Source organism: Silene latifolia, chromosome X, assembly GCF_048544455.1.
Source record: "Silene latifolia isolate original U9 population chromosome X, ASM4854445v1, whole genome shotgun sequence".
In the NCBI taxonomy this organism is placed as follows: Eukaryota; Viridiplantae; Streptophyta; class Magnoliopsida; order Caryophyllales; family Caryophyllaceae; genus Silene; species Silene latifolia.
The window spans coordinates 194,159,552-194,231,640 of NC_133537.1; the positions used below are offsets into that span (position 1 = coordinate 194,159,552).

The following is a 72,089-nucleotide window of genomic DNA, read 5'->3' on the forward strand; positions in this document are numbered from 1 at the left end:
TTTACAAAGTTACAAACCCCAATTCTATTTACTGAACAACCAACCACCCTCTTTCTATCGTTTCTCTCAACTCCTTCACTCTCACAAACCACCCTTACCCACCTTCCGGACAGACCTACCACCAACTGCCTTAAGTCATCGGTCACATCACCACCGTTCATCACCACTTTGTGCCTCTTCAGTTGGTTCAAAATTTCTATGGGTTGCACACCCTAGAAATCGAGAAATTAGGGATTTATTATGTTAGGGTTTGAATAACTGCTCTTATATCTCGATAAACTTACCTGTTTCTTTGAAAATATCAGGTTGATATTGTTATTTTGAGGCTTCTTCAATAAATCCTTGAAATTGGGCATTTTAACAATAAAGAGGACAATCGCGAAAATGGATAAACTTGGGGTTTGTCTCTTTATTTCACTCCTCTTTCATTTTATTTTATTGGTATTTCGTTAACTCTATTTAGTAATCTGTATATATGATGAAAAATATGAATTTACACGCAGCGTTTCATTAAGTTGAGTTTACTTTGGTGTTTAATTTGGTATGGTTAATGTGTGGTTTAAGGTTTCAATTGATTGTTACAACTTGATAAAATCGAGATGGGATGATTTCGATTGAAGCGCCGACAAAAGGATGGAGGGTTTTAGTCCGATGATGGCAAAAGGAATGAAATGATGATGAAGAGGGAGTTAAGCCTGCTTCTTTCCTTAAAACGCATAACTATCGTTGGCCATGTATTTCAGCCTTTTAGGTAGTTGAAACGATAACAAAACTTGTTTTGGTTAACTTGTTTGATGCTATTGTGTATAAGCAAGTGAGCTGCTTGTTGTTATGTTGCTTGTTATCCTTATGTTGCTTGAAATTTGCTTATTTACTGTATGAAAGATCATAATGAAAGTTTCAAAAGTTCGACTATTAGATTTGGGAAGTTACACCATTCTAATGTTTAACTAAATTAGGTTTCTGTTATGTTTGATGATGTTGTATGAGGAGTTTTTTTAATGGTGATGTCCTTCAGTTCTATGTTGGGTTTTATTGGATTTTCAGCTTAAGTGTGCCATCTTTGCTGGCGATTACGATCATAATATTGGGGATGATTGGTCGTGTTAGGTATAGTGATTTTAGGCTCATTATGCTGTCAAGGTTGTTCAAAATAGCTGCTCAAATAGGTATGATTATAAGAAGGACTTGGGTTTTCAGGGATTTCCTTTGACCCGAACTCATTACAAGTTCCTTCTAGGGTCCTCAACCAATGTGTATTTTAGTTATGTTTGGTTGTGCTTTATTTGCTATTAAAATGATTACCAAGGCTTTTCTTTTATGAATTATAATATATGATCTATATAGTTAACCTTCCAAAGCCAATTAACTCGACAAATATTCGGGTCTTGTCATTCGCAGAACCTCCAAAGCAAGAAGTGAGGTTGAGGAATGTTTGCCATCTATTTCCGATAGAAGTTCTTCTGAGAGTGCACTTATTGTTTCCGACAATGGACAACAATGATCTACTGCAATGCCTAAAACTCATGACTTGTGACTCCTAAAAAGGTACAACTCCAACATCATTTTCGGGATAAATTTTAGGCCATTAAAGCACATGTTATTTTGTTATTTACTAAGAAAAAACTAACGAATGCTACTGATTTTCTATAATGAATATATCGGTTACATTGAGTTAAGTGACTAAAGGTTCTTTATCAACTTTGATTCCAAAAATATTATGCAGTGGGCGAAATTTCTAGTTAGTTAAGTGTATTTTGGCATTATAGGTGGAAAACACTCCTTGATAATTATTAAGATCATGCAATCTTTTCAGTTCCATAAAGTATTCATGATGGTACGTCCTTTTGATTATGGTGTTGCAGGAGAGAGAGAGAGGGCGGGAGGGAGGGCGGGTTATTTCTGTAGAATGTCGGTGATTATGGCTTGTTTTGCTGCATTAGAGTGATCATCTATAGTTACAGAGGAAAGTTTGCAGGTTACAGCCGGTTCTGAATAGACCTAAAGTCGTGCTACAGGAAATAAAAAAGAACATGCAACGGACGCAATCGAGCTGAAGCAACCTGATCTTGAGAAAGTAAATTGAGTTATGGAACATGGTGCATGGAGCTAATCGCATAAGTGTGTATTGAGTTAGTTTTATTATTTACTCCGTATGTCATTTGTAAACTAGACGTTGGTATAGAACATATTTTAATATGTATATGTATGGTGTCTTGGATGCTGGTAAATGATATGGATTACGTTGTAATTGTCGCCTTGAAGCTATGAAAATGTTTACACACAATATTTTTTGTCTTTCGTTAATTGTACGATTATGTATATATTTATTTATATTGTATTTTTTTTTTGAAATAAATAAGAAGAATAGAGAATTGTTGGCTGAGCCAACCGTTCTCTTTTCCTATGAAAAGAGAACAGTCATAAGGCATAGTAGTTCTCTTATCTAACGGAAAAGAGAACGGTCTTCTAGTACAACCGTTCTCTATGATTGTGAATACAAAATACCTGGTCCAACCGTTCTGTAAAGCTTAGAGAACGCTGACCTAGAGAATGCCTGTAAGGCGTTTTCTAAAGCCAATTATAACAGTTCTCTAAGCCTATTATTGTAGTAGTGATTGAACGGTTAGGTAGTCCAATTTCGCAAGAAGTTGAGATTTTGCCACGTATTGCACTCGCTTTATAGTAATTTACTCTTACTAAGTGTATAAAATATCATAAATGACATGAAGAGAAGTCTTCATGAGATTCATTTTTGCTTGTTGAAGCAAAGAGGAATGTGAAAGTGAGTGGGAGTTAAGAAGAAGCAACCCTAGATATATGCGATAGGATAAAGTTGAAAGAGACATCTACTCAAAGGATAGGCTAGTTACACTATATTGGTATGAGATACCAAGTACGAATCATTTCTTTGTAAAGAAGTTTACATGAATTGATAAAACGTAAGATGTCTAGCATAGGACATTTTTGTATCGAAATGATGCCAGAGTAGCAACGATTTCGATAGGGACAAATGTACCTAAATTTGGTTTTAAAAGAATGTAATCATCTATGTTTATATATAGAAGGCATCACTCATGTGATTTAAAACAAAATATTGTACCTACTCCTATGATAACTTGGTGGTTGGTTTAGACCACTCAAGTTAGAGGAATTTTACATTCTTCACGAAAACTAAATATTATACTATCTTGTAGATTTTAATGTCTCTAATCCGGTGAACCCATTTGATCAAATCTCAAGTAAATTCGTTTAACGTATAAACGATTAGCACATCGTACAACCATTTGATTGAGAATCTTATGGTGCGTGTGTATATATTATGTTTTCTTTTGCACAAAAGAAACACATATAGTGAGGTCATTGACCATATACATACGGATGTGTATGGCCAATAGTAGCTTTTATATACTTCGTTATTTTTACCGAAATGTTAAGTAGATATGAATATTTAGTATCAATTTAATAAGACATAAAAGTAATTTTTTTGAAACGTGGAACATTTTCAAAATGAAGTAGTAAACCAATAGCACGACAAGATCAAAATCTTGATCGGAAATTTCAAAGTAATGACTTTGAAGGTCAAATGGTTAATATCAAGTATGAAGATCACTATGAAGATTGTGAATCAGTTCACCTATGTCTTCTTCTAAGGACACCATAGAGTATGGTGTAGTCAAGACGTTAAACCGAACTTTATGAGATATAGTTTGAGGTTTTTCGCAATTTTGTATGCTATTTTATCACTAAAAGTTTAAAACACGACTATAATAGCCTAAATGACTCCATATGAGATATGGATAGGGAGGGTCCCTAACTTGTCATTTTTATATTTTTGGGACCATAAATGTTTATGTTCAGAACCAATTTGTGTATTTGTGAGGGTTATCCAAAATTGAACCACTTGGTTTTTACTCCTTCAACACGAGAACAAAGAGTTTGTGGCTCGTAATGCTGTCTTTCTATAAATATTTTCATTTTCTGAAAGACAGAGTTGGAGAAATTTTGAACTTGCGGAAGTCCAAGACCCACAAACTGAGTGCAATGCAAGAATATGTTCTTTATTGAGGCTCAGTGGTTATAAGGAGATAATTTTGCGATAATATTGCGTTACTTTTCAAAAGTGAGTTTTCGAAAGTGACGAATCTTCAACCCTCAACAAAGGCTTTTCTATAGTATGAACTCTATGTGATGGCGTGACACCATGCAATTCGAATTGGTCTTCTTGCACAAGATGCGATAAGGAAGGAAACATGAGATGTTTTCGAGACTTGATTTGGTCGAATACTTTGCACCAAATTAGGTTACCTTGATCTTGTCATAATGGTTACATAATGTTTTAATTTTGAGTTGGTTACAGAGAGTTTGTGACAACCCAAATGCCTTTATCAATTCATATGTTCTTAGCAATATAGCCTCTCATGAGGATGAGCTTCGGCAAAAAGATAACGAAACTTTCTCCTTGAATGTATCTCATGAAGGGAGAAGTTTTGTTGATCTTGTCAATGCTAAGAAGCCTAGCATGCTTGAAATATCCCTTTTGTGATCTTATATACGTCAAAGAGTTGGAACTTTGGGTTCAATCTTGTCGTTAATCAGAATGGTATTACTCGAGTTGTCGAGATACCATGATGATACATGGAGTTTAATGGGAGCTAAGGTGACGTTTCTTAGTCTAAATATGTGTTTGACATATTAGTGACTAGAAATATTTTTGGGTGAATACTTGAGAGTAGCATGGCGCACCTTAAATATCCGGATCTAATGAGATAGATCTCCATGGATATTAGCATTTTAGTCAAGGGACTTATATGATAAGATTCTTGACTCGTTCAAGTTGTTGAACACTAATATGGTCTCTTATGCTTCCGCTGCAGGATCTATTAAATATGCTAAAAGCTGCTCTCGTCGGGACTTATCATGGTGAGAATATGAGAAGTCATTACCAATCATTTCCTAGTGAGTGTCACTAGATGATTATCAAGAGCATCCTTTAGTACTTGAGAAGCACTGGGAATTTACTCTTATGGTTTGGAGGAATTTATGAATTTCGTGTAAAAGGATTACACGGTAACATTCCTATGCTTAAAAGATGTTATGGGTCTCGTTAAGGAATGGTTAACATGTAAAAGTGTTATGTGCATAAAGAATAATATGTATAAGAAGTTATACATATATGTATAAGAAATTATACATGTATCTATAAGAAGTTATACATAAAAGATGTCATATGAAGGATTTGTATAAGATTTATATGTATAAATCATGAACGAAAGCTAAGTTCATTACAACATCCGATGTTGTATAAGAGACAGTTGATATCCGGAGTTTAATGAAACTAGAGTAGTTCTGCTAGCCGAATATCAACTCCCGAGAGACTGTGAAAATAGTGGGAGTGTTTGACTGGCTTTAGAACCAGAGTCTAAAAACTTGTTCATACATGTACTCACAAAGGTTCTATGTGATGAAAAGATTACATAGAACAAAGGAAAATAGTAATGAAATTAGAGTGATGCAACTGTTGCTAATCCTCCAACCAAAGCCGTTAGCATAAGGTAGACATGATGGTTATGTCATCTCAATGTGATTGAGGATACCTTAATTGCTGAAGATCGTTATGTAAATATTGGATAGAGTATTAATATTTACGTAAGTGATGATCGCATTCATTGTTTGAGTCTCTTTAAGAACTCAATTATTCAGTTTGACTGAAAATATTGAATACCTTGTTTATCCGAATTGGTTGTGGAAACAATGTTGAACCCCAATTCAAGTGAATAGGATGGACATTGTATTAGCCCCTAGTCACTTAATGAGGTGAGGTCTCGGAGTGACTAGATTTTAAGACGTTTGATGGTAGATTCAGCACCATAAGGTCATAAGGATGACTAGTCGTTTACATAGGCAGACTGTGGGACACTTTGTTGGGCACTGACATTTATAGAGTCCCTTAGATCTATTACAGACGCCTGGTCGTTGCAGGGACTTATATGATATTCCTATGAGTCGATTCTTTAAACTGGAAACTATTATCTAAGCCAGTGCAGTTTCCGTGTGACTTTGGTTTTTGTCCTAGGTCGTGCCGTGAAAGGAGGCCAAAGGGTATCTACTGGGTCATGGTGATCTGTATTGTACAAAAGGATAGATAGGGCAGACAAATATTGTCCACCCACGTTGGGTTTAAACATCTCTAGGCCACTCGAGGAGTTGTGACTGGGAAATGCGTGGCCACGCTTGGAAGTAATCTATGGAAGATTTTTCCGGTCTTGCAGTCACACTCCCGATCGAGAAAACCACTCACGATATGTTCATGTACAAGTGCGACCTGAAAGACACCTTGCATTGAGTGGGAGATTGTTGCTAAAACGGACAAGAGAATCGGTAACACACCCTTGTATAGTACAAGCAGTACATTTTTGGGATAAGGTGTTATCCATAATTGTGTGTTATAATCATCGCACAACTTGTCTCGGACAAGTGGGAGATTGTTGGAGTATTTGTCCTCCACAATAGTGCATGATAATATTATGAAATCTCATTAAGGAATATGTATGGGATATTCATTGGCAATACTAGTCAGTTGATCAACGTATATCGATAGCGGTTGGCCAACTAGGGTTTGACGTTACTGTCGTGAGACGGCGGTGTTCAACACGAAAGCTAATTAATTGTATGAGATACAGTTTAACTTAGTCCCTTGATAAATAGACTAAAAAGTTAGTCGATTAAATTGATTTAGAGAGATATCGAGTTGTGAACTCGAGGCGCAAAAAATTATTATTTAATAATGCGATAATTAAATAATAAATTATTTGAGACGGGAATTAATGATTAAGTGGTTAATTATTAAATTAGTATTAATTGACTAATGTGATTAATATTGGTATGTAAAATTTATGTGTAGCTGTACATGTATATTTACGGAGTGTTTTAGACGAATTTAGTTGGGAGCATTTAAACATAAAACGATGTTTAAATAAAAATTACACGTATTTGTGCGACAAATATAAGAACCAAAATGGACCCGTAAATGGGTCATTTGGACCGTGTAAATGGTAGTGTAATTGTGTGTTGTTAGACACAATTATTACTAATGCATGAATTCTATTGGGTGCACTTTCCATTGTGTTTTTTGTTCTTACCCATACCAATGAGTATTGGGTAGAACAAAAATAGAAAATGAAAACACTCCACCTTTTCCATATACCACCCGTCCTCCTCCACTAAAACAACATTTTTTTGTTGTTGTTAATTTTTCTTTTACTTATCTTTTGCATGTGGAGAAAATAATAAGTGTTCATCTCTCTAAAAACCAAAAATATTAGAAATTACATACTAAGAGTTAGTATTATAAATCTAATAATTTTACTAAGTGTTAGTATTATTTTCAAGGGTAATCTTACATAATATCTAGTTAATATTTGTAAGGTTTTGGGTAAGTTCTTGGGTGCAATTAGAGAGGAGGCTTTCTTCTTTAGAAGCTTGGGTTTATGGATGATCTTGCCATATATCGAATAGCTCAAGAACAACTAAGATGGTGATCTTGGTTGTGCCCATTTATTACCATACTCAATGTAAGGAGAAATTATTTTTTCTCTTCTTTTATATTTAAAAGGCTTAAATATTACATGCATATTAGATAGATCCAATAATTTCTAAAATTAAGATTTTGATAACCTAATTAGAGAGGTCTAATTTGGGGTTATGGTCTTTCAAATACACCCCTCTGGACGATACCTATTAGATGTGTAATCCTTGTAAACTTTCATCAATCATTCGAATGTGTACTGATATCTCAAATACACTGGCCCGAGATACAAAACCTACCAGACTAGGTGGACAGTCAAATGAACCATGATAGTGCAAAATGAGGGAGGAAAATACATTTCAAACTGACAAAGACTGGTGACGAGGATATCCTGCAAAGTTTCCGCTTCATCGGGATCAATGACATTACTGTTGATTGATTTGAAGAAATAGAAAAATCTAATTATAGCATGTCGAACCTTTGGAGGTAGAATGGAACGAACAGCCACAGCTAAGTTATTGCATCAATGTATGACAGTCATGTGACTTTAAACCAGTAAGTTTTAGGTCCTGCAATGAAACAAGGCTTCTAATATTACACGAACAGCCCTCTGGCACCTTAATACCATGCAAGCATTCGCAAAACTCTTTTTTCTCCTTTTTTGAAAGAGTATGAGCTGCAGGCGGCAAAAAAGTACGATTTCCTTTTGTTTTAGCTGCCAGGTCGGGCCTAATACCCATCTCAACCATATCATCGCTAGCCGTCTTGTTGTCTTTTGTCCTACCAGAACATTCAGCAGAGTATTGATTATATTTTCACAAACGTTCTTTTCAATGTGCATAAAATCTTGGCAATGTCTAACCGAGAGGTCACGCCAGTACGGAAGTTTGGTAAAAAATGTTGGAGTATGTGTCCTCAATAATAGTGCAATCACATGTTTAAATCTCATAATAAGAATACGAAAGGGATGATAAATTAAATAGTCAACTGATCAACATTAATCGGTAACGATTGGCTTACTAGAGTTTGACGTTACTGTCGTGTTGACGGTGGTGATCAGTTGATCCCTTAAGGTCACACCTAAAGGATGATGCCCTTATCAGTAAAGTTAATTAGTTGTATATTGATACAAGTTAATTAATTCTTTAAATAAGAGCAATTTATATTTATGAAAGGAAATATGTATCTTATTGTAATGTGATTAAATAAGATTCGATTTAGTGGATTAATATATTAATTCACTAAATTATGTTGAGGTTTTATAAATGTTTCGAGGTAGAAGTAATTAGTTATTTATATTTACAAGAGGTTGTAAATTTAACTAACTAGCTATTATAGGATCCATTATATGTTGATATAATGATAAAATATTACTCAATAAGTTGAGTGAATATATGTTTATTAATTTGTCACATAATTGTTGTATGATCAAATTAATATTTAATTATGAAAGATAATTAAATATAAGACTTATAAGCATTTGTGGGACAAATATTATAAGACTAAAATGGACCAAAATAGCTCATATGGACCGTCCATATGGAGTGCATGCTTGATCTTTAGGTTTTGTCATTTAGTTGTTGGAAAGATGCTCCAACAACTTATGACACAACTTTTATCTAGCAAGCCTACTACCTACTCTACATAGCATGTGAATTTTGAGAACATAAAATGCTCTAAACAAGAGCAAAGTGGCCGGACCACTGGAGCATGAGAGGACACTTTTGTTGTTCTAATTTTTACTCTATCTTTCTCTAAAAATCACATGCAAAACCTCTCTCTTGTTCGTAGCTTTCCTTCTCTAAAAATTGAGAAGTTTTAATCCAAATTGTTCATCTATACTACTAATATTATTAATGTAAATATGAGTATTAGTATTTAATTTTAAGGTAGACTATTAAATAAATATTCAGCAAATATTATTTAGTAGTGATAAGGACTAATCTTGGGTGCAATCAAAAGGAGGGCTCCTAATATGGAGTCTTGGAGGATCATCCTAATACTCATCATAGCTCAAGAACAAGTGAAGGTAGGAGACCTTACTTGTGCCCAAAAATTCGAAAATAACAATGTAAGAAACATTGTTTTTCTTATTTAATCTCTTATTTAGTTATGCATGCACTAGATCTAATGAACTCACATTAATATGATAATTAGTTCACTATTAGAAGATTCTAATAATAGTTATATGAACCTTACAATTGGTATCAGAGCATAGGATGTTGCATGCATAATCGATTTATAGTTTTTTCGAGTTATTAGTAACTTAATTAAAACTAAAAATTTGTGATTTATTAGAGTAATTCACGAAATCAAGATGTATGTTATATATTCTGGTCCTAAAATTTTTTTAGGTCATTTGTATAACTTATGGTAATTTATTGCTCATTTTAATAATTTTTAGTGATTTTATTACATGATATGACTAAAATGGAAATTAAAATGCTAAAAATTGTTAAACTAAGTTTCTGACCTTGAAATTTTGATATGACGTCACATGCATATTTTACTTATTGTATATAAAATTTCGTATTAATGTGATTAATATTGCATGATTTATGATTTTTATGAGATAAACATGGATTAAATGGAGGTAAAATGGTTAAATATAGTTAAACTTTGAAACGGGCCATGAAATTTTAATATGTTATCACATGCATGTTTTACTGACTGTGTGTAAAATTTGAAATGAACTTGAGTCATTTAGCATGATTTATCAATTTTTAGTATAAAAATGACATAAATAGTGACTATTTTAGCATAAATAGCTGAAACGAATTACATGGCATGAGAAAATTATTTTAGGTTTCATTTACATCCCACTTATCAGATCTAAAGTTGTAAAATTGATTTGATTAATTTTTGTATACTTTAGATGTTTTATTTGATAAAACCGATAAATCGCAACTATATTTTTTCTCAAAATAAACTCGAAGATTTTAACCATGTTTTTTTACATTATAAGTGTCATGGAAATATTCTAGAATGTTCAAAAATTTAAAATTCAAATTTTGAAATTATTGTAATTTAATTTGGATTTATTTCATAATAGTTATGATTTTAAGGTCAAAATGAGCATAAAATTACATCAAGTTGAATTATTGTCAAAAATTGAGTGATAACTAATTTTTGAGTCCTAAGAATTTTAGGATAATTAACTTGAGCTGAAATTTGATTTAAGTATTGATTTGTGATTTAATAAGTTATTATCACACATTTCCATAAAACCGGGTTATATAATCGATATAAGATAAAAAGGGCGATTTGGCATTTAATTTGGCATGATAGACACATATTATAATGCAGCATATTTCAATTGTTAAAAGCCGTTTTATTTATATAATTTTGAATTATGTAATTTTATCTTAGTATGACCTTAGTTTTAATCAATATTATTTTTGGTGAAATGTAAGTAATCTCATTAAGCTCAAACCAAGGATACAAGGTACATCATAACTTAGCTTAGAATACAATTGATCCAATCCCTATCACTAGCTCTTACGAACCTACTTAATTGGCACCTAATCCTGATTTTCATCAGGTTTTTACACTGAGTAAACAAGACAGTAGGTCGTATCAGAACACCCTCGCTCTAAACGTGCACCATTACGCTTCTGCCAAACTGTATAATTAACAGCCATGAAGACTGCCAAGCATACATTCTTCTGCACCTGCGACCAATTCCTCCTGCCTGTCCAGATAAGAGAATTCCCCTGAGGTTTAGGAATCCTTAGCCAATCACAAGCCAGCTCCAGAATCTCAAGGATGTAATGACAGTGTAGGAACAGATGAGCAACATTCTCAGAATCAGCTTGGCAAATGCAACACAAATCATCAGAGCTGATCCCAATCCTATGCAGCTTCTCTTTTGTGTTAAGAGCATTCTTCATAATAAGCCAGTTTACAAAACAATGCTTAGGTATAGCAGCATTATTCCAAACTAGCTTAGACCACCCCACTTTTGTTTCCTTAAGCCTGATCCAATCATACCCAGACTTAACAGAGTACCCTTTCAAGTCAGCAAGCCAAGTACCATGTGAATACCCATTCTGAAACTGATCCATGGTCTTACATATTTCCTTCCAGTTGCCACTCATGTGGCTTTTAGGAATATGATCAGACCAGGAATCACCTTTGATATAAATCTGGTGCACCCACTTCACCCATAAGCTATCTGGCTTGCTATAAATCCACCACACAAGCTTCCCAATGGTGGCCAAATTCCAGTGAGTACTATTCCTGACACCCAGACCACCCTCACTCTTTGGAATGCACACATGATCCCAACCAACCAGAGGAACCCTCATATAGTTACTAGTGCCATCCCATAAGTAATTACGGTAGATATTGTCAATTTGCTTCAACACCCCTTTAGGAATCAGGAATATAGTAGCCCAATAAGAAAATAGAGAAGTAAGGACAGATTTGACCAGAATGAGTCTGCCAGCATAGGATACTTTCCTGGCACCAAACATTCTGATTCTATCAATAATTTTCTCCACCAGAATTTTACATTCTTTTTTCCTCAATCTACCAGCTGCAATGGTGTTGGAAATATATATCACATTATTCTCAACATATTCATATATGTTTCAATTTAATTTAGTCATAAAATAAATTAGATCTTATGCATGCAAACATGAGTAAATATAGAGAAGAAATCATCATTCTTACTAGGGATGTCAACGGGTCGGTTTCGGATCGGGTGGAGCCTCACCCGAATCCATCACCCGACTCCATCCAGTTCACCCGACCCACCCGTCACCCGATTAAGTCCTCACCAAAATCCAACCCATCCATCATCCGCGGATGAATCGGGTGGATCGGGTGATTAATGGGTGAGATAATTATAACAATAAAAGTAAAAAAAAGCCCCTGAAATTCAACAAACTATGCACAAAACATCAATCCATCCATTATAAAATTTACAACGGATTCAATTCTAAAATGCCATTTCAATTTTACCACAAAAAGCATTGTCTATTACATATACGGAGTATTACTTGAGCGGCAATTACACCACCGTTGTGTCACCCTTACGACAGCATCCTTGAGTTGAGAACTTAAACGACTTACGTTGACGAAAGTAGATCTCAGTCATCTTGGTTCGCAGAGATAAGTTATTGATTGGCGATTTGGCGGTGGTCGGAGAAGTTTGAAAGAGTTATGTGACTGGTGATGATTGGAGGAGGTCGAAGGAGAGCAGTGTATTTGGCGGTGGTTTAGGTGGTACATGCGGTGGTCAGAAATTAAGAAAGAGGGTAGAAGAGGACGGAAGGGAAAGTAAGGGAGAGAGAATGAAAGATTTACTTAGGGTTTGATAGAAGATAGGCGTGCATTAGTGTATATATATAAAAGGAATTCGATGATTTTTTATTTTATTTTTAATTATAATCGGCTGGATGGATCGGGTGACGGATGAAATTTTTCCACCCGAACCCGACCCGATCCATCACCCGACTCACCCGTCACCCGCTTTTCACCCGTTTAGTTCGGGTTTTCATCCATTAAAATTCTTCGGGTGGATCGGTTTAGAGCGGATTCGGGTGAAATTGACATCCCTAATTCTTACATTGGAAATTTCGGATTATTGGGCACAAATGAGTCCTCCTACTCACTTGTTCTTGAGCTCTCATAATATTGGATGAACAAAGGATTCAAGTATAGAATCCCTCCCAAGGAATAATTGTAACACCCCAAGTTATTGAGAATAAGGTTGTCCCACATCGGGGAATTGAGGAGATTGTGATATGTTTATAAGGGATTCCACCCACCACTTAGTAACAAGGCCTTGTGCTTTTAGGCTTAAGTGAGGACAAGTAATGGGCCCAAAGGTATATATCCCATCTTATTGGGTTGTGTTACGACCGTGGTGGCTCGGGTTGTTATAAATGGTATCAGAGCGATCCTGCGACCGTGTGGTGAGCCCGTGGTCGGGAGTACCCGGGTCATACACCTAGCGGGGGAGGATTCTGGGCTTGGCTGCGGTCAAGTTGGAGGCACAACGAGGACGTTGTGTTCTTTAAGTGGGGGAGATTGTAACACCCCAAGTTATTGAGAATAAGGTTGTCCCACATCGGGGAATTGAGGAGGTTGTGATATGTTTATAAGGGATTCCACCCACCACTTAGTAACAAGGCCTTGTGCTTTTAGGCTTAAGTGAGGACAAGTAATGGGCCCAAAGGTACATATCCCATCTTATTGGGTTGTGTTATGACCGTGGTGGGTCGGGTTGTTATAATAATACCCAAGATAACCTCTTAATAAAATTAATATGATTAATACTAGAACAATATTAATCTAAATAAAATTGACCCAAAATATTGATTTTGGTCCCTTAATTTCGGTTAAGAGAAGGGAGAAGAAGAAGTAATTTTTATCTCTCTAAAACTCTATATTTTTAGATGATAGAATGAATGAATTAATTAATTATTCTCAAGAGTAGTGTATGTACCAAAAGACAAACCCTTGGCTTGTGTAGGTTGGAAAAACCGGGTAGGGGAGGGAGAAAAGACCAATGCATGAGCCTCTATTCTTCCCAAGAAAAGACTAGGCTTGCATGGCTAGGAGACTAGGTTTAATTATTCTGTTTCCACTCAAATAATTGAACATAATTTAAACACCATACTCCCTCCTAATTTCGGTCCAAATGGGATAAAATGGATTCCATTTTATCTTTGTCAATTTGTCACATGTTATAAGACATGTAAAATTGTCATGTATTTTTAACATATTAAAAATCAACGTATTAATAAAATACGTCATGTACAAAATCGATTTAGTAATTCACAATTACTTGTACCAAAACACTTTACCAATTATAAATTACAACATCTTGTATTTACATTAAATTATTCATTTAGTTCAATTGTTTCCGTAAACAATAATTTTATCTAAGTAATAAAACAATTCGATTACTTAGACCGTATCTTATTTAATCAAATTATAATGAGATACGCAAATATTACTTCCAAAATCGTCCTTCAATTTTAAATAATTTAATTAACCCGTATCGTCATACGATCAATTAAATAATCAATTAAGAGTGTTACCCTTTAGGTATGACCTAAGGGGATCAACTGATCCACACCGTAAATGAGAAGTAATGTCAAACTCTAGTCACCAATCATTACCGATATGTGTGGACCAGTTGACAGTAAAATATTACTTCCCACATATATTCTTAAAATGAGACTTAAACATGTGATCATCATGATCGACAGTTGTGATCGCATTATTGTCGGAGGACACATATTCCAACAATCTCCCACTTGTCCTCGACAAGTGTGCGTCACCAATTCTCTTGTCCTATTACTATCTCCTACTCAATGCAAGGTGTCTTTCAGGTCGTACTTGCAAGTGATCATATCAAGAGTGGTTTCCTCGATCTGGAGAATAATTGATTGACCGGAATTTATCCACCATGGATACCTTCCGAGCGTGGCCACGCATTTCCAGTTCATTACTCCTCGAGTGGCCCTGAGATATTGTTATAACCCTGACAAGGGGTGGACAATTCCTATTGCACTTGTTCCCTTCGAGTAGCCACAGCCATCATACATCAAAATATGCCCATTTGACCCCATTTAGGAAGGTCGTAGTAACAGAAATCAAAGTTAATCTGAAACTGTGTCATCTTAGGCGAATAGTCTTTAGTCAAAAGAATCGACTCATTTGAATACTATAGTAGCTCTCGCCACGACCAGGCTATATAAATTTGCCAGAACTCTATAAGCGGTCATAAGGCCCGACATAGTGTTCATAACAGTCTGCCTATGTGATCGACTAGTCATTCTCATATGACTTCATGGCACTTGAACTTGCCATCAATCGCATCACACTCTAGTAACTTCGAGACGTCACCTCATACAAGTGACTATGGGCGAATACTATGTTAATCCGTGTTCACTTTAACGGGGTTCAATTTTGTCACTACAACCCGTTTGGATATAACAATGTATAAGAAAAGATAAAAGACAAATGTGATTATGAACATGAACAAAAACAACACTTTTATTTCATTTCAAAATCTAACATAAACTTGGTACACGTTTAAGTCCCATGGACGCAACATGTCCATCGTGCTTGGCCTGCGATAAAGGCTTGGTGAGCAGATCAGCTATGTTATCATCCGTCCCAACCTTACATATCGCAATTTCCTTTCTTTCAATGAAATCTCTAATTACATGATATTTTCTAAGTACATGTCTAGATCTATTACTAGACTTTGGCTGTTTAGCTTGGAAGATTGTCCCACTATTATCACAATAGAGAGTGATGGGATCATTGGCGGTAGGTACTACTCTTAGACCTTCCGTGAATTGCCTTATCCACACAGCTTCCTTGGCAGCTTCTGATGCTGCAATGTACTCAGCCTCCGTTGTAGAATCCGCAGTCACAGCTTCCTTGAAGCTTCTCCAGCTTATGTCACCACCATTGAGCATAAAAACGAAACCAACTTGTGATTTCATGTCATCTCTATCTGTTTGGAAACTCGAGTCCGTGTAACCATTAACACGGAGCTCGGTGTCTCCTCCAAACACTAAGATAGAATCCTTAGTCCTTCTTAAGTACTTAAGGATGTTTTTGACGACTATCCAGTGACTCTCACCTAGATTTCCTTGATATCTACTCGTCATGCTCAAGGCATACGAGACATCAGGACGTGTGCATATCATGGGCTACATGATTAATCCAACAGCGGAAGCATAAGGGATCAACTTCATGCATTCAACATCATAGGGTTCGGAGGGAGATTGAGACTTGCTCAATATTGTCCCAGTTACCATAGGTACCAATCCTCTTTTTGATTTGTCCATGTTGAACCGTCGAAGAATCTTATCAACATAAGACTCTTGACTTAGTGCCAATATCCTCTTGGATCTATCTCTATGGATCCGAATACCTAATATGCGTTGTGCTTCTCCTAAATCCTTCATTTGGAAGTGGTTACCTAACCACTTCTTAAAAGTAGACAACATCGGAATATCATTTCCAATGAGTAGTATGTCGTCGACATACAAGATTAGGAACACAACATTGCTCCCAATAAATTTCATGTATAAACATGGTTCCTCAACACTTCGAGTGAAACCATTCTCTTTTATAACATGATCGAATCGATGATTCCAACTTCTAGATGCTTGCTTAAGACCATAAATGGATCTCTTAAGCTTGCACACTTTGTTAGGATTCTTAGAATCAACAAAACCTTCGGGTTGTATCATGTACACCTCCTCTTCTAAATGCCCATTTAGAAAAGCGGTTTTGACATCCATTTGCCATATTTCATAATCATGAAATGCGGCAATCGCTAACAAAATCCGTATGGATCTCAGCATGGCTACGGGGGCGAAGGTCTCATCATAATGGAGACCTTGGACTTGGGTAAATCCTTTTGCCACTAGCCTAGCTTTGTAGACATCATCATGTCCTTCTATGCCATTCTTGACTTTGAAAATCCATTTGCATTGAAGAGGTCTTGCCCGTTTAGGCAAATCTACCAAGTTCCAAACTTGGTTTTCAAGCATAGAATCCATTTCGGACTTCATGGCTTCAAGCCATAAGGAGGAATTTGGACTAGAGATTGCAGCCTTGTAGGTGGCGGGCTCGTCACTTTCTAAAAGCAACATATCGAGTGTTCCATCTTCTTCGATAAGTCCCACATATCGATCGGGATGGCGAATAACTCGGCCCGTTCTTCTAAGAGGAGGAGGGACAACTGCGCTAGATGACGAAGGAACATCTTCTTGCGTCTCTACTTCGGTTTGTGGCTCTTGAACTTCATCAAGTTCAAAATTTCTCCCACTCTGTCTCTTAGAAATAAATTCTCTTTCTAAGAAGATAGCCTCGCAAGACAAAAACACTTTGTTTTCTTGAGGTTTGTAGAAGTAGTAACCTCGAGAGGTCGAGGGGTAACCTACAAAGATGCTTTTTTCGGATCTTGGGGCAAGCTTGTTGTTGGTCTTTGCCTTGATGTAAGCATCACATCCCCAAATTTTCATGTAGGATATATTAGGAACTCTTCCCGTCCACATCTCATATATAGTCTTTTCGGTTGACTTTGTGGGACTATTATTCAAAGATCTAGTTGCGGTTTGAATCGCAAATCCCCAAAACGAGTTTGGTAGCTCGGTTTGACTCATCATTGATCGAACCATTTCAAACAGGGTTCGATTTCTCCTTTTGGCAACACCATTGAGTTGTGGTGTTCCGGGTGGAGAAAGTTGTGATATGATACCACAACCTTTCAAGTGTGAATCGAATTCAAGGCTAAGATATTCCCCACCACGATCGGAACGTAGTGCTTTTATCTTTTTGTTTAATTGGTTCTCCACTTCATTTTGAAATTCTTTGAATTTCTCAAAAGCTTCACTCTTATGCTTCATTAAATAGATATACCCATATCTACTCAAGTCATCGGTGAAGGTTATGAAGTAGTCATAATTTCCTCGAGCGGTGATACTCATTGGTCCACATACATCGGTATGTATGAGTCCCAATAGTTCACTAGCTCGCGTTCCTTTACCCCTAAAAGGATTACGAGTCATCTTGCCAAGAAGGCAATATTCGCATGTTCCATATGATTGAAAATGAAATGGTGTAATCACATTAGTCGAAATTAATCTTTTGATGCAATTCTCGTTTATGTGACCTATTCGACAATGCCAAATGAACGATTCATTTGGGTCACTATATTTGAGTTTCTTTGATTGAATGTTATAGATATCATTAGTCGGATTTGAGGTTTCTAAAATGTAAATGCCATTAATGGAAGAAGGTTGGCCTATAACCAAGTCATTCCTCGAAATAGTACAACGATTGTCCTTAATGACAAAACAAAATCCGTCCATGTCTAACATAGCGATAGAAATAATGTTTTTAGAAAGTCTAGGCACATAAAAACAATTATGTAAATACAACTCAAAACCATTAGGCAAAGCTAATACATAAGTTCCTTTGGATTCGGCCGCTACTCGAGCTCCATTTCCAAGGCGTAGATCCACATCTCCTTTGCTAAGCCTCTTCACGTCTCTTAAACCCTGTAAATGATTACAAAGGTGAGAACCACAACCGGTATCCAGTACCCATGTCGTAGTGGAAGTATAATTTATATCAATAACATAAATTTCCTTAGGAATTTTACCTTTTGGAACGATGATTCCTTCCCTTATATTTCACAAATATACGGTACAATTCCTAAGCCAATGCCCCATGCCATAGTAATAATGGCACTCATCTTCAACTTGTTTGAAGTTTTTCCCTTTCTTTCCCTTCTTCTTGAACTTTTTGCCCTTTGAAGCTAGAACTTGATTGCTTGAGCTCCCACTAGTTTTGGTATCTTTATCTTCCAAAGACAAAGATCCTATAGATGTTACGAGGCGGTCTTCCTGAGACCGGCTCACAAGAGATCTTGTAGGAGGTTTAGAAGAAGTGATGAAGTTTAGGTTTCCATCCGAACCAATCCCAAAATGAAGTTCTCTAGTAGTGTCGAAAACATTGTTGAAGCAAACGTCGTCAAAAACATTGTGGCAAGACTCAATAGTTATCGGTGTAGTAGCGTTCGATGGATTCATTGTAATGAACTACAAGTATGGAGGAAAAGGAAATATTAACATTTGTCTTTTTAATATCATACGTGTAAACAAATTATCAAGATATGAGCATTTATATAGTGACCTCTACCCAACTATTATAAATTATTCCAAGATCCAAATTCATATTAACTTGGGCACGGTGTGGCCGATTAATCCATTATCAATATAACTCAGCGGATTAACGCTTTAATCAATTTTACTTTTAGAACTCTTGGTCGATAAAATTACATTAACATTTATCTTTAGCCCAAAACACATCCGGCAAGGGCACGGTTTGACCGATTCATCCCTTATCAATACTTTTGTTGAGTTCAACCCAAATTTCGAATAAATGTGTCCATGATCCAAATCCACATTAACTTGGGCACGGTGTAGCCGATTCATCCCTTATCAACATGAATTCGGTGGATAGACATTTATCACCTACTTCCCCTACGTAACAAGGTTTGTACCCCGGTGTGGCCGACTGCACTCCCTCACGAAATAGGTTTTCATGGTTTCTACTCTTTGGTAAGGCTAAGTCTCAATTGTTTATTTTAGCGAGAGGTCATGTCAATTTATTATCTATCACGTTTTAAGTGAATTAAAGCGGTGAACTACGATAATTGTAATTGACACGATCGATAAACTCGATTTAATGATAATGCATGTTTTAGTTATGGCGATTTAGTGATGCATGCGACATAGAAAATCTAATTAACTATTACATATTCGGAAACCAACTCCATTGGTCCCTTGAACTTCGGTTTTGGCACGCATCTCGAGGTAACGCCGTCTTTAATGGATCGCCTTCTCGAGTGACACCGTCTTCAAGGATCTCCGGAATAAATAAATTACATGACAAATTACATAATTTCCTATTATACATTTGTAATTAAAATAAAATAAATATATTAAATTACAAAACGGTGATACGAGATCACAATAAATTACAACCGAATCGATATTCCCATACATTTCGGGTAATACCAATTAAAAACTAAGGCCATACTAAGTAAAATTACATAATTCAAAAATTATATAAAATAAAATTATGACAATCATAAATAAAATGCAGCATTATAATATGTATGAACATGCCCAATTTTATGCTAAATCGCCTTTAAGGAGCCAATATCGTATATTAAACGGTTTTTACGGATTTGCGTGATTCAACCTTTTAAAATCACAATAAATTACATAAAATCATATTTATGCACAAGTTAATTACCCTAACCAACTTAGGACTCAAAATTAGTCTCCACTAACATATTGACAATAATTAACTTATATTTCTTAATATTGTTCATAAAAGGACTTAAAATTACAATAAAAGCCATAAACTTCAAATAAATCATAAAAATTTCAAATAAATTTGAAATTTGAAATTTAAACTCATGAACATTCTGGAAATAAATACCATGACACTCATAATATTCAAAAAGTTAGGTTAAAAATTTCGAAAATTATCAAGGAAAAACAATGTTGCGGTTTATCGGATTTATCAATAACAACCATAAAAATATGAGAAAAATTATATTTATTAACTTTTCACTTTTAGATCTGAAATATATGATAAAATGCAACATGTGACGTTTTTCCTTAGTCATGAAGTATGTTTTAGCAATTTTCACTAATTAAAGTCACTATTTATGTTATTTTTCATCAAAAATTCATAAATCATGCATAAAGACTTCATTATAGCCAATTATTTTACACACATCTTGTAAAATTGCATGTGACAACATACTAAACTTTTATGACTAGATTCGAAATACTACTCATATTAACCTATTTTTCATTTAAATTCGATTTTTATCATGAAAAATCCATATTTCGAGCATATGAACTCATAAAATTATGAAAATTTACAGGTCATCAAAATATAATATATGTAAAGACATATCCAAAAACCACTGAAAATAACGAAGTTTAGCTAATTTTAGTCCAAAAATGACATTTTTATCATAAAATCACATTTTAATGCCATTATTATATAAAATGAACAATAAAAATCCATAAATTAACCAAAATATCCTAAATACATTTTAGGACCAGAAAATTTAACATGCATAATTTATTTCGTTATATATCATAATAAACACAAATTTATAAGTTTTATTTGTTAATCGTATAACTCGGAAAAACTATAACCGATTTGCATGCAAACAACCTAAGGCTCATGATACCGCTTGTTGGAAATCTATATCTCATTATTCTCAACATATTCATATATGTTTCAATTTAATTTAGTCATAAAATAAATTAGATCTTATGCATGCAAACATGAGTAAATAAAGAGAAGAAATCATCATTCTTACATTGGAAATTTCGGATTATTGGGTACAAATGAGTCCTCCTACTCACTTGTTCTTGAGCTCTCCTAATATTGGATGAACAAAGGATTCAAGTTTAGAATCCCTCCCAAGGAATAATACCCAAGATAACCTCTTAATAAAATTAATATTATTAATACTAGAACAATATTAATCTAAATAAAATTGACCCAAAATATTGATTTTGGTCCCTTAATTTCAGTTAAGAGAAGGGAGAAGAAGAAGTAATTTTTATCTCTCTAAAACTCTAAATTTTTAGATGATAGAATGAATGAATTAATTAATTCTTCCTAAGAGTAGTTTATGTACCAAAAGACAAACCTTTGGCTTGTGTAGGTTGGAAAAACCGGGTAGGGGAGGGAGAAAAGACCAATGCATGAGCCTTTATTCTTCCCAAGAAAAGACTAGGCTTGTATGGCTAGGAGTCTAGGTTTAATTATTTTGTTTCCACTCAAATAATTTAACATAATTTAAACACCATACTCCCTCCTAATTTCGGTCCAAATGGGATAAAATGGATTCCATTTTATCTTTGTCAATTTGTCAATTTGTCACATGTTATAAGACATGTAAAATTGTCATGTATTTTTAACATATTAAAAATCAACGTATTAGTAAAATACTTCATGTACAAAATAGACTTAGTAATTCACAATTACTTGTACCAAAACACTTTACCAATTATAAATTACAACATCTTGTATTTATAATAAATTATTCATTCAGTTCAATTGTTTCCGTAAACAATAGTTTATCTAAGTAATAAAACAATTCAATCACTTAGACCGTATCTTATTTAATCAAATTATAATGAGATACGTAAATATTACTTCCAAAATTGTCCGTCAATTTTAAGTAATTTAATTAACCCGTATCGTCATACGATCAATTAAATAATCAATTAAGAGTGTTACCCTTTAGGTATGACCTAAGGGGATCAACTGATCACCACCGTCGCACGACAGTAATATCAAACTCTAGTCAGCCAATCATTACCGATATATGTGGACCAGTTGACAGTAAAATATTACTTCCCACATGTATTCTTAAAATGAGACTTAAACATGTGATCATCATGATCGACAGTTCTGATCGCATTATTGTCATAGGACACATATTCCAACAAATGGGAACACCCAGATATCTAAAAGGAATTTGTCCCTCAACACACCCTGAACTAGCAATTAGTTGCTGCTTGAGGGACCCATGAACCCCATTGAAGTAGATATTAGACTTAGCATTATTCATCTCCAAACCAGAGGCCCTAGAAAAAGAGGCAAAGGATCTCAAAAGAAGCATCACAGATTGAGAGTCCCCTCTAGAGAACATTAGAAGATCGTCAGCAAACATCAAATGAGACAGTTTTAATCTCCTACAAAGAGAATGATGTTTAAAAGGCAGGACCTCAGTAGTGAAATTAAGAATCCTAGTGAGGTATTCCATAGCTATGGTGAACAAAAGAGGAGAAAGAGGGTCTCCCTGCTTGAGTCCTTTCTTACCAGGAAAAAAACCAAAAGTGTCTCCATTAAGGACAAGAGAATAAGATGCACTAGAGACACACTCCATAATGAGCTTCTTGAAATGAGGAGGGAAAAGAAGAGCATCAAGCATCTGGCTAAGGAATTGTCAGTTCACTGAATCATAGGCCTTCTTAAGATCAACTTTAAGTAGGCATCTTGGAGAGACAACAGCTCTATTATACAACCTGATAATGTCTTGACAAACAAGTATGTTCTCTATGATATTCCTTCCTTTAACAAAACCACCCTGAGTAGGACTAATAATATATGGGAGTACTTTGGCCAATATGGAGCACAGAAGCTTGGAGATTACTTTATAAATGACATTGCAACACGAGATTGGCCTGAATTGTGCAACAGTTTGAGGCAATTCCACTTTAGGAATAAGAGAAACCAAAGTATGGTTCACTTGTTTAAGCAACTTGCCATTGACAAAAAAATCTTTAACCACAGCACAAACATCATCACCAATCACTGGCCATGCATCCTTGTAAAAAGCACTAGTAAAGCCATCAGGCCCAGGAGCTTGAGGACTTGGAATCTGAAACACAACATCTCTTATCTCAGCATCAGTAACAGGAAAACCTAACACCACACATAAATCCTCATTGCACACAGGTCCTCTTTGAACAACCTGTACATTCACAGCCTGCAATGTTTTAGTCGTCCCCAGTAACTCCTGATAAAAGGATAAAAAAGCATTCTGAATACTGTCAGGGTCATTAAGCCAAGTGCCCTGATCATTAGCAATCCTTAAGACCTTATTCCTAGCTTGCCTACTCTTCATATAGCTATGAAAGGTCTTTGAATTACTATCCCCACTACACACCCATGCAGCTTTGGATTTCTGCAAAAGGAAACTATCACAAGCCTTCTGCAATTCAAAATACTCTTTAGCAGCAATGATTTCCAAACCTATTAGATCAGCATTAGATGGTTCATCTCTGAGCTGAATCTGAATATGCTCCAACTGTTTCCAAGCCCTCATGGTGTTATTCTCAATATCAGCAAATAACTCTCTATTTAGCATCTTTAATGGTTGTTTAAGGAGTTTGAGTTTTCTCACAAACTTAAACATGGGAGTCCCCTGAATACTAGTTCCCCAAATCTGTGTAACACATGGGAGAAAAAGATCAGAACCACTCCACATGTTAAAATATTTAAAGTTCCCTTTCCTGTGTCCCATATCAGAGGTCTGCTGAATCAAACAAGGCGTGTGGTCAAAATAAGCCTCAGTATGAAAATGAGCATAAAACTCAGGCCTTTTCTTAATCCACTCATGGTTGACAAGAGCTCTATCAAGTCTGCTAAAGACCCTGGTAGCAGCTTCTTGCTTATTATTCCAAGGGAAGAAGGACCCAGTAGCAGGCATGTCCACCATGTTACATTGGTCAAGACACACTTGAAAATCCTCCATTTCCTCCTCTGTAGTCACTCCTCCCAGTCTTTCACAAGGTTTAAGTACAACATTAAAATCACCCCCTATGAACCAAGGCCCTTGAATTTGAGTATTCAAAGCTATAAGTCTACTCCACAAAGCCTTCCTCTCATACACCCCATTAAAAGCATACACCATAGTTAAATTGAAAGAGAAACCAGTAACTAGATCTTTAGCAAGAGTATGAATAAATTGAGCATTATACTAAAGGAACTGGATATTGAACAGATTAGGCTTCCAAATAATCCAGACTCTACCCCCTTATGATACTGCGTATTAGTAGACACACACCAACCACCACAAATATTGTCCCGAATTCCATTTAGAGACGAAGGCTTGACCTTCGTCTCAAGGAGACCAAACAATCCAACTTTGTGATGATGAAGGAACCATTTAATATACTTCTGCTTAGCTGGACTGTTCAATCCCCTAACATTCCAAAAGCCTATCATTGCAACCCCACCCTCTCAGGGGGCACTGTACTCGTCCCTATTCCCACCTTAGGAGTTGCATTGTTTAAAGCATCCAGGAAAGAATATTGGCCAAATTTTGCAGAGCTACTGCCATGATCAATGAGCTATTTCCTACTCAATCTTATCACTGCTCTAGCTGGGGTAGCTATTTGATTTGTCCTAACATTAGTACCCTTCTTAGTGGTAGGAATCGCTGGAGTAAAAACAGTCCTAAGACTAGGGTGAACCAGAGGAGTAGGAGCCTTATGAGGTGTAGCTGCCTTGACCACTGGAACCTTAGTCACAGGAACCTTGTCCCCTGCATTCTTAGGTAACCACTTTTGAACCACTTTCTTCCTAGCAGGACGGGTGGGTTTCACTTTCTGACAAGCGTTGTTAATATGACCAACACCCCCACAGGTCTTACAGAGAATAGGATTCCATTCAAACTCAACCTTCACCTTGACAATAGACCCTTCCTCATCTAAGAATTTAACCTCCTATGGAGCAGGTTTATCAAAAGGGACATCTATCAGACTCTAGCCATTCCTAACCTTGTTCGTTCCTCAGTAGGCCCATCACATCTCACAAAATCACCAATTAAACCAGCAATTTTAGGGATACACTATCCCCAAAACTTATGAGGTAACTGATGCAGTTTAACCCACACTCACACTGGAACAACGTTGACATCCATCTTTGTGAGAGGGTCCTGAGGAGTCCATGGTCGTAAAATTAAGGGTTTGTTCTCAAACAGGAAGTGTCCCTGTTTCAACACAGCTTCATGTGCCTTCTGTTGCTTAAATTTAACCAGAAACACACCAGAAGCTAAGAAAGATATTCTATCAACTCCATAGTCTCCCCATACTCCCATGATAAAATCCTCAACAACTTCCCAGAACGGATTAGCACCTAATATGAAGCAAATAACAGAGTGCTTCCAAAAAGCAAGTTCCTTTTGAACTTCAGACTCAGAAAATTGCAACATACCTTTAGGTTCCTCAACAATGGTGGCCAGCTTCTTCCCCTTACCACGCTGTTGAACAATCCATTCCTCAGTCTCATCATCTGTGATAAGATCATCAAGATCAAGGGGTTCAATCTCAACCAGGTTCGAAGTAAGCTTAATCACAAACGAATTCGAGTTCCCTGAAACAGTAAAATCCAAAGAAGGGAAACTATTTTTATTACTATTTTTGTGATTTTTTTGTTAAAGAAGATGAATTTTGCGCCGTCATTATGGAATTCTAGGGTTGCTCAAAACGATGAAGAAATTTTATTTTGAGAGCTTTTCAGACGTTTCTCTTTCTATCTCTAGCCCATTCTTCTTTACGTATTAGTTTTAATCAATATTACCCGTAATGAAAGGGAATATTGATTCGGTTGTAATTTAATGTGATCTCGTATCACTTTTATTTATACTATTTTTTCATATTACAAATGTATAATAGGAATATCTTTGTATTTTTATTATTATTTGTAATCATGGAGTTTCTTCAAGACGGTGCCATTCGGAAAGGCGTTCCGACAAAGACGGTGTTCTTGGGAGGCGTGCCACTTGAAGATTCAAGGGACCAAAGGAGTTGGTTTCCAAATATGTAATAGATTATTTGATTTTCTATTTTAGGAAGGTCATACTAGGAATTTAATATTTTGCTTTGCATTTCTTTTACTATGTTGCATGCATTGCCAAATCGTCATAACAACACATGCATATCATATCGAGTCATCGACCGTGTTAATTATAATTATCGTAGTTCACCGCTTTAGTTCACTTAAAACGTGATATAAATTGACAAGACCTCTCACTAAATAATAATTGAGAATTAGCCTTACCAAATAGTAGAAACCATGAGTCCCAATTTCATAAGGAAGTAGGCTCAGCTCACAGGGGCGCTAAACTTGTTACGTTGGGTAAGTGGGTAATAAAATGTTATTACATCGAAATTTGGATTGAGCTCAACGGAAGTATTCGTGACCGTAGTCGCATGTGTTCCGGGCTAAAGATAAATATTAAAGTAATTTTATCGATCGAGAGTTCTAGAAGTAGAATCGGTTAAAGAGTTAATCCACCGAGTTATATTGATAAGGGATGAATCGGCTCACCGTGCCCGAATTAATATGAATTTGGATCTCGGGATCATTTATAATAGTTGGGTAGAGGTCACTATATAAATGCTTAAAACTTGTTTAAAATATTTACAAGTATTATTAAAACGATAAATGTTAATTGTTTCCTTCATCTCCGTTTTTGTAGTTATTTATCCGCAATAGATTCATCTAATAATCTTACACCGATCACCATTAATTCGTGGCTCCAATCATTCAATGAAAAATGCTCCTTGTATAACAATGACCCAATTAGAGAACTACGCATTGGCATTGCTGAGGATGGAAATCTTTGCTATTTTACCACTTCTACACCTCCCACTCCCATACTCATGCCCACCTCCTTGGTAATAGGATCATGTGAAGGGAATCTCACAAATTCCAAGGTATACTTGTTTGATGAAGCAAGGAGAAATATCAAATTGAGTGGGAGTTCTAGCAAGAGTGTCCTTGCAACTGAAAGGAGTAATGGTATTATTAAAAGAAATGCAAAGAAGGGTAAGAACCCCAAACCCGATAATAAATTGGAAGTTGATAGTGAGACTACCACAACCAAAATCAAGAAGCGTGCCCAATCCTACCATGAATGTCATTATTGTAATGTCATGGGCCATTAGAAGCGTAATTGCCCCAAGTATTTGGAAGATATCAATGTTGGACTTGTCATTCCACTTGGTACTATTTCTTCCAAAATCTTTGTTATTGATATAAATTATACCTCCACCTCAACGTGGGTATTAGATACCAGTTGTGGTTTTGTAACACCCCTGATTTTCGGCTAAATTAAAACTTACTTTTACATACAAAACTGGCTGAAATACAAGGATATTATAATTAATATACAAAGTGTCTTATTACAAATCCTTTAAAAATAAATTTATACAAATAGATCCAAAAACTTTCACAAAGCTTTAAATAAAATCTTGTCTTGAAATAAAATCCATTTTGAACTGCAGTAGAAGTAACCTGAAAATAAACCAGAAGACAGAAAGGACTACTTCCATGACGAGTAGCCCAGAAGGGAGAAAACACATCAGCCGGAAAGCTGAGTAACAGATAATACCTCATTATAAGCGGCATAGTTTTTGGTCATGGCGTGGAAACACAGACATATAAAAATAAAAGAAACACGAAGAATAATAAAAACACTCCCCATAAACTACTCTCAAACTCAAACTTACTCCAAAATATAATAGATACCCTCATCCTAATAATTAACTCAATCTCAACTCATTACTCCGTCTCACTCATTACTCCGTCTCATTCATTACTCCATCGCATAATATAATACTCCAACTGCCTCATATCGCATTCTCATCGTCGACCCTAAGACCAGGACAAGGGGTTAGTGAACTGGCGGATAAGACCGCGAAATAATATATCCATCTCAATGTCAATTCTAATCTCATAATATAACTCAATAACCAGGGTCACTCTGGACCGTAAACACAATATGGCACAACGGCTTCATAACTCAATACTAGTAACCAATCTCAATTTCAATTTCAATATCGTCAAAGGCTCAATAATGAACCATGCTCAACACTTAGAGTAATAGTCTCTAAGCTACTCACCCACGAGTTAAGGTCAAAGGAAACGGCAATGATTACACAATACTAAAGCATAGCTCAACATATAATCCAACCTCAATTCAAATATTGGTAGTAGTTACCAAATATAATAACCACTCTTGTAATACCACTTAAATTTTCAATTTTCAATTTTTTTTTACTCAAATTTCGAACTTCGGAACGAAGTTCTTTTGTAATATCCCAAATATTTTTAACATTTTATTGAAGATAATATTTTGTTTGTATTACTTGAATTTAAGAGTTTGTTTTAAAGGAGTCTTAACTCTTATGTTTTTATGGAAATTTTATTTATAAGAGTTAAATAATAAACTTTCTATTATTTTCTAAATTTTCCAAGCTAAGTCCTAACCAACTTCCCTATAAAATCCCTATTAGCTCCATAAAAATTGGTTAACACAAAACCAAATTCCATAATTCTCTTTAGACGTTTGCCTAACTTTCTTCAATGTGATTAAATTAATCGCCTTTCAATTCTCTTAGCCGGCAACCATGTGCTCCCATCTTATATTTCTTTATCAATTGATCGCTAACGGCGATTCGTGAATAATTCCTTCCGCGCGTAATTTAGATCGAGTTCTAAGGTAACACGATTCTACCGATCCTATTGTTATTACTATTGTTCGAGGTTATATGCTTACATGTTAATTGTTATTAGTTTCTTACTATTCTTGTGTGCTTATTTGAGTTGAATACTAGTAATTGTTATTTTATATTGAAAGTTAATATTTTCTATTAATAAGATAATTTTATGTTTGTGAGAGGGGTGAGTCGTGGATCTGACAATTGCGGTTGCGTACGCAAAGCTGGTTTATTCTAAGGTTATGGTTTGGCTAAAGAAAATTCATATGGTTTGTAAACAAATGATCAACACGTCATTATCAAAGATAGTACATAGTATTTACCTATTTGAGAGATACATGGAGCATTAAGGGCGTGATTAGCTTATAGATAATGATGGTTAGGAGTATGGTGACGAGGTATTCATGACTTGCTCTATTCTATGGCATTCGGGTTGTATTGTTGAAGTAAGTTGTTTTTGGCTTAAAGCGAAATAATGACGTCTTGTATAGTATTGTTATCATTGTCCTTTTGTCCTAGGCATGTGGGTGAGTAGCTTAGAGTCTTACTCTAAGTGTTGAGAATGATTCTTTGAACCTTTGACAATATCGATATTGAAATTGAGATGGAAATTGGTTACTGGTATTGAGTTATGGGGCCTTTGTGCCATGTTGTGTTTACGGTCTGAGTGACCATGGTTGTTATTGAGTTATTTGAGTTGAAATCGATATTGAGATGGAAGTATTGTTTCGCGGTCTTATCTGCCAGTTCACTCACCCCTTGTCTTGGTCTTAGGGTCGACGATGAGAATACGATATCTGGTTACTTTGGAGTACTATATTATGAGACGGAGTAATGAGTGAGACAGATTAATTAGCTGGTTAATTATAAAAGCGAGGAATGAGTATTGTATTAAAGTAATAGTATGGAATAAGTTAGAGGTTCAGACTAGTTTACGGGGAGTGTTTTTATTATTCTCTCTGTTCATTTTTATTTTTACATGTTGTATTTCCACACCATGACCAAAAACTATTCTGCTTATATTGAGGTATTATTTATTAGTCAGCTTTCCGGCTGACGTGTTTTCTCCCTTCTGGGCTACTCGTCATGGGGTAGTTCCTTTCTGTCTTCTGGTTTCATTTTCAGGTCTTCCGCTGCGGTTTAAAGAGATTTTCAAGTCAAGTTTTAATTAAAGACTTTGTAAAAGTTTTGTTCCGTTCTGTTTTCGTTTGTATAAAAGAGATTTTGTATTAAGAGACTTTGTATATTAATTATAATATCTTTGTATTTCGGCCAGTTTTATATATAAAAGTTAGTTTTATTTAGTCGAAAATCAGGGGTGTTACAACTCTGATCTCTTCATATAACAAAATCAAAACCATGTAGTGAACTAGCGCCAATGTAACATGCCACTCGCCCACCATAATCATTACCATTATCAATTCCACCGCATGATTTAGTAGTAAACAAGTAACTCATACGCATAAACGGATTCTAACCAAAATCATGTGATTGCTAACCCAACTAATATGTACCGTAATTCACGCATCTTAAATAATCAACCCAAAACTTAACCCATCTCATAAATAACTTACTTAACAATAGAAAATATAGTAGCTAGTATTACAAATAATTCGAGTAACAATAACATGGTTCACAGTCAAAAATTAAATCAAGTACATATATAACTTAACATATAAGCATATAACCCCGAACAATAATAATAATATTAGGATCGGTAGAATCGTGTTACCTTATAATCAATCTGATCCTATAGCCCAAAAACGGAGGAAGAATGAAAATATTCAAGACGTCGCCAAAGTGGAATGATGAAACAATTAATCGAACAAAGGCAAGCAACGAAACTTTGTGTTGAATTTTCATCGTGATATCAATTAAACGGGTGGAATTGGTAATGTGAACAAGGAGATAAACATGGACCACCACTTGAATGTTACATGATTATTATTTTTCTTTGTACAGAGTTACAACCGTAAGAAAAGAAAGAGAATGAGATTAGGGTAGTAGGGTTTGGTTTAACAAATTTGAGGTACAAAAGAAAACTTAAGTAATATATATATATATATATATATATATATATATATATATATATATATATATATATATATATATATATATATATATATATATATATATATATACATACAAGTGAGCATCTCATGAGTCTAGCATCTTAGATGAGTCTAGCATATCAATAAGAACCGTTGGATCTTACTGATCCAACCGTCCTGATTATGACACGTGTCTTAATTTAAAAAAAAAAAAAAAAAAAGTAGGCGCACTGATATAATAAGAACGACACATTCATTATTCCTCATAAATTTTCACTTCGTTTTCTCTCTCTAAAACGTCTGTCTCTCCCTCTAAAAACCGCTTCACGTTCTTTTTCTTTGGCAGTTAATTCACTAAACCATAAATTTTTTCTGTAAATTTTATTACATCAAGCAAAATCGCACTAATCAAGTGAAGATCATTATTATATTTACTCAGAACAATCGTTTCGAAGATGACGAAGAGGTATAAAATCGCTCTATTTCATTATATTGTTTTTAAACTTATTTCGCCACTGCATGTTGTTGCTGTTGCTATTATTGTTGTTATTGTTGTTGTTTTTAGTGTTGATTATACTCTTTTTTCTTCAAATAATCATCGACTTAGGGTTTCTATTTTGCTCAAAGCAGGAAATTGATTTTTCCGCGAAAAATTAGGTTATTATTGTTGTTGTTGTTGTTGTTGTTGTTGTTAGTCTTGATTATAGTGATTTGAAGCGTTTATTAATTGATCGAAGAAAGAAATTGAGTTTCCAGGAAAAAATTAGGTTATTACTGTTGTTGTTGTTGTTGTTGTTGTTGTTGTTATTGTTGTTGTTGTTAGTCTCGATTATAGTGATTTTAAGCGTTTATTAATTGATCGAAGAAAGAAATTGAGTTTTCAGTAAAAAAAAATTAGGTTATTACAGTTCTTGTTGTTAATGTTGTTGTTGTAATTGATTTAGGCTAACTGTTTTGCTCGAAGAGAGTAACGGATTTTCTGCGTTCTAGTTTTTCGCTTCAAAATTAAGGTTAATTATTTGTAATAAATGAGCAATTAATGTGTGTTACCATTCTGCTTTCGATTGATTTATTTGTTCGTCGTGTTGAGTTATTTGTGATTTGCAGGGAATGTTCATTTTCCTGAAGTTAATAATATTTCGAACAAATCTCTGATAAGAATATTATTTCAGAAACCTGTCATAGTAAAAGTGTATCCCCTATCGTTTTAAAGGGCAGCAATTGCTTCTGTAACAGTGTTACTGTAGTTTTATATTAAAACAATTGTTTGACAATACTGTAACATTGTCTCATTCTGTGAGGATAATATCATTCTTATTCCATTCCACATTCTTTCTCAGACTCATCCACCATCATTCCTCTTCAGTTTAATAGCTGTAATTGTTTTAGTTTTAATGTTATTCTGTTTTGGTTTTTTGATAAACAATCTCAGGAAAGCAGAGGTAGTACCTGAAAAATCTGACGTCAGTAAGAAGGCCAAAGTGGAAGCATCGGAAAAGACAGCGAGCAAAAAAGCGCCGACACAGAAGCCTTCCAAACCGTCAGCACAGAAAAACGTCGAAGCATCTCATGCTGATCAGTATGTCCCTATAACTCTTCGTCGTGTTGAGCTGATTTGCATGAAATGTCCCTTTTCCTGAAATTAATAATATTTCTCAATAGATCTACATTAACAATGTTACTGTAACACTATCAGAGTAAAAGTGTATCCCCTATCCTTTTCAAGAGCAGCAATTGCTTCTGTAACAGTGTTACTGTAGTTTTATATCAAAACAATTGTTTGACAATACTGTAACACTGTCTCATTCTCTGAGGATACTATCATTCTTGTTCCATTCCACATTCTTTGTCAGACTCGTCCACCATCATTCTGCTTCAGTTTAATAGCTGTAATTGTTTTAGTTTTAATGTTATTCTGTTTTGGTTTTTTGATAAACAATGTCGGAAGCGCATTTAGTGGCGAGAAATCGCCGTCAAGAAGAAGGCTAAAGTGGAAGCTTCGGAAAAGACGGCGAGCAAAAAGCGCCGACACGAAGCCTTCCAAAATGCCAAAGAACGAAAAACGTTGAAACATCTCATGCGGATCAGTATGTCCCTATGACTCTTCGTTGTGTTGAGTTGTTAGTGATTTGCATGAAATGTCCCTTTTCCTGAAGTTTATAATATTTCTCACACATATATACATTAACAATGTTCTTGTAAACGATCGATAAGAATAGCGTATACTACCCCTATCCTTTTAAAGAGCAAAGATCATTACCTATCGTGTAGTAGCCGTAATTGATTTACTTTTAATCTTATTCGATTTTGATTTTTGGAAAAACAATGTCGGAAAGCGGAGGTGCCCGAGAAATCACTGCGACGAAGAAGGCAAAAGTAGCAAAGATCGAGAAGACACCTAGCAAAAAGGTGCGGACACGAAGCCATCAAAACCAACAAAGACAGAAGGAAGTCGAAGCATCTCATGCATCCGAGTATGTGTCTACAAATCTTTGCTCGACCGCAAGTCACTACTATTAGGGTTTATGATATATTGTCTCATTGTTATAGTAAAATGTAATCAATTGATCTTTTAAAAATTATTCGACCGCCATTATTCGTATTCCATTTGTCATTTCTTCAACGACTTGACTACCATCATTCCTTTTCAATTTAATTGTTGTTCATTATATTGTTATTGTAAACTTCGATTTTAATTTTTGAAAATAACAATGTCGAAAAGAAGAGGTACCGAGAAATCAGTTCCCACTAAGAAGGCTAAAGTGGCCGCATCAGAGAAGCCACAGAGCAAAAAGGTGCCGACAGAGAACGTGCCAAAGCCGACTAAGAAGATGAACCAGAAAAGTGTCAAATCCTACAAATTGAAAAGGCGACGAATGTGCCTACAGAGAGTCTACGCTGTGCAACACCGCTCCTTAAAAAAAGGTGCAAAGTGAAGGAAAGTAAGGTGCCATCGAAAAGGTGCTTAAGCCACCAAAGAAGAATTTAAAGGAGCAGGCGCGAATGTTCCGATCCAAAGAAAGTAAAAAAGAAACCAATGTGTCGAGGAAGAAGGAAAGCGAAAAGCCGTTGCATGATGTACCAGTGTTGTCGAAGGAGCAATCGGTGCCCATTGAGAAGCAAGAAAGTGCACCTCCTCAAAAGGCAGCAATTGTGCCAACGTCAAAGCGGCGACTAAGCAATCAAAATCGGTTGCAAAGGAGACAAAAGAAGAGGTGCCCAAAAAAGTTATCAGTAACAAAGGGTCGACCTAAAAACAAAGAATGGCCAAATCTGCAGAGTTGGTGACGGAAGAGGTGGCAAAGAAGGTGCCCAAACAAAAGACGGCGGAGAAGGTTGTACCAAAAAAGAAAGTTTCAGCGGCAAAAGAGCCAACATTTAAAAGCTAGTAAGCAAGAAAGAGAGCGTGAAGGTGTACGTAAAAAAGAAACCGACAAACGCAGTGCAAAAAGGTGGCGAAACAAAGAAACCAAAGACGAGTAACAAAAAAGAGACCTAGAGATAAGCCCATGTCATCTGAAGATGAAAGTGATAGAGATTATGAGGTTTCGGATGACTCGAGCGTCAGCTCCAAAATGTCGAAGAGGGCTACAACAGAGAAGAGACCAGCCCAAGACGGTCTTTGTCAATTAAAAAAAAAGAAGAGGTCTTAAAAAGTATGTGTCTTTCTAGTGGCCAAAACTTGTATGTTTAAAGTTTGATTTCGATTTCAGTGTTACAAAGAACACCTATCTTGTAACATTTTTATGTGTTTAAGTGCTACCGTAATGAGATGTCTTGTAACATTGTCGATCATACTTGTTTGTTAATTGATCTTAGAAGGAAATTAATTTTCCATTAAAAAATTAGGTTGTTCTTTGTTCTTGTTGTTATTGTTGTTGTTTGTGTCGATTATACTGATTCGTAATAAATTTAGCCTAACTGTTTTGCTCGAAGTGAGTAATTGATTTTCTGCGTTCTAGTTTTTCGCTTCAAAATTAGGGTTAATAATTTGTAATAAATGAGCAATTAATGTGTGTTATCGTTCTCCTTTCTACTGATTTATTTGTTCGTCGTGTTGAGTTGTTTAAAGTTTCAATGTTACAGTAACACCTTTACTGTATCCTTGTTTTGTTGCTTTCTTACTGCTGGTTTGTTGGCATAAAATAGTGTCACACTGTTTAAGCAGTGGTGCTAATTTACACTTCCTTAATACAAGCCGGATAAATACTCAACTAAGTGCAGGGCCAAGTCGTTGGTCGATGTTATGAGCAAGTTTTCCGTAAAGCAAAAGAAAGCCATTAAAGAAATTGGTTTTGGAGGACTATTGAAGATGAATATATCAGTAGTCCCTTCCGGGCTAACAGACTTGCTTGTTGAGGCTTTTGATTACGACAGTTTGAAGGTTCATGTAATCGAAACAGAGGAGTTTGTCTTTGTCACAAAGATGATGTTCATGACCTATTTTTTACCGCCGGTGAAGGGTAATAATGTGGTGCTGACGCGACCGGTCGCGTGATCCCAGCCGAGGACACAAGGTTAAAAAACAAATGGAGAAGGAAGTTCAACATCTCTACAGCACAGAACATCAAGCTAGATTTGGTGAGTAGTTGGTTTAAGAATAACAAGGGTGCCTGCGGTGATGAGTTCAAGCAGATGTTCGTTCTTTATGCGCTCTCCACTTTTTAGCGCCGACTCTAAATTATTCTCGTTGATTTGATCGTTGAAGGTGTGGACGATGTTGAAAAAATAAAAGGTTTTAATTGGTCCAAGTATGTCTTTGAGAAGGTAGTTGAGGGTGTCAAGGGGTTGAAGACAGGAACGGTTAAGTGTCTTTGTGGGTGTATTGTGGTGCTACCGTTGGCCTACATTCACCGGTTTGAGTTCCATGGCGAGGTACAACCAACCCGACTTACCTCGATACAAAGATTGGACAGATGAAAGTCTTTCAAAAAGAGTCAAAGATGAAGGAAAGATTGGCTGTCTAGGAGCCGATGAGATGTCGAAACTGTCTATCCTATTTGTCTTGGCAAGGGATCCCAGTGAAGGTAATGTGGCACCCGTGTAATATCGTCATCGTAATATGGTCACCGTAATATCGTTTCGTAATGGCTTTACCGTAATAACATTATGTTACCTTACTATATTGTTAATTATTAATATTAATTACTAATTACTAATATGTTTTTGTAAATAGGATGGGTAGAATCGATGAAGGTGAGGATGACGAGGAGTTTTTCTTAAGAGTAGTGAGGGAAGGGAGTACATCTTGATGGAGAAGCTTCCTGGCATTGAAACAGATGCCGAGTTGAAGAAAAAAGTTGTTGATGTGAGTTGTTTTTATAAATTTAATTGTCTGCAATTTTTACAACTCCCAAATCTGGTATCTAATTCGTTTCTTTTTCGTCCGGTTTATTGACTTAGGAGACCGACTGATGTTCTTTGATGTATAGAAGGGATTCCAACCTTGTTCACGAGAGATTTGCTCAAAGAATCGAAGGTTTTCGAATCAAAGCAGAAACAGAAATCACCACTAAAGCCTGAATACCTTAAATATGCCGAAGATGTTGTGCGAAAAGCTGAATCGTTGAAGAGGAGGGCGAATTACTTCCCGGTATATACAAGGTCCAAAGTCAGTAGGAAGTTGGAACCATTTCTACGAGAGAAAAGTCCTAGGACGTTAAGTCGAGAATCCTGGTAAAGAAAGTATTGAGCAGTTTAAGTGAGCAACATCATGAAGAAGATGATGAAGAGGATGAGGAGGTTCATGATGAGGACAAGCAAGATGAGATGGAGGATGGAGTGGAAAGTGATGATGAGGACGGGACTGATGATGGCATCAATGATGACGGGACTGATGATGGAGAGGATGATGATGAGGACGGGGATGACGATGGCGGCGATGTTGAGAGTCGTCTTAAAAACAAGAGGCTTCAAGAGGGTGGCACGGACATAGATAACGATGAAGAAAGTGCCGATGAGGAGGAAGACGATGAACAGGATGAAAAGGAAAAGGAGGACGAAGAGGAAGAAGACCAAGAGGAGAAAGAGGAGGATGTAAAGGATGTTAAAAGCCAATCTGGTGAAGGTAATAGATCGAGTAACAGTGTTACTGTTATTTCTTTTAGTTATAGTTTTACAATAACACTGCTACTGTAATATTTTATATATATTAATAGTTAGTAATATAATATTCAATTACTTACTTCTGATGCAGATGAAGAGGATGATGCAGAGGAAAAGGATGATGCAGATGAAGACGATGATGCAGATGAAGAGGATGAATCTGGCAAAGGTCAAGAGGATGATAGAGATGAAGAGGAGGAGGATGATAAAGAAGAAGAAAATGAAGACGACAAAGAGGGGAGTGGCGAGGATGATAAAGATGCATCTGATGAAGGTAATATAGTAACAATACTACAATAATCTAATCACTTGCACTAACACTGTTACATCATCGCTGTTATAGAGTTTTCATTTTATAAATAGTTACTAATAATCAACTACTTTCCTTTTAGATGAAAACGATGATGCTGATGAATATGATGCGTCAGGGCAGGGTGACAAAACAACTAGCGAGCTAGAAGATGGATCTGGTGAAGGTAATAGTGTAATGCTGTTATAGGCTTTCTGTTACTGGGTGCTTTTTTAACAAACAATTTAGTAATATATTTTCATTCATTATCGCTACGAGATGACAAGGAAGTGGCCGAAGGTGATGCATCGAGCCACTGAAGATAACCCAACTAGTAAGGCGGTGAAGAGGCATCTCCTGAAGGTAATTGAGGAATCTATTTAAACTCGTTGTGTCGAGGATGTTTCTTTGTAACAATGTTCTTGTGACGTAATTTTACAGAAATTTACAGTGTATCTATTGTGCCTTTTTTGGTTCAAAGAAAAATTGTTAATATATATTGAATCCAATTACCTGTGACACAGATGACGAGGAAGAGGCGGAAGTTGATGAATCAGGCAAGCCTGAAGACAACCTTGACCAATGATGTAGTCTGAAGAAGGATCTCCGAAGGTAATAGAGAAATCTATTTGCACTCGTTGTATTAGGCGATGTAACATTATTAGCATCTTTATTCGTAACATCGTTATAGTAACGCTATTCGTGTCGTAGTTTTATCGAAGTTTACAAAGTGATATATATATTCAATTATCTGCTACATGATGACAAGGAAGAGGCCGAAGATGATGCATCGGGCCAAGTCAAGAGAACCCAACGATCGAGGCACCAAGAAGGATCTTCAAGGTAATTGAAGTAGCAAATTTCTGAACAATCGTTAGTATAACTATGAGGCATTGTTGGTCCGAAAAACATTAGTAATTTATATTCAATTCAATTACTTGTGCCACAGATAACAATGAAGAGGCCGGTGATGATGCATCAGGCCAGGTTGATGAACAACCAACCAGTGAGGGAAATGAAAAGGAAGATGATGATAAAGATGAAGAAGAGGATGATGGGAATGAAAAACCAGATGAAGAGAACGATGATGATAAAGATGAAGACAGTGCTGGCGATATAAACAAAGATAACAGTAAGGAGGATGAAGCAACTGGTAATGAAGACGCCGATGGGAATGATGACAAAGGCAAGGAAGGAGAAAAACCTAGTGAGGCTGATGATGAGACAGTTGGCGACGAAGAACCAATAACTACTCAGTGCAGTCAGGTAGCAGAAGATGACGACGATGATGAAGTTGATATTGTCGATGATTGCAGTGATGAGATCCTGTATGACAATTACGACAAAGATACTGGCGACCACTATTTGTTATATGTCGAAACAACTGAAGACAGGATGCGCGTGATGGATCCTCGCTACGGCTACACAATCGAATGTGGCCTACCAGCTCCGGATCTAACACTTGTGTCCAAGACTATGATAAAACACAAGGAGATAATGGCGCCTATTCTTGAAGTTAGGAAAGAAACAATTGACTATTGTTTTATCGACGATGACGAGAACCTCTTAGATACGTGAGTACTTTATTTACTCTTGCACTGTGATAAACAAAACGTTTTACTTTGCAAGTGAATACTGTTTCAATGAATAGTTATTCTTGTTAAACTGTTACTCTATTAAAAGGTGTTCTGACTATTACATCTCATTGTCCAACAGGGAAAGGCTTGTCTCATATGGGAAGTATCACTTCATTCCAAGGGAAGATTTAATTTCATTGGCTCCTGGTGAGCTTATTTATATAATGGTGACTGAATGCTGGTCAATGTTGCTTAATGACCTCATCTCCAGAAAGGTAGCAAGTGATACACCATTGAGGATCTTCATGGGCTTGGGTCAATCTGTATGTTACTGTAATAAATAAATTTTTATTCTTATTGATTTTGTGTTTCTATAATGTTTAATGACTTTGTATTTATATTTATTTTTGTAGGACGTATTAGCAACTATGTCTGTTGGAAAACCCGTTCAAAACAGACATTTAGAAGGTGAAGTTTTGCTGTCCTTCACACAGTGGATCAAATACAACCCGAGTCCACTGAATTTCGACTGTGATATGGTAAACCACATTCTTTTGTTAATATTTTTTTTTATTCTTATATAAGTAGAGTGTATAGAAGTTCTGTTTAGAAATGATATATATCTGCTTAATTGCAGATATTCATTCCACTCATTCTGGAGGACCACTTTTTCTGTGCTTGCATAAATTTCATGTCGCAAACCGTTGACTACCTAGTCAACAAACCCTTATATGCCAGATCCTGAAAAGCAAAAATGGCAAGAATTGCGGTAAGTTTCTCTACTTACAGTAACAATGTTATACTTTTAAATATCCATTAAAAATTTTGGAAATCATTGTTACAGTAACATAGATACAGTAACAGTATTACTTTTTGTGCAGGCAAATATCATGGGGAAAATGTTGTCAGAAATGCAAATTGCAAAAGGCTTAAAAGTGGAAAGTTTCCCACTGCAGAGTGTGAAATTTAAATGGCAGAGCATTGCAAAAAATGTGGATTGTGGGGTTTTCATGATGATGCACATGGCTTTCTACACGAGGAAGATTTTTGACTCTAAGCTGGGGGATGAACGGAAAAGAATGTTGTACCGTGCTGAAATATGTGCAATACTTGTTCTTAGCGACTTGAATCAAGTACGAAAAGAGGTGCAAGGGAGGATATCAAAATTCAGGAATGAAAGGGAACAGCTGAAGGAAAAGCTGCTGCAAAAAAGAAGGCTGGAAGAGAAGAAGGAAAAAAAGGAAGAGGAAAAAACAAAGAAGCCACAGGAAAAACAAAAGGAGCAAGAGCCCAAACAACCGAGGGTGAAGTCGGTTGCTTACAAGCGTTCTCCTAGAGCAATTGGTGAAGATGAGGAGATAATATTTAAATTTAATAAAGATGATGCTATGGGATGTTCTCTAGGTCACGGTGAAATCGACGGTGATATATTCCTAGTCTCTGAATTTATGAGAGCAAATCAAAAACTGCTGTCCAGTACAACTAATCTGAGAAGGCACGTTCTTGATTATGCGTTTATGGATGATATCGACTTCCAGAAAAGGTAAAATACTTGTTGTTACTGTAAAAGTGTTATTGTTACACTGTTTCTGTAAAAGTGTTTTTTAAACACTGTTTATGTTACACTGTTTCTGCGAAAACTCTTGAGTAATCTGACTCTTATGGTTCTCATAAAGTGAGATCCTGGCTGCGTTTTGAGACAACAGGAGGTTGACAAGAGCTGATATACTCTCACTACGTCCTAGGAGTCACACAAATTGGATGGTGTTTGAATGCTGGTCTCTACTCTTGAATTATGTCGAGAACAACAAAAGAGGCACAAGGGTAGGAGGGCCAACCATACTTTACTTAGGACTAGGTCACATGGTAAGTTGCATCGGTGTTAAATGTCTCCTTCTGTTCAATAACATATGATTCTTTTACAAGGGAAATCTAACCCTTACATTTTTTTTTTAAAACTACAAAGCATGCTCTCGGTTTGTGATGAAGGAGGATAGTGAACGATCGATATAAAGAACGAGTTGTTTGAAATTTGGGATAATTTCATCAACGCGAGCAAGGCAAATGACAGACTTGATGCCGAACTTATTTTTATACCTTGTTTGGCTGGCTATCACTATTTCTGTGTGTGTATTAATTTCCTCAACAAAGAGATTAGTGTGATCGATGACCAATCGTATGCTAATCGGGAGTCTTCATTCACTTACGACATTGCAATGGCAAAGCGTGATAAGTCCCCCGAGTTGTCAAATTGTATGTTTACGATTTGATTTCGATTTCGATGTTACAAGATAATACCTATATCGTAACATTTTTATGTTGTTTGATGTTACTTTTACACCTATTGTAACATTGTTGACTACTCGATTTCTTAATTGATAGTAAAAGGAAATTAATGTTACATTTTGTGCCGGTTGCATGAGTGACTACCTGGACACAAAGGGCGACGTGAGGGTAAATCGAAATGCTCCGCTATCCGTGGTAAATGTGGTTTAAATGGCGTAAACGGGCTTCCGTATTTGAAGAGTCACTGTATCACTATGATAGCCGTCTCCAATTTTTTGGGATATGCAAACAAGTCTTCTTTGCTCAACAACACATTTTATCGGCGGGCATGTGCTTCCCAAATTGCTGCATGTTTGCTCATGGCTGACATCAACAAAATACGGGCTGAATTGTTGGACGCTGTTGAAATCTTCAAAAATCAAAGAAAACAATCGGCTCGATATAGGCGCAAGGAGGGAAGCCGCTAGAATGCTCAAAGGGAAGGGAACGGAAGATGAATTGTCAGACAAAGAACCACCGATCGAGAATGAACCGAAGCCACTCAACACCGAAATGCCTGTACTTCGTTTTAAAGTGAAAATCAAGTGATGTACTCTAAAACAATGTTACTTTAACAACGTAATAGTGGTGTCATCAGACAAAGTGGAACATATTTTGGAATATTTTGGAATATATTACAAATAAGTTTGTTTCTTGATGTGATAACTTATTATATGCAGTAATTCATTAACTATGTTTCAGAATAAAGTGTGTGATTTGCAAAAGTGAAAAGAGAAAACATAATTTGACGTTTTGAATTCTTCACTCTTGCAGCTGTTATAACTGCACTTCATAGGGAAAACGAAACATGGGTTGGATAAATTTCATGTCTTATTTTGTCTTTTCGAATTCTAAAATTAACTGTTTTTTTAAAGCATTTAATTTTGAAAACAGTTTTTAAAATGTTAGTGTTTTTTTTAAAACAAAAAAAGTCGAGACAAAATGAAAATAATGTTACTGTAATACTGTGATAGTAATAAATGAAAATTATAATAAAAGATTTTGACGCTTTGAATTCTCCACTCTGTGCAGCATTTATAACTGGACTTAATTATGGGGAACATGCACGTGGTTAACATCAATCATCATTTAAAAACAGTTTTCAAAGCAGTTAATAAAAGTGGTTTTTAAAGCAGTTAATTTTTTTTTTTAAAAAAATAACTGTTTTGTTTTTCACAATTATCTATAAATAATCTCATTTTAAAAAAACACAATTATGTTACTGTAACAGACGGTTTTGACGCTTTGAATTCTACAATCTGCAGCAATTATCTTTCTAAAACAGTTTTTCACTTTGTTCAAAGTGACATTTTTCAAGGCAGTTATTTTTTTTATTTTTTTTACAACTGTTTTGTTTTTTTCAATTATCTATAAATAATCTCATTTTCATTCCACATTTACACTTCATTTTCTAAACAAAAAAATAAGCCAAGACAAATTCAAAGGTTTTTCATGTCTAATTTTTTTTAATCTTTTGTAATATTAAATATCTATAAAGATTATGGATGGTTTATTATTACAACTGTTGCTAAAATTTCATTTATTATATGACTACCTTGATCTAATTGAGGGAAAACAGTTTATGTTTGTTTATAAATAGATTTTGTTTTCTCTAATCTAGGGAAAACAGTTTTTTTTTTTTTTTTTTTTTTTTTTGTTGCAGCAAGAGAAAAATGGAACGAATTCAAAGGAAACTAGAAGACACCAAGTTTGAACTGGAAGAAATGACAAGGCATAGAGATTCATTACTAGAGCAGGTTATATCATCTGATAGTAAGGTAATAGAAATGCTAGAACGAGTACAAGTGCTTGAAAATGACTTGAACAATGCTAAAGCTCATCTCAAGTTTCTGATGGCGGAAAACAAGTGTATTGGGAAACAGCTAGAAGAAAATAAGCTGAAGAAATACACTCAAACTGATTTAGACCGTCAATTTCTCCTTGGTGTTACAGCTCTTAGGGAGTCATATGCTAAACTCAACCCTTCGATTAACAGGAAGTGGCCTCTTGTTGTCAAAGCTATTGAAGAGATGGAAGGTTACAGGAATAATCTGAAAAAGGAGTTGCTAGAGGGCGAAAGCAGCGTTCATTCTCCTCCTGTGAATAAACGACTAAGAAGGAAGTAAAAGATTTAATATTTCTTTCTTTATTACAGTTTATGCTTCTGTAATGTGACTTATATTTAAGTTAACTATATTCTTTTGTTTGTAAGTATTTCGTTTTTAATCAGTGTTTGTAACACTTGTATTTAATGAATGAAATCTTAATTCGGTTAATTGTCCAATTTACTATTAGAATTGTGGTATATTAAATTGAACAACGATTATGTAACTATGTTTAAAATTGTCAAAAAACGCTCTAAACCCTTTTCCGTAAACAAAGGTTGTTCGTAGTACAACACTGTTACAGTAAAACCAAACTACACCCTAGGGAAGGACGAGAGATAACCTGTCGTGGACGGGATTTAAATTTGGGGAAAACACTCCTAAAACATACAACAAGATTTAAATTTGGGGAAAAACACTCCTAGAACATACGATAGGATTTAAATTTGGGGAAAAACGCTCCTAAAACGGGACGGAAAGGGGTTTAGGGTTGGATTAGGCGGCACCGCTTCGCGGAGCCGCCTAATCCAACCCTAAACCCTTTTCCTTAAACAAAGGTTGTTCGTAGTACAACACTGTTATAAAGAAAAAACCAAAACTAAACACTAGGGAAGGACGGGTGATACCCTGTCGTGGACGGGATTTAAATTTGGGGAAAAACGCTCCTAAAACGGGACGGAAAAGGGTTTAGGGTTGGATTAGGCGGCACCGCTTCGCGGAGCCGCCTAATCCAACCCTAAACCCTTTTCCTTAAAAAATCGTGCTGCAAAAAATCAAAACTAAACCCTAGGGAAGGACGAGTGATACCCTGTCGTGGACGGGATTTAAATTTGGGGAAAAACGCTCCTAAAACGTACGACAGGATTTAAATTTGGGGAAAAACGCTCCTAAAACGGGATGGAAAAGGGTTTAGGGTTGGATTAGGCGGCTCCGCGAGGCGAGCCGCCTAATCCAACCCTAAACCCTTTGCCTAAAAAAAAATCGTGGTGCAAAAAAAAAACAAAAACTAAACCCTAGGGAAGGACGGGTGATACTCTGTCGTGGACGTGATTTAAATTTGGGGAAAAACGCTTCCTAAACGGGACGGAAAAGGGTTTAGGGTTGGATTAGGCGGCACCGCCGCGGAGCCGCCTAATCCAACCCTAAACCCTTTTCCTTAAAAAGTCGTGGTGCAAAAAAACCAAAACTAAACCCAAGGGAAGGACGGGTGATACTGTCGTGGGACGGATTTAAATTTGGGGAAAACGCTCCTAAAACGGGACGAAAAAGGGTTTAGGGTTGGATTAGGCGGCATCGCTTCGCGGAGCCGCCTAATCCAACCCTAAACCCTTTTCCTTAAACAAAGGTTGTTCGTAGTACAACAGTGTTACAGTAAAACCAAAACTAAACCCTAGGGAAGGACGGGTGATACCCTGTCGTGGACGGGATTTAAATTTGGAGAAAAACGCTCCTAAAACGGGACGGAAAAGGGTTTAGGGTTGGATTAGGCGGCACCGCTTCGCGGAGCCGCCTAATCCAACCCTAAACCCTTTTCCTTAAAAATCGTGGTGCAAAAAAACCAAAACTAAACCCTAGGGAAGGACGGGTGATACATCGTCGTGGACGGGATTTAAATTTGGGGAAAAACGCTCCTAAACGGGACGGAAAAAGGTTTAGGGTTGGATTAGGCGGAACCGATTCGCGGAGCCGCCTAATCCAACCCTAAACCCTTTTCCTTAAACAAAGGTTGTTTGTAGTACAACAAAGATGTGTTACAAAGAGTAAAACCAAAACTAAACCCTAGGGAAGGACGGGTGATACCTGTCGTGGACGGGATTTAAATTTGGGGAAAAACGCTCCTAAAACGGGACGAAAAAGGGTTTAGGGTTGGATTAGGCGGCACCCGTTCGCGGAGCCGCCTAATCCAACCCTAAACCCTTTTCCTTAAAAAATCGTGGTGCAAAAAAACCAAAACTAAACCCTAGGGACGGACGGGTGATACCCTGTCGTGGACGGGATTTAAATTTGGGGAAAAACGCTCCTAAAACGGGACGGAAAAGGGTTTAGGGTTGGATTAGGCGGAACCGTCATGAGCCGCCTAATCCAACCCTAAACCCTTTTCCTTAAACAAAGGTTGTTCGTAGTACAACAGTGTTACAGTAAAACCAAAACTAAACCCTAGGGAAGGACGGGTGATACCCTGTCGTTGACGGGGTTTAAATTTGGGGAAAAACGCTCCTAAAACGTATGACAGGATTTAAATTTGGGGAAAACCGCTCCTAAAACGGGACGGAAAAGGGTTTAGGGTTGGATTAGGCGGCGCGGAGCCGCCTAATCCAACCCTAAACCCTTTTCCTTAAACAAAACAAATCGTATAACAAATCGTATAACATCTATTCTTGTAAAACTTAGGAAATATGCTCCTAAAACGGACGGAAAATGGTCCTAAAACAATATTTATTGCTGTATAAAATGTTGTAAGTCTTTGTATAAAATGTTAACTATGATGTAGGAAAATCGAATGACTTTTTATTGTGACATGTTATTACCACGCAACACACAATTCTAGTTTTTATTTTTTTGTGACATATTATTGTCACAAAGAACACAAAATCCTACTAATTATTGCTAAGGTCACAATGTTTCTTGTAACATCATAACAAAGATCAAACTTTATTCTTTTTAGCTGCTTTCTCAGCAGCTACATCAGCTATGCGAAGAGGGCATGTTCTCCTCTCGTGGGTAACTCTTTCTTTGCAGTATGCACATAGCCTCTTTGGCTTGGCTGCTTTTTCAATGGCCTGTTGTTAGCTGACTTCAATCTTTTTCCGCTGCCCTTGTTGCGTGCTTGTTGGGAGGGTGGATAGTGACTTCGGACGTCGAGCCGCACCCCAACAAAGATCTCCATCTCTTAGTCTTTTGTAAGCGGTTCAATACATAACTTCTACCGGAACTCAACTAGGAGGGATGCTAACTCTTGCGTGTGTTCAGCAGGTAAAGTTTTGAGAACACCAACTATCTGACGGAACTCTGACCATATGTTGCACAAATGACTGTTATCAGACGTAGCCATATATGAATCCTCGGTGACATTCCCATTCGAATCAAGTCCGGAAGTAAAACAAAGCAGTTCTTGTTTATCATGGTGACAATGTTACTATAAGAAATTATGGTTACAATGTTATCAGTAAAACAATTACAAAGAACAAGTCAAAACATCACCTTTGTAATAATGTTTTCGAATCAAACTTGTTCGCTGCGTGTGTGTTATTTAGCCAACGATCTACAATGTACTTGTTTGGTATTCGCCCAATTCCTTTGCCCTTGTACACCCACACAATATGCTGCGCAGAGTAATCCAATTCATTCGAACAGTTTACACTCGCATCCGCATCGTGCTTCTAAGGTCCAACCTCACCTTGAAAATTTCGTCTGTCTCAAAGATCGATTACATGAATTATGCGCACATGCTCCTCCTTCTCAAAGTCATTAACACCACATGAATCGGCATCCATTACTTCTTCTTGAAACACCTTGAACACAGCATGTGTGTATATAATAGCGCCATGCTTTTCTATAGGTAATTTGTCTTAAGCTCGGGGAATGAGTGGTCGTTGTTATAATCATCGCACCTTCGTGTATAGCGCTGCTGGTCCATAGCAGTTTGGAACCTGGTTTTAATGCAACAAGGATTCGGCAACAAATTATTTATGTAACAATGAAACAATGGTATTGTAACATACACTGTTCCGGCAATCGTAAGGAATGAAAAAGAGTTGTTTACCTCATCCAAAATTCGACCAGTGTACCAAAGTGATTCTCATAGCGCTTGAAAAACGAATTTGTACTTTCTGATCATTGTGTGTTGTTCTTAATATGCAGCCCAAGCCAAGGTCACGATGGTAGGCGGGAATCAATGGTGTCCGTCGTCGAACATTGTAGTCAACCAATCCTTATCTTCCAGCTCGAAATCTGAAATGACCTTCTGCCACTTCTCTTCGAACTCCGACGGCTCCATATCAGGGTCCTAAACATTAGCGTTGAAGCGAGCAAGGAAGTCCGTGTCTCTGCAGAGTGCTGAACCAACTTTGTCCGTGATCTTTTGTGTAATATGCCACATACAATAACGATGCCTAGCTGTCTTGAAAACAGAAGGGAAAGCCTGTTGTACGCCGATCATAATGAAACAAACAAGTCGAACGTGATATTGACCAAGTGATAGGGAAAGAGCAAGTGAGTAAATTATATGTTAGTAATTTAGTTCTGATAACATTGTTATTGAATAACCTTGTAAAAGAGGAAGAGATGGGACAGTGGTAGTTGGAGTCAGAATGTTGTGGTACAATAAATTTAAGTAACTCTGTTACAGTAACATTGTCACACTATTACCTTCTTTATGCCAGGGCATTGATCCGTGATCATGAACTGCGGCTCTTTTTGTCCCATGGCAGTCAATAAATGCTGAAAGGTCCATTGGAAGGAGATGTCATCCTCGTCTAACAGGAGACAACCGGCAAACAACACCGACTTTCTGTGGTGATTAACACCTGTGAATGGTGTAAAAACCATATCATACTTGTTGGTTCCGTAAGTAGGGTTGAAGCTCACAGCATCCCCAAAGAATGAGTAGTTTCTAATACATGTAGCATCAGCCCAAAAGAACTTTGTTAGACGATTTTGCGGATCAACATCATAGGCGAAGTAGAACTGGGTTTGGGTCGCTTTGAGTTTCTCGAGTCGATCGATGAAGAGGTCAGCATCTCTTAACCCAATGTAGCACTTGATATCTCTTTGAAAGTTCTTAAAATCTATCAATGTAGCACCGATATTTTCATACTCATTGACAAGTTCCTTAACCTGTCTAAAGGTCAATCCAGCGCCAATATTCAACTTGGAGTTGTCCAAGATAAGCGTCTTCTGGAACATATCAAGGGATCGTGAAATCTTATCGAGATCTCTGTTACAGACAGAGGTGAGACGATGATTGTGGACTTCAGAAAACTCGTCAATCATAGCTGGGCCATCAAGGCCATGTAGAAGGGCAAATCTGACGTACGCTCGGCATCCAATTCTTGTGATTTTAACTCGTCGTGTAACTGTACTAGATGTGGACGAACCATCACCCATATTCTCATCATCCTTGGTTCCGGGGACGCTTTTTGGTTTAGATTCCCTGAACCCTTGACGATTTGCGGACTACGAATTTTTGGTGTGCAACACCACCTCGTAGTGTTTTTAAATCTTGTGCTTCCGAGGGGTAAATCCACATGCCCGAGCATAAACCTCGTAGAACTTGATTCCAGCCTCAAGGGAGGCGAAAACTGCACCAATGGTATGTCTAAACTTGTGCTCAACCACACGCATCCAGCGCTCACCTCCATTAGGCGTGTGAGACAGAACAAGCTGATTATTTGGTTGAGGATTGGGTTGCTCTTGGACAATTGGCGTAGAATGGGGTTGAGTGTGAAGATTACTTGAGTTTGTAATACAAAAAGGAAAATACGAGTATTAGTGACCTGAAATACAACGGTGGTATTACAAAGAGTAACATTGTTACTGATAATACTAGTACTATGACAATGTAGCGACATAAGGATTGACGGGGGAGAACAGAAATATGCGAAGAGGTGGACTACAATTTAGAACAAGATACTAAAGTACATTGAAGTAACAAAGAGAACAAGAGGACATCCGAAGTGGTACAACATATGTTATATGTGCAATGGAAATGAATATATGTGATTGTGTTACTGTAACATTGATATTGTAACAAGTCGAGCACTGTAAGCATTGACAGCGAGAACAGGAATATACGACAGGGGAACAGGAATATACAAGACAGGAAAAGAGGTCAAATATAATGAAATTTGACCGAAATTGAACGAGAAAATCAACAAATACAAGGATATTGGACCTAATATTTAAGACAAAAGCAACTACGAGTATAATCAAAGGAAAGGAGACCGTAAATTGAAGTAGAAGTGAACGGATTTCATTAAAATTGAAGCAAACAGAAAATCGATTAACCTAAAAACTGAAAAGCAACAGAATAAAGACAAATATAATCAAAATTGACGGAATGTGACGATAAAGCAACTGCGATTGTAAGCAGAAGCAGAGGAGAACGCAAATATTAAAATTCGATAGGAAAAACAACAAATACAAGGAGATTGCACTTAATATTTAAGAGAAAAGCAAATACGAGAATAATCAAAGGAAAGGAGACCATCAAATTGAAGTAGAAGTGAACGAATGTCATTAAAATTGAAGCAAACATAAAATCGATTAACCTAAAAAACTGAAAAGCAACGGAATAATGAAATTACAATAGCGAATAATCAGCGACATAGAATCTAGATGAAATCGCTAAAAGGAAAACTGAAAACGAAAGGATTACGAAAATTACTTGTTTGCATGTTAATGTCGGTAGAATCTGCATCCATTGTAGCAACGAGAACCTAGAAAACACACGAATTTGATTGATTTGTGAATGAATTGATAAAAGCGAATAAAAAACAGGAACCTAGGGTTTCTTTGCTTGATTCAGAGGATTATTTTGACTTAGAGAGAGAGATAGAGAAAGCGAGGGAAAGAGACGGAGGAGAGAGAAAGTGGCTGAATTATGAGGGGAGGTTTGAATTCGAGCTTTTATACGTTTGTTATAATTTCGAGATTTAATCTCAGCCGTTGATTAGGAGTAGATCTAATGGATGAGATTAAAATGCTAGACTCACCTAAGATACCTAGACTCACTTGATGCAATTTATATATATATATATATATATATATATATATATATATATATATATATATATATACATATATAAATATACATATATATATATATATATATATATATATATGTGAGTAAATAACGAAGTCGGTCATGACAAGAGATTTGATCTTTTTTTTTAACAAGCTATATAATATAAAAGTAAGAGAGTAAACCTACTGCAAATTCTCTATGTGAATATATTTCCGAATTTATAATTAATAATGAGTATAAATATAAAGCTAAAAAAAATATTTGGGGTATTACAATCTTCCCCTCTTAAAAGGAACTTCGTCCTCGAAGTTGAAGTTTAGAAAAAATAGAACAATTCAAAAATTCGAGTGCTGATATTACAGGTTTTCACCTTTGTAATCGTTTACAGGGGCTTGGAAATGTGAAAAGGCTAAACAAGAGTGATGTAGATCTCCGACTAGGAAATAGAGCTAGGGTAGCCGCCACTTCAAGAGGGACTTATGTACTTGTTTTAGTTAATAGCTTTGAGTTGTACATACATAATTGTTATTTTGTACCTTCTTTATCAAAGAACATCGTTTCCGTTGCCATGTTAGACATGGAAGGACTTTCTTTTGCTATTAAGAATAATTGTTGTGAAATTTCTGAGAATAACTTGGCTATAGGCCAAGGCACTATAATTAATGGCATTTATGTTCTTGATATTTAAACTCAAGCAAAGATATCTATAACATACAATCCAAAAGACTCATAACAAGTGATTCAAATGAATTGTACATTTGGCCTTTTTTTATTAGGTCACATAAATGAGAAACGCATTAAAAGGCTAGTGTCAACTTGATTTATTGAACCATTTGATTTATCAATCATATGGAATATGCGAATCTTGTCTCCTTCGCAAAATGATTAGTACTCCCTTTAGTGGTAAAGGAACACGAGCAACTGATTTGTTAGGACTAATACATGCCGATGTATGTGGTCAAATGAGCATCACCGCAAGGGGAAATTATGACTATTTCGTCACTTTTACCGATGATTTAAGTAGATATGGATATATTTACTTGATAAAATATTAAGTGAACCTTTTGAGAAATTTAAAGAATTTATAAAATGAAGTAGAGACCTAATTGTACAAAAGGAATTAAAACATTACGATCCGATCGTGGTGGCAAAGATCTAAGTAATGAATTTGATTTATTATATATGGATTATGACCTTGTGTCACTACCCATAAGATCAAACTAACAAGAGTTGGGTTGAGTTGTTGAACACACTTTTGGGGATTTTATACTAATCTGGAGGGTCAACTTGGAGATACCTAAAATAGAGAGTCTATTTAACAAATGATATGGATCAGACTCGCATATTACATGAATCAAACTGCCATAAAAGAGTTGGTCTTTTATACGCTAACATGTCAATCTAGACAAACTACTATTACTCCGCCATATATGTTTGTGGCTCACAAAGCTATCTCTTAAGAAAATAGAAGTATTTCTAAGAGATAGAGTGGGAGTAGATCGCCACAAACATGTGTTATAGTTAATGTGTAACTTTTTGAAAGTAATGGAACTATAATCTATTGAGATAGAGTGGGAGTAAAGTACACATGTATTATTGTTAATATGTTACTTTTTGAAAGTAATGGAATTATGACCTATTGAATGATCTATTGCGAGTAGTCCCAATATCGACTTTGTTGCATAATAGCCATAGCATTACAATCTCAAGAAGGCGATGGTCTCTTTAAAGTAAATAGAGCTTTAGAGTACTTAAATGCATACATTGACATGAAGATGTTGATCAAGATAAATCATGTTAGTGTTGGAGTATGTGTCATCAACAATAGTGCGACCACATGTTTAAATCTCATATTAAAAATACGTAAGGGAAGATTCATTATATAGTCAACTGATCATCATTAATAGGTAATGATTGGCTAACTAGAGTTTGACATTACTGTCGTTTGACGGTGGTGATTAGTTGATCCCTTAAAGTCACACCTAAAGGACAATTCCCTTAATAGACAAATTGATTAATTGTATGACGATACAAGTTGATCAATTCCTTAAAATTGAACAATTCACTTGTGAGAGAGAATATTGATATCTTAATATAATGGGATTAAATAAGATTTATTTTAGTATTTGAAATACTTTATTACTAAAATTTTTTATTGTTTGAGAAACAATAGAGATAAGAATGAATGGTTAATTATAATTACAAGATGTTGTGAATTATAATTATATGACCCATTTTATTTATGTGATCAAGTATCACTAGTTAATTTGTTGTACATAATTTAATTAATTTATAAAATGATATTTATTTGATAAATATCCATTAAATTAATTAATAACATGTAACATACTACATGTGACATATTGTGTGACAATTGACAAAATAAAATGGTAGTCCATTTTATGTAATATGGACTGAATGGAGGGAGTATTAGTGGTGTGAGGATGATGTTATTTTATGAGACAAAATGCACATCATCATAGCTATTTGCTTACTAGCCTTACACCTACTCTTACATGTCTTACACAACCTATTTCTTGTGAAGACCAAAAGGATAAAGCAAGATGCTAATTTTTGGCACCTAGCCCTTGTTCCAACCGTCCTCCCTCCTTCTCGTTAAGAGAATTTTGTTCTCTTATTTTTTCATCCTTACAACACACATGAAAACTTGCTATATTTCTCTCCACTTCTCTCTAAACAAGTTTTAGAATACAAGAAATTGTTCATTAAGTCTAATATCTAAATAAGGTTACTAGTGTAGTAATAATAACAATATTAGAATACATTTTAAGGGTACTAGTGTATTAATCTAGTTCATTAGTATACTAGTTTAAAGGATTAATCATGGGTGCAATCAAAGGAGAATCTCTACATTGGGATTTTTGGAGGATCATCCAGCATTTTAAGCTCAAGAACAATTAAGGAAGGTGACCATATTTGTGCCCATAATTTCGAACCTATATACAATGTAAGGGACATTGTTTTTCTTATAAATCTCTTATTTTGTTATGCATGCACTAGATCTAAAGAACAAATAATTAAAAAGTTAATTAGTTCACTATTAGAGGAGTCTAATAAGAGGTAAATAAACCTAAAAAGTGGTATCAGAGCATAGGATGTTGCATACATAATCGGTTATTGTTTTTTCGAGTTGAAATGTTAACATATAAAACTAAAAATTTGTGATTTATAAGAGTGAGTCACGAAATCATGATGCATGTTATATATTCTGGTGCTAAAATATTTTTAGGTCGTTTTTATGATTTATGGAAATTTATTACTCATTTTAATGATTTTTAGTGATTTTATTACATTTTTATGAGTAAAATGAACTTTTATTCACTAAAATAAGTCAACCTTCACTACTGGCCGTGATATTTTAGTATGACCTCACATGAATATTTTGTGTATTGCACGTAAAATATCATATTAATGTGATTAATATTTCATGATTTATGAATTTTTAGTATAAAAATGGCATAAATGGAGGTTAAATGACAAAAAATGGTTAAACTTAATCTCTGACCTTAAAAATTTTATATTACCTCACATGCATATTTTACAAGTTTTTTGTAAAATCTCGTATTGATTTGATTAATATTGCATGATTTATGATTTTTATGAGATAAAAACTGATTAAAAGAGGTGTAAAATGGTTAAAAATAGCTGGCCTTCGAACCAGGCCATGAAACTTTAATACGTTGTCACATGCATGATTTAAAGAGTGTATGTAAATTGTGAGATGAAATGATCTTATTTAGCATGATTTATGAATTTTTAGATTAAAAATGGCATAAATAGTGACTATTTTAGCATATTGCATGGCATGAGAAAATTATTTTAGGTTGCATAAATATCCTACTAGTATGATCCAAGGTTTTAAAATTGCTTGGATTGAGTTTTGTATACTTTAGATATTTTATGAGATAAAACCGATAAATTACAACTATATTTTCTCAAAAATTAATTCGAAAATTTTAACCTTGATTTTTGATATTATGAATGTCATGGAAATATTCAAGAATGTTCAAAAATTTAAAATTCAAATTTTGAAATTATTGTAATTTAATTTGGATTTATTTCATAAATATTATGATTTTAAGGTAAAAAATGAGCATAAAAAAAAATTAAATCAAGTTGAATTATTGTCAAAAACTGAGTGATGACTAATTTTTGAGTCTTGAGAGTTTTAGGATAATTAACTTGAGCTTAGATGTTATTTAAGCGTTAATTTGTGATTTTAAGAAGTTATTATCACGCATTTCCATAAAACTGGGTTTTATATACCATATAAATTAAATAGAGCGATTTGGCGCATAATTTGGCATGATAGATACATATTATAATGCTGTATATTTCAATTGTTGAATGTCTTTTATTCATATAATTTTTGAATTATGTAATTTTATCTTAGTATGACCATAGTTTTAATCGATATTACCCGTAATGAAAGGGAATATTTATTCGGTTCTAATTTAATGTGATCTCGTATCAGTTTTATTTTTACTAGTTTTTCCATTTTACAAATGTATAATAGGAATAGCTTTGTATTTTTATTATTATTTGTAATCTTGGAGTTTCTTCAAAGACGGTGCCATACGGAAAGGTGTTCCGACGAAGACGGTGTTCTTGGAAGGCGTGCTACTTGAAGATTCAAGGGACCATAGGAGTTGGTTTCCGAATATGTAATAGATTATTTGATTTTATATTTTAGGAAGGCCATACTAGGAATTTATTATTATTGCTTTGCATTTCTTTTAATATGTTACACGCATTGCCAAATCGTCATAACAATACATGCATTTCATATCGAGTCATCGACCGTGTCAATTATAATTATCGTAGTTCACCGCTTTAGTTCACTTAAAACGTGATAGATAATAAATTGACAAGACCTCTCACTTATAATAATTGAGAATTAGCCTCACCAAATAGTAGAAACCATGAGTCCCAATTTCATGAGGAAGTAGGCTTGGCTCACCGGGGTACTGAACTTGTTACGTTGGGTAAGTGGGTAATAAAATGTTATTACATCAAAATTTGGATTGAGCTCAACGGAAGTATTCGTGACCGTAGTCGCATGTGTTCCGGGCTAAAGATAAATATTAAAGTAATTTTTATCAACTGAGAGTTCTAGAAGTAGAATCGATTAAGAGGTTAATCCACCGAGTTATATTGATAAGGGATGAATCGGCTCACCGGGCCCGAGTTAATATGAATTTGGATCTCGGAATCATTTATGATAGTTGGTTAGAGGTCACTATATAAATGCTTAAAACTTGTTTAAAATGTTTACAAGTATTGTCAAAACGATAGATGTTAATTAATTCCTTCACTTCCTATTTTGTAGTCAAAATCATTTTCTCAATTGCAATGGCAACTCCAATCACATCCGCAACTACTAGTTCCAACAAGCTCACCAATGTGTCATGGCTCCGATCCTTCATGGATCGTTGTAAGTTAGAAAAGAATGGGTCCAATTTCGCCGATTGGGACGCTCAACTTCGCTTGGCCGCGGAAGGTGACGACAAGCTTCGTTACCTTACCGAGGCATCTCCCGCCGAACCTAATGCTAGGTCCACCGCCGCCGCTAGGCAAGCCTATGAGGTTTACCAAAAGGAGTCGGCCGCGATCAAAAATATGTTGATCTTTGCAATGGTGGCCGAACTCCAAAGAAGTGCAATAAAGATTAGCACCGCTCATGAGATCTACATGAAACTTGTGAACATGTTTTCACGAACTCCTAGGGTCATACAATATGAAGCGGCTTCCGCATTATTTGATCTCTACATTAAGGAGGGCCAAAAAGTTAGCCATCATGTGCTCAAGTTGATGGAGCATGTTGAGACCTTAAAAATGCATAAGGTGGAGATTCCCGAGGAACTCGTGATTGATCGGATTCTTCATTCCCTTAACAAAGTCAAAGCATATGTTCAATTCCGGGTGAATTTTAATATGCATGACAAGAAAGTCTCCCTTGATGAGTTGCACAAAATGCTTGTGCAAGCCGAAAGGGATATGGGTCTAAGTGTTAGCTCCACCAAAGATGTGCTCAATGTCAATCATAAGAGCAAGGGAACTTTCAAGAAAAGTGGGAACAAGGGAAAGAAGAAAACTCCCAACAGGAACAAAGGTAAAGCTTGTGAGGCTAGCTCCTCCAAGCCCAAGTACAGTGCCTCATCCGAGGACAAGTGGCACTATTGTTGTGGTGTTGGACATCGGAAGAGGAATTGTTCAAAATACCTTGGCGACATCAAAGCTGGAAAGGTGATTCCAGTAGGTATATAACTATCCCTATCTTTTATGTTTCGATCTCAACTTTGGTATGTTTATACACGTTGTGATGATTACCCTTTTTATTGTAATTAGGGCATCCTAGCAAGGACAAAGGCAAAGAAAATAAAGCTTAGAGGATCATGAGGGAAGCTAGAGGTAGCCGACCGTGGTGATGGATCTATGGAAGCTTGGCTTCAAATTTTCTTTGTCTTTAATTTTTTGATGTATTTGGATTTTTAGAACCATTTTGATTTCCTTGTGTGACTAGGAAATTTGTTTGTATCCTTTAAACAATTGTTGTGCTTTGGATATTTGTGACTTGGTTTGCAACCCAAGTCACTCATTTTATTATCATTTGTTCTAAGATCATCATCATATACTACTTGCATAGTGAAACATTAGATTATCGACTTAAATTGAACAAATTGACAAGATATAGTGATTAGATCATTATATTTCCATAAGCTATGAATTTGATTCTCCTTTTGCCATTGTTACTAAAAGTAACAACTTACTCATGTAAGATCAATTATAAAGTTGTGATCACCTATTGAACTCATAAAGTAGGGTTTGTACGATACAAAAGGGACACATTATTCTAAAACGGATGGTCAACCAAGAGATACCTAAAATAGAGAGCCTATTAAACAGATGACATGGATAAGACTCGCATATCACATGAATCAAGCTGCCATGATAGGGATGGCCTTTTGTAAGCTAATGCATAGTCTAGAAAATCTCCTAATACTCCACCATGTATATGTTTGTAACTCACAAAGCTATCTCTCAAGAAGATAGATGTATTTCTGAGAGATAGAGTGGGAGTAGATTGGATCGTCACAAACATGTCTTATAGTGTTACTTTGTGAAAGTAATGGAACTATAATCTATAAAGATAGAGTGGGAGTATAGTTCAGTGGGAGTTTAACGCACATGTCTTACTGGTTAAAATATCGCTTTTTGAAAGTAATGGTATTATCCCAAATCGACCTTGTTACATACGAGCCATAGAATTACAAATCCGAAAATTGTTACTCAAGATTAGATTTAATTTAAAGCGAGGGTCTCTTTAAAAGTAATATAGAGCTTTAGAGTACACAAATGCATAGATTGACATGAAGATGTTGATCAAGATAAAATTATGTTAGGAATTGCCACATTTCATGGCGAATGATATTAAAAATTCGCTTTTCTAAAATGGGAATTTAGAGAAGGATGTGTTTGCAACACAAAACCTTAGATGAAGATCTAAGAATCCTAACATCTTATGCGTAGATTTCTTAAGTGATCCTAGAATGGTCTTAAGCAAGCATTAAAGGATTATATTTTTCGTTCATGTGATAATAGTGAATGGTTTCATTCACATGATTGAAGAATCATGATGATGTGAATACGAATCACCTTAATGAAATAATTCTCGAAACAAGCAACCAAGACAACCCGAGTCACCAAGCATAGATCGGTTCGAATAAGAGTCGAGAAAAGTGCATGATCACCCGCCAATGGGACGGGTAAAACCGTGTGGAGCAAGGATGGACCTCGAAAATGGGCAAGACCAAATGCATTGAATAAACTCACCTAGTTTTTGTCATAGCCTAGTTTTTACAAAGGTCTTACCTAGTTTTTGATTTAGTCTTGCCTAGTTCTTCCACATAGCCTAGAATTCACAACAAGGCATTAAAGACTAGCCTTGGGCATCAAGGATTTCGGCCTATATAAGGCTTGTAGTCCTCATTTGTTTATTATCCAATTTTGAAGTAAAAACTTGAGAGTATTCTCTAAAACTTTTCTTGTCTTCTTGTGTTGTTACACGAGTAGTTTGGCTTAAGAGGTCGAAACGCGATTTCGCACCTTGCTTGAACGAGGGACGTGATCCTAAGTTTAAGTCGGATTGTTTGACGAGTATCAAACAATTCACCCATTGGCGTAGCTATAAGTCTAGCTACGACAAATATCCCTTATTTTTCATTCAAATCTCGCTACGAATATACGGATTGATCGGGTTGCACCTAGTGCCTTCGGATCCTTCGTCTATTTGCTAGTACAAGTTAAGACTTCCGCTTGCGATTCACATCAATTGTGGTATCAGAGCTTCGGCTCTTGATTTCCATTAATCGAGACGATCCAGGGGTCTTGATTTCTTCAAAAAAAAAAAAACAAAAAAAAAACAAAAAACAAAAGTTACTGTTCACGTCCAGTACTGTTCACGGTACTATTCATCAAAAAAAAAAATGGAACCCGACAATCCTAATCTCCTTCAAAGTCTTATAGAAGCACTACAAAATCTTTCGGAACTTAGCCCACGTGGAACACCACGTCGAGGTTAACAAAGTCGAGAAGAATTCAAAGTAAATGAACTACCTGAGTTTGTGGGAGGCACGGATCCCGAGGATTACCTCGAGTGGGAGAGGAAAATTGAACGGATGTTTGAGTTCAAGGACCTGGATGACGAGAAGTGTTGCAAGTACGCCATTCTACGACTAAGTTGTGGAGCCTCCCTATGGTATGAAGGCTTTAAGGTAAAACGTGCCCGGGCAGGAAAGGAAAAGATATCCTCTTGGGAATCTCTCAAAAGAAAGCTACGCAAGAGATACGTCCCAGCCACGTATAAGCTCACGACGTATCGCAAGATTGCTGAGTTGACTCAAGAGAGGAGCAGTGTCTCAGATTACATAAATGAGTTTGAAAATCTTACTTTGATGGGAGGATTAGAGGAAAGTGAAGACTTGAAGATGGCTCGATTGCTTCGTGCACTAAATCATAACATAGCCAATTCAGTTGAATTACAATCTTACGCTGACTTCGATTCCTTGTGTAATCTATGTCTCAAGGTCGAAGCTCAAGGGAAGGCCAAGCTCACCACAACTCATGGTGAGGGTAGTCGAAGCTGGAGGAGCGAAGGACAATCAAGGGGAAGTCCGAGTAGTCGTACGGTTGAGACTACACCTAAGACGATTTCCACCCCTGAGTCCGCTCCCAAGATACCCGTTCCTAAGGAGACAAGTTTATCTAGAGTACGGTGTTTCAAATGCCAAGGATTTGGGCATTTTCAGAACGCGTGCCCAAATAAGAGAAACATTGCACTAAGGGAAGCTATTGCCGTTCGAGACGAGTTGTATGATGAAGAAGAACGATTGGGTGATGTGTTCAACTTCGAAAAAAGAGAAGAGGAGGGGAACGATAGAGATGTCGAAACTTATGACGCTCCTAACTATGATTGTGCTTTAGTTCTTCGTGCTTTGCAGACTCAACCCACACCAATTGAGGCAGAACAAAGGAACCAGATTTTTCACACCAAATGTCAAGTGAAGGACAAGTGGTGTAGCCTAATCATCGATGGAGGGAGTTGTACTAACGTTGCTTCTATAAAGATGGTGGACAAGTTGGGATTGGATACCATGCCTCATCCCAAACCATATGTGTTACATTGGCTTGATAACGGGAACAAGGTGAAGGTCACCAAACAAGTCAAAGTGGCGTTAACAATGGGCTCCTATGACGACAATATCTTGTGTGACGTAGTGCCAATCGATGCATGCCACATACTCTTGGGGCGTCCGTGGCAATTCGATCGCAATGTCATACACCGTGGCCAAAGCAACGAATATGAATTGGTCGACAAGGGTAAGAAGCTTGTCCTAAGACCGATGGCACCTAGTGTTGTCCGTTCTTTGGGCACCCCACAAAGGAAAACCGCGAGCATGACCATGTTTGCAAGTGAGCAAGAAGTTGGTAAAGTCTTAAGGGAAGGTGGTTGTGTCTATCTTATGGTGGTCGACGAGGCACCAAAAGTTGGGATCAAAGATGCCCAGCTAGCGGCGCTCTTAAAGGAATTCGAGGACGTTTTCCCTGAAGATTTACCACCGGGATTGCCGCCTATTCGCGGGATCGAACATCAAATCGATCTCATTCCTGGAGCTGCGTTACCTAACAAAGCAGCCTATCGATGCAACCCAACAGAGACCAAGGAGTTACAGCGCCAAATCGAGGAGCTAATGGAACGAGGTTATGTTCGTGAAAGCATGAGTCCATGTGCCGTTCCTACTCTTCTTGTCCCAAAAAAGGATGGGAGTTGGCGGATGTGCATCGATAGTCGAGCCATGAACAACATAACTATCGAGTACCGTTTCCCGATTCCAAGAGTTAATGACATGCTTGATGAGTTGCATGGCTCCGAGATCTTTTCTAAGATCGACCTGAGGAGTGGCTACCATCAGATACGAATGCGGGAAGGTGACGAATGGAAAACTGCATTCAAGACCAAACATGGGTTGTACGAATGGACTGTCATGCCATTCGGGTTAACCAACGCTCCGAGTACTTTCATGCGGCTCCTGAACGAGGTACTCAAACCATTCTTGGGAAAATTTTTGGTTGTTTATTTAGATGATATCTTGGTTTAAAGTCAAAGCAAAGAAGATCACTTAAAACACCTTCGCAAAGTGTTCGAAACTCTCCGAGGACAAAAGCTATATGGAAAGAAGGAGAAATGTTCATTCTTGGTCGAGAGTGTCATATTTCTCGGCTATGTGGTTTCTAAAGATGGAGTTTCAGTGGAGCAATCAAAGATCGAGGCCATTAAGTCATGGCCTACGCCTAAGTCCGTCACAGACGTTCGGTCTTTCCAAGGACTTGCTTCGTTCTACCGAAGATTCATAAAAGATTTCAGCACCATCACAAGTCTCATCACCGAGTGTTTAAAAAAGCGAACATTTGTATTGACCGAGGCTGCTCAAAAGGCTTTCGAGACGATTATCCAACGGCTTTGTGAAGCACCGATACTAGCACTTCCCGATTTTACTCAACCCTTCGAGGTAGAGTGTGATGCGAGCGGTGTTGGAATTGGAGCTGTGTTGGTCCAAGTAAAGCGACCCATTGCTTAATTTTCGAGAAGCTAAGTGGAGCTCAGCTCAAGTATTGCACATATGATAAGGAGTTCTATGCTATAGTGAGAGCACTCAACCATTGGAGCCACTATCTTCGCCCAAATCACTTCATTCGACATTCGGACCATGAATCCTTAAAATACATTAATGGACCGCAGAAGTTGAGCTTAAGACATGCCAAATGGTTTGAATTTTTTCAATCCTTTCATTTATCTTCGAAATATAAGGATGGCAAAAGAAATGTGGTGGGCGACGCTCTTTCCCGACGCTACTCTTTACTGAACGTGCTTGATGTTCGCCTACTTGGATTCGAGACCTTGAAAGATTACTACGAAACTGATCCCGACTTTGGTGAAATGTTTAGGATAAGCCAAACAGGACCCCGAGGCGAGTTCATAATTCAAGATAGATTTCTTTTCAAAGGAAATCAGCTGTGTGTACCCAAGCATCAAGTCCGGGAGTTATTGGTACGAGAAGCTCATGGGGGAGGACTTGGTGGACATTTTGGTGTCACTAAGACTATGGAAGTCCTTAAAGAGCATGTCTATTGGCCTCGAATGCTGAAGGACGAGCAAGATGTGATTCGTAAGTGTGTCACTTGTCACGTTGCAAAGAGTACCTTCAAGCCAGGGGAGTACACGCCCTTACCTATCCCTAACCGACCATGGGAAGACGTGTCCATGGACTTTATTGTTGCTCTACCACAAACCCAAAGGGGTAAGGACGCAATCATGGTCGTAGTGGATCGATTTTCCAAGATGGCCCATTTTATTGCATGTCACAAGACAGATGACGCTAACAACGTGGCCGACTTATACTTTCGAGAAATACTCCGCCTTCATGGAGTCCCAAGGACGATAGTCTCCGATCGTGACTTAAGGTTCTTAAGCTATTTTTGGAACACTCTGTAGAAGAAGGTGGGTACCAAACTGTTATTTAGTACCTCTCACCATCCTCAAACCGATGGTCAAACGGAAGTGACAAACCGCACTCTTAGGGTATTACTACGTGGCCTCGTGAACAAGACTCAGAAGGATTGGGATCTAAAACTCGCTCATGCCGAGTTTTCCTACAACAGGTCTCCATCATACGCAACGAAGCACTCTCCTTTTGAGATCGTGTATGGCATAAATCCCTACCTACCACTCGATCTCATTCCCTTACCCGAGGGCGAGCTAGTACACAAAAGCGCGGAAGAAAAGGTAAAATCCATGATTAAACTACATGAGCAAGTTCGCTCCAGAATTGAGTCCGTCAATGAGGTATACAAACAAAGAGCCAACAAAACCCGCCCACCAAGAGTTTTCAAGGAAGGAGATTTGGTTTGGGTGCATCTAAGGAAAGAACGATTCCCGGGCAAACGAAAGAACAAACTCATGCCACGCACAGAAGGTCGTTACAAGGTGATTTCGAAGTATGGAGACAATGCCTACAAGGTCGAACTCCCAGGAGACTACGGTGTCCACGCCACTTTCAATGTGGGTGACCTCTCTCCTTACATCGAGGATAATGGGATTGCAGAATTGAGGACAATTCCTTTCAAAGGGGGAGGAATTGATGTGAATACAAATCACCTTGATGAAATAATTCTCGAAACAAGCAACCAAGACAACCCGAGTCACCAAGCATGGATCGGTTCAAATAAGAGTCGAGAAAAGTGCATGATCACCCGCCAATGGGACGGGTAAAACCGTGTGGAGCAAGGATGGACCTCGAAAATGGGCAAGACCAAATGCATTGAATAAACTCACCTAGTTTTTGTCATAGCCTAGTTTTTACAAAGGTCTTACCTAGTTTTTGGTTTAGTCTTGCCTAGTTCTTCCACATAGCCTAGAATTCACAACAAGGCATTAAAGACTAGACTTGGGCATCAAGGATTTCGGCCTATATAAGGCTTGTAGTCCTCATTTGTTTATTATCCAATTTTGAAGTAAAAACTTGAGAGTATTCTCTAAAACTTGTCTTGTCTTCTTGTGTTGTTACACGAGTAGTTTGGCTTAAGAGGTCGAAACGCGATTTCGCACCTTGATTGAATGAGGGACGTGATCTTAAGTTTATGTCGTATTGTTTGACGAGTATCAAACAATTCACCCATTGGCGTAGCTATAGGTCTAGCTACGACAAATATCCCTTCTTTTTCATTCAAATCTCGCTACGAATATACGGATTGATCGGGTTGCACCTAGTGCCTTCGGATCCTTCGTCTATTTGCTAGTACAAGTTAAGACTTCCGCTTGCGATTCACATCACATGATTATACATGAAGTTAAGTGGGAGCTAGAATTGTTTCTCTATGTCTTACATGTTGATGACATATTACTTATTGAGAATAATGTACCAATGCTCTCTTCTGTCAAGAGTGATTGGGAGACTTGGAAAAGGATGCAAAATATTCTAGATTTTTGAATCTACGTGAGAGAATATTGGCATAGAGTTGAGAGTCTTATGAGGATAAGATCTTTCGTATCTGTTTAACATCAACAAGGTAGAATAGGTTATTCATGTTGATGGAAGTGGAATTACTATGATGGAGTCATAGTCGCTCACTGAACCTATTAAGTTGTTGATTACATGAAATTGATTTCTAATGTTTCCGCGATTAGGATGATCATGTATGCCAACAGACGCACATGTCATGATGTGACATATGCCTAGAGCATGATAAGTCAATAACAAGATAATTCCCATGATATGGCTTGTGAAAGCCTTAAAGAACATCCTTGAGATTCTTGAGAAGAATTAAGGATTCGTTCATATGTTTGGATGATAAACTAAGTTATGTGTTGAAGGGTTGCACAAACTTTAGTTTCCAAACCGAAAAGGATTTGTTGAAATCCCAGGATGTCTTATTGACTTAGGAGTAAGAAACTAGAAAAGTGTTTAAGTTTCGCGCATTCCAAATTCTACAAAAGGAATCTAAGTAAACTGTGATAAAATGGTCAACGTAGGGACTAAGGGTGAATCCCTCAACAAATGACTTTATCACAAGTTATGCGATAACAGTGGGAGCATCTTTCAAGTTAAAGAGTCCAAGTCTAGTAAGAAGACTAGACAAATAATTAGAGATAAATTCAAGTTATTAGAAATAACATTGAATAGAAGGAAATAGCAATTGACAAAGTTGGAATATATGGATATAAGGTATATCCACTAGCCAAGCTTTTATTGTATTTTGACTAGTGTAAAAGGTACACTAAAGATTATAAGATATGAAATAGTAATAGTGTATTGACTATTCATATGTGATAATCGCATTTATCGTTTGAGTTTTATTAAACTCACCCATTACTTTGTTATATCCAAATGGGTTGTAGAGACAAATTGAACCCCATTAAAGTGAACTGGATAGACATGGTATTCGCCCTGGTTACTTATATGAGGTGACGTCTTGAAGTGACTAGAGTGTGATGCGATTGATGGCAAGTTCAAGTGCCATAGAGTCATATGGGATGACTAGTCGATCAAATGGGCAGACTGTATGAGACACTCTGTCGGGCAGTGACCGCTTATAGAGTTATGGTAGTTCATAAAGCCTGGTCGTGGCAAGAGCTGCTATAGTATTTTTATGAGTCAATTCTTTTGACTAGAGACTATACGCCCAAGTTGACACAAAATTCCGATTAGCTTTGATTTATGCGCTACGACTGTCGTAAATGAGGTCAAATGGGTATATTTTGGGTTATGATGAACTGTGGCTGAACAAAGGGAATAGCGCAATAGGAATTATCCACTCCTTGTCAGGGTTGTTTGAAATCTCAAAGCCACTCGAGGAGTAGTGAACTGGAAATGCGTGGCCACGCTTGGAAGGTATCTACAGCAGATAATTCCAGTTAGACAATTATACTCCAGATCGAGGAAACCACTCAAGATATGATCAAGTGCAAGTACGACGTTCGAGACACCTTGCATTGAGTGGGATATTGTAATAGGACAAGAGAATTGGTGACGCACACTTGTCTCGGACAAGTGGGAGATTGTTGGAGTATGTCTCCTCAACAATAGTGCGATCACATATTTAAATTTTATATTAAAAATACTAAGGAATGATTCATTATATAGTCAACTGATCATCATTAATCGGTAATCATTGGCTAACTAGAGTTTGACATTACTGTCGTTTGATGGTGGTGATCAGTTGATCCCTTAAGGTCACACCTAAAGTGTAATACTCCGTATTTATAAGTCTTGGGGTACTCTATCGAGTAGGCCTTACTCTGTCGAGTAAGGGTAAGTTGCGAAATAAAATAGTTTCTGACCTGTTGGGTACTCGATCGAGTAGCTGGGGCACTCGATCGAGTAAGGGGGTACTCGATCGAGTTCCTTGGGTACTCGATCGAGTGTCCGGTTTTACGGGGAGTTTTCTCGGGTTTTGTTAATTATGCGATTAAGGTATTTAAGCTTCGTCGTCATTATTCTAAATCATTTTTACAAAACCTAAATTCCTGTTTAAGAGAGAAAGCAAACAAGTTCATCTTCTTAATCGCATTCTTAGCAATTCCCGGAGTTCAGACGGTCAGTTCTTGTCGTTGTTCATACCGTTGAGTTCCTTGCGTCGAGGGTAAGATCTATGTACCCTTTTTATTGTATTTCCTTTGATTTGGTTAAACCCTAATTTAGAGATTGGGGGTTTTATGTGTAGTATGTGAGTTGGTAGCCTCTATGTGTTGTATGATAGGAGGAGGGTTCATAGAAGAGGCTTTTTGACTCGGCAGTAGAGACCGTCTGATTGTGTGCATACCAGGTAGGATTTCCTACTCAGTATTAGTCCCATAATGGGATATTGGTTGATGTATTGTATTTGGTTGTTTGATATAATAATTGTATTGTGATTGTGGTTGTGATCGTTGTTGATGGTTCGCGAGGCGTGGCCTCTACCGAGTGGGGTCACTTGCGGGAGTGACTTCACGCCCTAGTTTCGCCTTCCGTGGAACCCGCCACGAGAGGGGATGTGCACATTAATGGACAGGGTTATCGCTCACTGTGTGGAGCGGGGATTTGGTGGGTACAGCTGCGGTCCCCCAGCGGCGTGGTGGTCCAGTGGACGATCGTATTGAGATGATAGGAATTGGTTGGTTGTGTGTGTGTGTGTGGTTAAGTCGTCTGTTTATCTTATCATTGTTGTTTATATTGATTGTGTGATTAGTCTCGACCCGGTGTTGTTTTGTAAACTGCGGTGATCCATTCGGGGATGGTGAGCGGATATTGAGCAGGTATTGAGATGAGTCTTGGATAGGCGGGATGCCACGACATGATGATAGGAGTCTTCGCTGTAGCTTTTAGTTTATTTACATTTCAGTTAGAACAGTCAGTTTGAGAACATGTATCGTACTTTTGATTTGGTTTTGAGGATTGTAACTATTCGATAAATCATTTATAATAAACGTTGTTTCTTCATTGTTGTTTGATTATCATTGCCTCGGGTAACCGAGATGGTAATGTCTTCATACCTGGGTGGTCCTGGTAAGGCACTTGGAGTATGGGGGTGTTACAAATGGTATCGAGCGACGATCCGAAACCCGTAACCAATGAATCTAATGAACATAGGGAGTCAATTAAAATGAACCCGGGGTAAAAGTTGTAGGAGCTAGTGCAAAGGCTTGGGAGACGTCCTAAAGTCGCAGGGGTCGCCCTACAACTTTGAACCGGTCACATGGGGGAAGTGTTTGTCGAGTCGTATGTGTGTTTGGTTAACTTGTGTAAGAATGTGATGAAATGTGTTAATTGTTGGGTGTTGAAGTAGAAAGTTGAGCATGTGAAAGAAAATGGTGATATGTGGGAACTTGTTGATGAGATGATAACATGTTGGATGATTTACAATGTGGCATTTAATAACATGATGAAATGATCTCGTAGATAGTAGAAAAGATGCGTAGCATGTTTATTATGATATAATGTGGTTTATAAAGTTTTGCATGTTAGCATATGACGTAGCATGCGGGTAGCTTTTAAGATTGGCATGACTCGATCGAGTGGGACTGACTCGATCGGGTGGGTTTTTGACGATTTTGAGTCCAGAATCGTGTTTTTGGGTACTCGATCGAGTAACTAGGGGTACTCGATCGAGTAGGGGGTCACTCGATCGAGTAGCCTAGCTACTTGGTCGAGTAGGTAAGAGATCAGAAGGTCTGTTAGGGGTCTAATGTTTGGGTACTCGATCGAGTATGTTGGGCACTCGATCGAGTAGCTCATTACTCGATCGAGTGGGTTTGGGAACTCGATCGAGTAGGTCCTGGGTGGCGTGTTTTCGTGTTTTGAAGTTTAGTACGTGTGTTCATATCTACCCTTTCTTATATATGTATAGTTTCAAGATGCCGCCCAAGAAGACTGCTTTGTATGCGAGAGCTGACCTTATGACCATAGATGACATCGTTAAGATGTTAGAGCACCAGGATGCTCTTACTGAGACCCTAAAGAAAGTGAATGAGGATAAGAATAAGGATAAGGAGAAGGAGGTTGATCACTCAAAAATCAGCCTCTATATAGCGAGGTTTAACCCGAAAGAGTACAAGGGAGTTGGGGAGCCTAACCTTCTTGATAGTTGGCTGAGAGAGATGGAGAACATATTAGATTTGGTTCACTTTGTCCGATGAGATGAGGTGGAACAGTGCGTTCTATCCGAGGGAGGCGGTGGCAAGTGGTGGGATTCGGTGAAAGTGAGTGCTAAGGAGATATATACAAACCAAGGCTTACCTGCTATACCTTGGGAGGAGTTTCGTAGGGCTGTGAGGAAGGAGTTTGTACCGGAACATGTGAGGAGTAAGTTGAGAGAAGAGTTTGATGGTTTTAAGATGACTCCGAGATGTCCGTGGCCGAGTACTACAGTGTTCAATGAGAAGTCTAGGTATCCGAGGATATGGGTTTGAGTGAGGAGAATCGGCATTGAGGTTTGAGAGGGGTTGACCCCTAAGATTATGGATAAGTTACCCGTGGGAGTCCTTGCGATGTTAAGGAAGCTTATGAGAGGGCCGGGAGAGCCGAGAGGTTGGTGGAGATGGCTCGGAGAGGTTAGGTGGTGAGAAGAGGAAGTCGAGAGCGAGGGTCGTGGCCAATCGAATCACAAGAAAGGCAACCACAATCAGTCTAAGGGGTTTTCTTCGGGTCCGGGTTCAATCTTTGGGGCTTCCTTTGGGCGTGGCCGTGGAAGTGTGAGTAATAGTTGGGGAGTGACTGCTACCATTTTGTGGTGGTGTAGGCCACAAGAGACATGAGTGCACAAGTGCACCGGGATCTTTCCGGAGACTGCGTGAGCTTCGCGAGCAGCAAATGCACCGGCTGGATCATGGCCAAACCGGGGAAGTCGAGTTGCAGAGTGGAGGCAACCGCAACGGCGGTAATTCTTATCGAAACCACCAGCGAACAACAACAACAATCAAGGGTCGGGTGCTAAGCCGACCACCTCGGCCAAGAGATCTTGTCCGGGGAGGTGGGCGGAAGACCGATTCAAGTTATTCATGATGGAGAAGAAAGCAATTTGAGGAAGATGCGCACGTTATCACCGGTACATTCCTTGTTAATGGTATTCCTACCTTTGTTTTGTTTGATTCGGGGGCTTCTCAGTCGTTTGTGTCTTCGAGTCATGTCAAACAGTTGGGTTTGAGAGTATAGGAGTCTGTTAGTGAGCAAGTTTTCATACCTTCGGGTGAGTCTGTATCGTGTGGGAGATTGTTCAGAGATGTATCTTTGATAGTTGGGCAAGTTGATTTCCCTGTAGACTTGCTAGAGTTTCCTTTTAACGGTTTTGAGATGATAGTCGGGATGGATTGGTTAGGAAAGTATAAAGCTAAGATAGACTGTCATCAAAAGAAAGTGTCTTTAAGAGGTCCTAAGGGTGTTAGTGTATCTTATCGTGGGTTTCTAGTCAAACCCAAAGTTAAGTTGATTCACATTGTCACCTTAAAGTCTTATCTCGAGGAAGGGATGTCCTTTAATCTTGTGCCATGTGAGAGATGACCGGATAGAGAGTCCGACGGTTGATCAGATACCAGTGGTGGGAGAGTTTGCAGATGTTTTTCCAGAGGAGATTCCGGGGTTGCCACCGAAGAGGGAGATAGATTTCACCGTTGAGTTGAAGCCAGGGACGGGGCCAATCTCTAAGGCACCGTACCGTATGGGTCCTAAGGAGATGGAGGAGCTTAGGAAGCAGTTGGATGATCTGATAGAGAAGGGATACATTAGACCAAGTGTATCGCCGTGGGGAGCACCAGTTCTTTTCGTGAAGAAGAAAGATGGGAGTTTGAGGTTATGCATAGATTACGGGGGAGCGAACGTGTGACGATAAAGAACAAGTATCCTTTGCCAAGGATAGATGACTGTTTGATCGGTTGAGTGGTGCAACACTCTTTTCTAAGATTGATTTGAGGTCGGGGTACCATCAGGTGAAGATTAGAGAGGTGGACATACCAAAGACAGCTTTCACGTCGAGGTATGGCCATTATGAGTATGTGGTGATGCCGTTTGGGTTGTCTAATGCGCCGGCAGTGTTTATGGATTTGATGAACAGAATCTTCAGACAGTTCTTGGACCAGTTTGTAGTGGTGTTTATCGATGATATCTTAGTCTACTCTAAGACTAAGGAGGGGCATGAGGAGCATTTGAGGATCGTGTTGCAGACTTTGAGGGATCATGAGTTGTATGCTAAGCTGTCCAAGTGTGAGTTCTGGTTAGAGAAAGTTGCTTTTCTGGGGCATGTGATCTCTAAAGATGGGGTAGCTGTGGATCCGGCAAAGATAGAGGCAGTGACAAAGTGGGAAGCACCAAAGAATGTTGCCGAGGTTAGGAGTTTCTTCGGGTTAGCTAGATACTACAGACGGTTCGTGAAGGATTTCTCCAAGATAGCTAGACCTATGACAGCGTTGATGAGGAAAGAGAACAGGTTTCGTTGGGAGGAGAGTTGTGAGACGGCGTTCCAAACATTAAAGGAGTGTTTGACCACAGCTCCTCTCTTAGCATTGCCTGAAGGGAGCGAGAACTTTGAGGTTTATACAGATGCCTCGAAGAATGGGCTGGGATGTGTGTTGATGCAGAATGGTAAAGTGATTGCCTATGCTTCTAGGCAATTGAAGCCTTATGAGGAGAACTACCCTACTCATGATCTGGAGTTGGGTGCAGTGGTGTTTGCTCTCAAGATTTGGAGACATTACCTTTATGGAGCAATCTTTAAGGTATTTTCTGATCACAAGAGTCTCAAGTACATCTTCACGCAGAAGGAGTTGAACATGAGACAGAGGAGGTGGATGGAGCTGATTGGCGATTATGACATGGAAATCATCTACCATGAAGGGAAGGCCAATGTTGTTGCTGATGCTTTGAGTAGGAAGAGTGTACATTCTCGTGTGCAGCTCTATCCTTGATGAGGCCGAGGATGAGGTAGCGAGTTTTGGGATACATATGATGCAGAAAGGAGATGCCATGGGTGATATGACAGTACATCTTGAGTTTTATGATGATATTAGAGGTAAGCAGACTTTGGATCCTAAGATAGTTGAGTTGAGAGCTGGAGTAGAGAAAGGGACAGTGTCCCGGTTTTCTATTCATACAGATGGTAGTTTGAGGTTTGATGGTAGGTGGTGTGTTCCTAATGATGAGGAGTTGAAAAAGACTATCATGACAGAGGCACATTGCACACCATATTCAGTTCATCCAGGAGGAGACAAGCTATACAAGGATTTGAAGAAAACGTTTTGGTGGCCTGGGATGAAGAAAGAGACAGCTGAGTTTGTGTCCCGTTGTTTGACATGCCAGAGAGTTAAAGGGGAACAGAGACGACCACAAGGTAAGATTTAGTCTTTAGAGGTACCTGAGTGGAAGTGGGAATCCATTTCCATGGATTTCATTGTGGGTTTGCCGAAGAGTCAACAAGGTAACAACATGATTTGGGTGATAGTGGATCGTCTGACCAAGTCAGCTCACTTTGTTCCAATGAAAGATACATGGACTAAGGCACAATTGGCTATGGCCTATCGAAAGAACGTGCTTAAGTTACATGGAGTCCCTAAGGACATAGTGTCTGACAGAGATGCGAGGTTTATATCAAGGTTTTGGAAGGAGTTGCAAGAATCGTTGGGAACAACTTTGAAGATGAGTACAGCATTTCATCCCGCGACACGCACGACGCAGATCGAGAGAACAATCAAGACTCTCGAGGATATGTTGCGAGCTTGTGTGATGGATTTTGGTGGTAGCTGGGAGCAGAGGTTGGACTTGATAGAATTTTCTTACAATAATAGCTATCACACCAGTATAGGTATGGCACCGTTTGAGGCTCTGTATGGGAGGAGATGTAGGAGTCCAATCTGTTGGGACGATAGTGCTGAGGCAGTGGTTTTAGGACCAGAGATGGTGGATGAGATGGTGGAACAGATTAAGATGATCAGGGAATGGATGAGAGCAGCTCAGGATCGACAAAAGAGTTATGCAGATCTACATCGCCGGGACATAGAGTTTCAAGTTGGGGACAAGGTTCTTTTGAAAGTGTCTCCTATGCGCGGGGTTATTAGATTTGGGAAGAAAGGCAAGCTAAGTCAGAAGTTTATAGGGCCTTATGAGATCTTAGAGCGAGTTGGGGAAGTTGCTTATCGTCGGCTTTACCCGGTGCGTTAGA

The 72,089-nt window shown here is 37.3% G+C and overlaps 2 protein-coding genes and 2 long non-coding RNA genes across 4 annotated transcripts; 2 read left to right on the forward strand and 2 right to left on the reverse strand.

Annotated features, from left to right (window-relative positions):
- Window positions 1-27,772: 27,772 nt before the first annotated feature.
- LOC141621682 (uncharacterized) lies at window positions 27,773-31,134 on the reverse strand. The gene is made up of 2 exons (XR_012532572.1): window positions 30,863-31,134; window positions 27,773-27,953 (listed from the first exon to the last, which is right to left on the reverse strand). It is a non-coding gene; the product is annotated as an uncharacterized LOC141621682 (long non-coding RNA).
- A 423-nt stretch (window positions 31,135-31,557) lies between these two features.
- On the forward strand, window positions 31,558-33,021 carry LOC141621683 (uncharacterized). Its single transcript, XR_012532573.1, has 2 exons — window positions 31,558-31,647; window positions 32,614-33,021. It is a non-coding gene; the product is annotated as an uncharacterized LOC141621683 (long non-coding RNA).
- Window positions 33,022-47,474: 14,453 nt separating this feature from the next.
- On the reverse strand, window positions 47,475-48,688 carry LOC141619028 (protein FAR1-RELATED SEQUENCE 5-like). Its single transcript, XM_074436065.1, has 2 exons — window positions 47,951-48,688; window positions 47,475-47,588 (listed from the first exon to the last, which is right to left on the reverse strand). The coding sequence occupies exons 1-2, from the start codon at window positions 48,686-48,688 to the stop codon at window positions 47,475-47,477; spliced, it is 852 nt and encodes a 283-aa protein (XP_074292166.1).
- A 10,338-nt stretch (window positions 48,689-59,026) lies between these two features.
- Window positions 59,027-61,486, forward strand: LOC141619029 (uncharacterized). Its single transcript, XM_074436066.1, has 2 exons — window positions 59,027-60,903; window positions 61,009-61,486. Exons 1-2 carry the CDS (start codon window positions 59,027-59,029, stop codon window positions 61,484-61,486), a joined length of 2,355 nt encoding a protein of 784 aa, XP_074292167.1.
- The last annotated feature ends 10,603 nt before the right edge of the window (window positions 61,487-72,089 follow it).

Excerpts from the sequence above, each read along its gene's own strand:
- LOC141619028 (XM_074436065.1), bottom strand. The coding sequence starts at position 48,688 with ATGGGTGATGGTTCGTCCACATCTAGTACAGTTACACGACGAGTTAAA. Across the intron at positions 47,589-47,950 it reads AATGCCCTGGCATAAAGAAG|GACCCTGATATGGAGCCGTC; the intron begins GTAATAGTGTGA and ends GCTAATGTTTAG.
- LOC141619029 (XM_074436066.1), top strand. The coding sequence starts at position 59,027 with ATGTTTGAGTTCAAGGACCTGGATGACGAGAAGTGTTGCAAGTACGCC. Across the intron at positions 60,904-61,008 it reads TGGACTGTCATGCCATTCGG|TCAAAGCAAAGAAGATCACT; the intron begins GTTAACCAACGC and ends CTTGGTTTAAAG.